This window comes from Rhinolophus sinicus, chromosome 16 (genome assembly GCF_057876585.1).
Source record: "Rhinolophus sinicus isolate RSI-liver-muscle chromosome 16, RSI-T2T, whole genome shotgun sequence".
Classification (NCBI taxonomy): domain Eukaryota; kingdom Metazoa; phylum Chordata; class Mammalia; order Chiroptera; family Rhinolophidae; genus Rhinolophus; species Rhinolophus sinicus.
The window spans coordinates 128,429,210-128,501,145 of NC_142516.1; the positions used below are offsets into that span (position 1 = coordinate 128,429,210).

The 71,936-nt window shown below is 42.9% G+C and overlaps 2 protein-coding genes across 4 annotated transcripts; both read right to left on the reverse strand.

The window, feature by feature from the left end:
* Positions 1-246: 246 nt before the first annotated feature.
* Positions 247-13,023, reverse strand: RNF122 (ring finger protein 122). Of its 2 annotated transcripts, none has more exons than XM_019743187.3 (6): positions 12,605-13,023; positions 7,818-7,974; positions 3,267-3,312; positions 2,925-2,966; positions 1,590-1,669; positions 247-1,326 (listed from the first exon to the last, which is right to left on the reverse strand). In XM_019743187.3, the coding sequence occupies exons 1-6, from the start codon at positions 12,627-12,629 to the stop codon at positions 1,212-1,214; spliced, it is 465 nt and encodes a 154-aa protein (XP_019598746.1). In that variant the 5' UTR covers positions 12,630-13,023; the 3' UTR covers positions 247-1,211. The 2 variants fall into 2 exon arrangements, with proteins under 2 accessions (XP_019598746.1, XP_019598744.1); XM_019743185.3 differs by having other exon boundaries at positions 1,590-1,672; positions 12,605-13,002.
* An 11,314-nt stretch (positions 13,024-24,337) lies between these two features.
* DUSP26 (dual specificity phosphatase 26) lies at positions 24,338-29,618 on the reverse strand. Of its 2 annotated transcripts, XM_019743183.3 has the most exons (4): positions 29,321-29,618; positions 27,091-27,386; positions 25,453-25,667; positions 24,338-24,676 (listed from the first exon to the last, which is right to left on the reverse strand). In XM_019743183.3, exons 2-4 carry the CDS (start codon positions 27,309-27,311, stop codon positions 24,477-24,479), a joined length of 636 nt encoding a protein of 211 aa, XP_019598742.1. In that variant the 5' UTR covers positions 27,312-27,386; positions 29,321-29,618; the 3' UTR covers positions 24,338-24,476. The 2 variants fall into 2 exon arrangements, with proteins under 2 accessions (XP_019598742.1, XP_019598740.2); XM_019743181.3 differs by lacking the exons at positions 27,091-27,386; positions 29,321-29,618 and having other exon boundaries at positions 25,453-26,086.
* Positions 29,619-71,936: the final 42,318 nt, after the last annotated feature.

The following is a 71,936-nucleotide window of genomic DNA, read 5'->3' on the forward strand; positions in this document are numbered from 1 at the left end:
TTGACCTTCTTTAAAAATGTTCTAGAAATCCAATTAATGAACCTGGCTCAGTCACGTAGTCAAGTACATTGACAATAGTCTTAATCTATGTGGCAGATAATAATCTAATACCAATTTTTCTTTTTAAGGAGTCTTTGTGTGTTTTTTATTTGAGTGTGGGGAAATGAAAAGAGGCAGTTAGAGAACTTTGTTCCCTTTCTTGGCAGAAAAGGGCCAACAGACACAGGCCACAACCACAGACAAAAGTTTAGAGAAACTTGTTATTAAATTTAATTTCCTTTAAATACATACCTTCTCCCACCCTCACCCATTCTGGGGAGGAACAGAAACCCCCACCCTCTCCCTCTGGGGGATTCCATGTATAAAGCCTGAGGTGGTGAGGATGAAGTATAAAAATACTATTTACACCGGGGAAGAAGGTATCTGTTGCTACCTTAACCTTCAGACACCTCCATCCCCAGGCCCCTTTTGCTCTTTTAGAAAAAGCCCCTGGGAATCCATTTGAGTGTAGAACAAGCCCTTTCTCTGGAGGGGCCCTCCAATAGGAAGCTCTGAGTTGAACTGAGGAAGAGAGTGAATGGATAGCACCTCAGACCCTAGCAGGGGGAGGGGACTGACCCTCCATTACCCTGTAGTCAGCAGGCTGGCCCGCCAGCCTGTTTCCATAGGTCCCATGTAAACATTGACTTTGCTTTCTTGTATGTCCCTGCTCTTCCTGATCTCCCACAGCGCCTCCCCGACTTCTACTGGAGGCACTTGATCTTTCATTCCTTCCTTCCTTCCCTTCTAACCTGCTTATGGAAGGAGTGGATAGGAGTGGAGGGCAGAGTCCATCTCATCCCTTTTCTGGGGCAGCTTGTCCTCCTAAGGGAACTCTGAAGGGGTATGCTCCAAGTTCTTGGCCAGACAGGGGTGGATTTTTTTTTCCCCAGAGCAGAGACAAGGCCGGTAAATAGTCCAGTACCAGGATACATTGGTCTTAATGGGTGATGCTGTCAGCACTGAGTAGCAGACAAGACTTCGGGAGGCAAGAAAGTGGGGCCAGTCTGGTCTCACCCTGATGGTGGGAGACCAGCCCTGCACTCCCTCCCTTTCAGGTAAGCATGACCATTACCACCCAACAGTCTTGTTTACTGCAGCTATGCAAAGGGACCAGGCACCCACGAGGCAAGGCAAGAGGTCTTCTCCAGGTCTTGGTGTAGGGGCAGCATTCACACCAGCTCATCCAACAGAATCCCGATGCTCTGAGTGGCCTCTGTGGGACCAGCGATGGGCTTGTTACACATAGGGCAGACACAGCGAACTTCTAGCCACTTCACCAGACACCTGTGGGCAAAAGAGACCGAGACATCCCAACCTGCTCTGGCTGGCTGTCCTTCAGAGCCCCGCTGCTTCTCAGAACAAACCGTCTCTATCCTTGCCCCAGTCTAACCCCTCCAGCCTGACTGCTATCCCGATAGGATACAGGGATAGGTGGGAGAGGGTAGAGATTGGAGGTTCTAAAAGATGCTTCTTGCTTATTTCTTTTAAAAGGCACCCCTGGACATACATCCCCAATGTGGACACACATCCCCAATGTGGACACTTACTTCCGATGAAAAGCATGCTGGCATGGGAGCACCCCTAACTCATCCTTCCCCTTGAAATCTTCCAGACAGACTGCACAGGTCTGCTGTGGAAAGAACAGGGGCAGTGTGAGAGATGGGAGAAAAACCTCACTCACTCGCCCTAAACACACATTATCTTGACCCCATTCAAAAGACTAAGATGTAGCACAGTTTCCTTATCATCCCGAGAAACTTTGATCATATTTTTAAAAAACGACACTGACAGCATGGTAGCCATTAACCACATGTAACTGTTTAAATTAAAACTAACCAAAATAAGATGAAATTAAAATTTTAGTTCTTCCGTTGCACTAGCCGCACTGTAAGTGCTCGATGGTCACAATGTAGCCAGCAGCTCCCACGTTTGACAGTGCAGATATAGAACATTTCTATAATCACAGGGGTTTCCATTAGGCAGTGCCGTTCTAGAGAAATGGCTTTTAATCCATTCCAGACTCATACATTTGACAAGGGGACACGTATCAATAACTAGAGGTAAGGATGAGAGGGTATGGTGTATGTGGTCAGTTATACGCTTTAAATCCAGCCTTACGTCCCCCTAATTCAATCTCAACTGAATTACTCTTTTAAAGGGGTGCTTAGAAAACATCTGAACTTGCTGAGATATAACGTATCAAAAATGGGACAAAATGTGGCCATTTCTAAGTAGTCTGGTATCTAAGATATCTGTGGTCCTCCCTGCTCCAGACAAGAACAAACACACTCAGGAGTGTCCATGGTTATGGAAGGAGGTCTTGGGAAATGAGCTGGGTGACCTCAAAGGCATAGCGGGAAAGGAATGGGAATGAATGGCCTCTTCCGAAAGCAGTCAGCATTGAGGGGAACCCAGGAATTGGTTTGTGTGTGGGGCGGAAGGGGAGAACCAGAGGGATGGAGACACTAGTCTGATCCACAATATGCTCGGACAGCGTGTATATAAGGGTAAAAGGACCATCTTTTCTTTAATAGAAAAACAAGGCATGGGTCTGAACATGGGGCAAGTTAGCTGCAGTCTGGCATGGAGTGGTAAGACTATCCTCCGCTTAAACATCGCACCTAGCAGGCTTCTTGAGGCCATGTGTCACCACTCATCCAAACCCTTTTGTGACCCCTTTGTTTTCTGCCAGTGCTGGTTTCAGACATAATGAAGTCTATTGATGTCGTGCTAGGATGGGTGACTTATTTGGCCCAAGGAGATATGAAGGAAGAGACTAAAAGACTAAAACGGCCCCTGAAAGTGTCCAGGCTGAAAACCAGAGAAGGTACCATTTGCTTTACCGAGTGGGGCCCTCAGACGTGCGATCCCAGTACACTCACCCCATATAACTGTAACTTCTTGGCATCACCTTTAAGTACCACCTAGAAAGAAAAGAGGCATGGTGTCAGAAGAAAGCAGCCACAGGGATCAGGTGGTATCAACCAATGGATGGAGTCCCTAGCCCTGCGTAGCACAACCTCCCTCACCCCATAAAGGGGAGGGCTCTGAGCCAACCTGCCTGGGCCAACCAGACTTGGGGACAGTGAAGACAGACCCACGGGGGGGGGGGGCGGGCCTGAGGGGAATTCCAGGCCAGGACAGCTTAGGTTTGTTCTCCTCCATCTCTGTCTTTAGCAGGACAAGTAGCAGAGGAGGAAGTCTCAGGGAAAGATGTGTTTTACCTCCTTATATCCATATCGTTCACTCTGTGCCTGGTTCCGAAGTTTGCTGGGGGAGAAAAAAGGAAGAGAAGGGGTTACTATGCCTTCACACAAACAGCCATTCCAAGTAGGAGAAGCGGGATGGCGGCTTGGCATTATTCTGGGGGCAGGGAGGGGGCTCCCCACAGGGGTGTCTCATCCTAGAGACTGTGGGATATGGTTTGGACCTATGCAGGTCCCCCAGAGTGGATTAAGGACTCAGGCTGTTACTCAGGCTCAACAGCCTCAAAATTTACTGCCAGGGCCCAGATTCCCTGGCAGAGCACCCCGAATAGTTCCTTCACTCTCCCTGCCATTTTCCAGTACATAAATTTCTACAGATTCCCAAACGATAGAGATCAACAATTGCTTATTGAATGTATACTAGAAGTTAAGATATTCTTAAAAGGGATATTTCCATTAAGCCAGGGTAGCAGGATAAATAAGTCTGTCGACCCTGGGGAATTTTCCACCCGGAGAACACAAATATTCTGAAACCAAAGCACACTCTTCCCTTCAGTGCCAGGCAAACACAGGCAGTCCCTTCTTTCTTTTCTTCTTTTTGTTTCAAGCTGGTGGCCTGTATGCAGCCTAACTCCCAATAGCCTGAACCTGGCAGGATGTCACTCATGGCAATAGGAAAATCATTATTGAGGGCTTGCTATGTATCGATTCCTGCACTAACATTCACATATGTGCCCATCGATTCCAAACAAACTTAGAGGGAGATACTTTCCTTTTTACAGATGAGAAAACAATGAAGTCCAAAGATGTTAATTAACTTGCCCAAACTTCAGAGGTAATTGGCGGCAGTGTCCGAATTTGAATCAAAGTCTGATTACAGAGCCCAAGCTCTTTAACACCTGTTAACAAGCCTACAGCTCTCAGCTTACTGTGCAAATGGCTGGGACCGTGATTATACATCACTCCATCCATTTATCGCCATTTAATTTTTCAGTCAGGGAAACCTTCCGAATTCTACAGGCAGTTCTCTGGCCTCCTACGTGTGGGTGCCATATGGAGCTTTCTCTCCCGCTGGTCATTTCTATCATCGGTCTAAGTTATTGGAAGGAAGCTTCCAAAACAAGCCAAATTAGAGTAGGTGCGGCAATCTCTGGTCTGAGGGCCAAATCCAGCTGATCATTTGTTTTATAAGGCTGATAAACATAAGAATGGTTTCTATCCTTAGATGGTTAAAAGTAGAAATCAAAAGAATGTTTCTGTTTCATTTTATGTGACAATTATATGAAACTCAAATTTTGCTGGAATGCAGCCACGCTCATAGTTTACAAATTGTCTGTGGCTGCTTCGCACAGTAGAGACCGTATGACCTTCAGCTGACCTTTTGCAGAAACAGACTGCTGACCTGAGTTAGAGGAAGAGAGAATCTCAAATCACAAGCCTCCATCAAAGGACATGAGGTAAGATGCTCCATGGGCATGGAAGAAAAGCTGAAACTGCTCCCAGGGTGGTGAGAGATACAGAAGGTGGGACACAGCCATGCCCAAAGCAGCCAGGGAGCAGGTAAGGAAGATCAGGCTGGGAGATCTCTATCGTTCTTAACAGGAAGTCAGGGGACCTAGCGAGGCCACATGTGCCAAGAGCCTCTTAGGAACTCCAGGCTGTCTAAGTGACTCCTGCCACAGGATTGAGGCCTGGGGCAGCATATCACTGCCCCCTTTCTCTTCTCTCATTGGAGGGTTTCTGGTCATTGGAGGATTGGGTTAAATGCCTAACGAGGACTCCCATTGTCCCATCCTTCACTTTGCACTTTCATATACTCGTATACACACATGCGCGCGCATCTCTGTCCCCACTTCCAAGAGAGGGCAGGAAAGGATGCATCCAAAGCTTACATGACAACTGTTACTTGACTGACACTGAGTTAAGCTGAGGAAGGCAGAAAAGTATTTAGTCAGTGTGTTCACAGCCACCTTCTGACGGAAGGTGCTGTGGCTGTTACCAGGTTGTGTACAGAGTAAATAAGGAAGTGGTAAGGAGCCTGCTTCTTAACTCAAAGAATAAGGGCATGCCACACATCCTGTGAGCTTCAACTGCAAAATGGCTATAATTATGTAGTGCGTGTGGTGCCTTTTCGCCTGCTATATCATAGCAGCGGCTCCCTCCATCCTCACCCTCGTCCCTTTTATCGGCTGACTCCTTTTAATGGTCTTATCCAGGGAAACTCCAGAAGCCTGACTCTCAGAGCCCAGGATGCTCAGAACAGTGAGGAGCTTCAGAGCTGACCCTTCACCATACATGTAGACTTATGGATCAGGTAGTTACCAATGGTGATGAAATGGGAGGTTGCAAAGGAAACAAAGCAGAAAAGGACATTGGGCCATCCCAGCAGGGGATATAGTGCCAACGACTTTGGACAGGTGGCCTTCTCAGCTGCTGGGTGAGCAAAGCTACTAAAAATATCCTGATTTCAATGACACCATTTTCTAGCCACTGCCAATGGGCTCTCCCTTTGCTTCTTTTCCCTTTTGGAACAAACAATGCAACCAAGTCCTGAAAATAATTATTCCTTTCCTGCCTATTTGTACTTCACTGGCCCCTCCATCCTGTGTAGGGCAGAGGTCAGCCCCTGGGGGGTGGGGGGAGAGACTGAGGGAGGGGAGCTGGGAGTGAAGTTGGCCTTGGCCAATGAGCTCACCAGGTCATGAGCTGGGGTCATGGGTCTATTTTGGCTGAGAAGGAAACCAAGAAGCTGGGAGAGGAAGTGGCTTCTGTGCTTGTGTGTCTTTCTATATATAGACACCCACAGGCTGCCACACACCAGTGAGCCTCTGGAACGATGAAACTGCAGGGTGAACTGGCTTTGGGCAGGCTGCAGAACAGAGGGTGGGATGGTGAAGGGACAGATTCCTGCAGTAGAGACAGGTGGTGGTGAACAGCCCCAGTGGGGAAAGCTTTTGATGTCCTGTGGTTCTGCTGTTCTGTTCTTTCAGTCCAGCCAAACATTAATCAGCCGTAACCAGCTCCCCAGCCTGTCCTGCAGGACCCCAATCTGTAGCTATAATGGGGTGGCCACGGATACCACAGCTGCCCCACTTCTCCCCATTCAAGGAATAAGAATCAGAGAAGTCAAATGTATGGAATCTGAAAAACTAGTTAATTGTCACCAACCTAGTCTGCCTTTATATATCCCCCTATACATGGCCTTGGGCAAATCCTTAACGGCCTGAGCATGACCTTCCTCATTTATAAAGTGGGCTAATACCTAAACTGGAGGGCTATTCTGAGGACTAAGTGAACTAAATATTTTATAAAATGCTAACCATGATGCCTGGAACACAGGTGGCAGTTAGTAAAGAATAGCTAAAAACCTAAGGCCATACCTATTAGTGGCAGAATTAGTAAATGAACACTGATCACCCACTTACAGGCCCAGAGTGCTTTTCTAGGTTTTCTTCACTTGACCCCCTTTTCAGCTTGGCATGTGTGAGCCTGTGTGTGTGTGTGTGTGTGTGTGTGTGTGTGTGTGTGTGTTTAGGAACCAAATAGAGTTGGTTTTACAGACTCCTCACAGCATCATACACAAATCTCTGGTATTTGGAATGTGTCCATCTTCAGTGACTGGGGAATTGCATCAATTGCTCGATATGGGCAGATGGGGGTGGTTGGTGGTCAGGAAGACAAAAAAGTTTGAGAAAGAAAACTTAGCCTTGGGGAAAGGGGAGGGAGTGGGGAGATACCAGAAATCTACTGTCACCCCACTTATTAGTTCGATGCAAATTTTAGATTCAATTGTACAAAAGGGAAAAATAAAAGTATTTTCAGAGAAGATAGTAGCTTGAGTGGAAAATTGTAGCCCTAGGGACTTTTTAAAATGAAGAACTGTTAATACCAAAAGCATCCCCTTGTCAGAAACACTACTTTAATTTCCACTCTAAATACCAGTCATGCCCCAAATTTCTGGTACAAAACAAGCACCAGTTCCCATGTCTTATCAACAGGAGAAAAAACAGTTCTTGGAGCTTGGCTAGTCCTTCCCTAGATCCCTGTGCAATACGAGTAAGTGACATTTTTACTTTTTTCACTCTCAAAAATAAGAGCTTACAAAGCAGAATAAACAAGCAGCTCTCCAGACATCAGCTTGCTAATATTAGCTAGCATCTCGGGGGTTGACAACAGGATTTCCCAGGAGGGCAGAGGTATGTGCCACTGGTGTAATTCATGCCCACATACCCCTGGCTATCCAGAGTGTGTAAGTGGGGAGTAGAGAGATAGTTCAGGGACCACCAATGATATTACTCGGTCAAAAGGCAACCTTGGAATAACTGGCCAAGAGGCGGGATGTAGCCCAACCCACGGTGACCTTATATGCTCTGGGACAACTTGCTGGATAGGCTGATAGAAATAGAAACACCAGACCTCAAGGGCCCAGGGAAGGGCAGGCTAAGCCCCGTCCCCAAAACAGGGGCCCCCGTGGGAGGCTAGTGACTACTGTGAAAGCCTCACTTGGCTCCCCCTACTCCTGGCCTCCTCCCTGACTCTCCACCCTGGGTCAGCCAGTGAGCCACCCACCTGATGAAATAGCAGCAGAAGATGAGGCTGAGCATGAAGACAAAGATGCCTGTGCCAAAGATGACCATGTAGATGTTGAGGGGAAGGTCTTGGAAACTGATGGGTGGCATTGAGCAGGACTTGTTAGTACTAACCAGTCCCAGGCCGCAGAAACACCCTGTAGAGAAAGGGGGAGGAAAAATAATATTATAGTTGGAAATTTACCACTGGGGCTGATGGTCCTCTGTCAGCAAGGATGGAGAGAGAACTGGCAAGGTCTGGGGTCCTACACCTGGTTCAGGTGCTTCCGTTTATATCCTACCTCTAACACTAGCTATGTGATCATGGGTAAATTATTTAAACAACCTATGAAATGGACTACTACACATAGCACTTAAAACAGCATCTCCATCTAGGGGATCAAGGCTTCAGGAAATGGGCAGAAAACGGTAGAGCCCATACGGTATACTAGCAAAATGAAAAAAGAACAGAAATTACTCACTCCAAAGCTAATCCAGTGTTCCAGAAAGTGGTGTGTGTGTGTGTGTGTGTGTGTGTGTAGAATTTGCAGCTTTTACTGCCACCATTCCCCTTTCTACTCAGAGCCTCCCTGTGCAGTTCCATAGTTCAATGACATTCCCTGGAGCTTGTTTGAAATGCAGAATCTTGGGCTCACCCCAGACAAAACGAATCACAATCTGCATTTTAACTGGGTCGTCAGCAGATTCCTGTACATGCAGCATGGGAAGCGCTGGCCACTAGATGCAGCCCCTTCTCACCTGACTTAGGGATAAATCCTGATTGGTCTATCAGCCTTAATAGTCACCTTCCCCTTGCCAGGGTTTGGTGTTGAGGCAGATATGAGACAGGGTTCTGGCCAAAGAAACAAACAGACTGTCTGCTGGAAAGATTTTTCTTTTTTGCTCACATCTCCTCAAAACACCTGGAATGAGGGCAGCCAAACTATAGCTGGAAAGAGAGCAATTCAGTACAAAGCTGGTGACAGAACAGGGAAAGAGGAGGAAAGATAATGTCAGCTGAGTTGCTAGATTAACCAATTCTGGAGCCAATCTCTATCTTGGGACTACTGGTTCTGACAGTTCGTAAATGTTCTGTACTATTTAACCATAAGGGGAAAAAAGATAGGACGTAAACAGTAAATTAGTTAGATGTTTATTCCTGCTTGCAGGCAAAAATACCAGTGATCCAAAAGGTAAGCATAAAATTCCTGGATTTCAGAAAGTGGGGAAAACTAGAATTTACCACCTACCGGCTGCATCCCAAGCACATTTTCATGCGACCAATTTAATCTTAAAAGACTCAATCATTAAACTGTTTATAGTCCAACAGTTAACAAGGCCTGGCTCCAAAGACCTCTGTACTCAAGCCTTCAACATAGGTTTAAGAACTTTCCTGACATCTTGGTTAGGAGCCAGAACCTGTTAATGTATTTCAGAATTCTACATTATAAGTATTAGTGCTACCACCACTCAACACAAGTCTAGCTTGAAAGACTGGAAGTCATCTTTGGCATCACATATCTCAGACCTCTTTATTCCCTAGATCAAGCTGTGACCATATAATGAGCCTTCCTACAAACCTTTCCCATTTTGCACGCAATTGTATTGCCAAGTCCATACGCCAAGCAGATTTTAGGCCCAATTCGATTCCAAGTCCTTCTTCACACCTAATTGACGTCTAGTGCCTCCTCTAATTTAGCCCACATGTCTGTCCTGTCCCTCCACTCGGTTTCTATCATGCATTTCCAAAACTCATGACTGGCTTCAAGTCCTTCTGAACACATATGCACTGGGTCCCCTCTCAAACTCTCTGCCCCCATGTCCTCCATCACCACCCCATGTGGGCCCGTCTCCTCACTATTTCTTGCCCAACCTTGTACTCACTCGCTGCCTTCATACCTTTGTTCATGCAACTTTCCCTGCCTGGAACTCCCTCTCCCTTCCCAAAGTCCGCCGAGCTTGGTCTCTGTGATATTGCAGTGATCCCTCTCTTCCCTGAATTCTAGTGCTCACAGCCCTGTCACGGGTTCTGGCTCTTGCATACTCAGTAATTGCAGTACATTATCCATTGTTCCCAGCATCAACTTAACTCAAATATGCATTAAGCATTGATTATGACAAGTACCATGACAGACACTAAAGATAAAAAAGCAAGGGAGAATTACCAGATGGTTTTACCTTCTAGGGAAGACACACACAAAGGTTTTCACCGAAATGAGGCACCTCTGCAGAGATGCTCCCATAATCCTGAAATCAGAGATGAGAGTCCTAACAAGCCTGAATGCTCCCAGGTCTGAGGACAGCTGAGGACTTTTGTATATTCTCCAGTGCCTAGCCTAGTGTTTGATAACTAGTTAACTCCCAGTTTTCTCAAAACAACCTGTCTGCTTCAAAGTAGACTGATGTTTGGGAGAACTGGCCAGAAACTGCCCTCAGCTAATGGATGACCAGTCAATCACCAAGAACATAGAAGGCCTTATTTATGCACTGACCTAGACATTGTGGGGAAACAAAAAGTTGTTCTCGTCCTGAAAGATTTTTTTGATTATGCTGAAAATAAATAACCTTTGCTATGCCCAACAGGAAGCCCTTGCTTTTTTAGGCTTCAGCAAGGGTTAGAAAGTTTTCATCACCCCTCTACCCTCCACTCAAAATTTTGCTATCTGTGGACCAAAGGAAATTTAATTTTTCATGACGACATCATGGAGGACTCATCTATTCTGGAAAAGGGTCTTAGGACTTCCCTGCCAGGAAACTGTGTCCTCATTGCCAATGAGGCCTTCCTCCCCCACCAGCAATATTTGAGGCTATAAGATGGTCTAACCCACAATCTGCCTTGGGTCTCCGTGCACTTTTTATGAGCTGTATCCTAGTATCTTTAGGGCCACAAAGAACCTCATTTGGTTTCCCATTCTGGGAATCTGCAGAGTGGTGACAGTAGCTATTGCAGAGGGTATGTGTGTGCACGCTGCAGGTGCTCTGGCCTCAGCAGTCCTCTCTCTCACCAATTTATCTCGCCCATCTCATCTGTATGAGAGAAGCTTTCCCTGGGACTCCAGGACTGAGTCAATGAGGTTAGGAGTTGATGTGATAAAGGGGTGTGGGTGAGAAGAGCTTTGTAGTCAAGAGAAGGTCCATTTGCTTGTATTACTATTTAAAAAATGGGGGGGGGGATTATATATATATACACACACAGAAGTCATTTTTCCTCTAAAATGTGTAAGGACAGAGTACCAACCCTAGGAAAGAGGGGCTCCAAGGTGAGAGGGACTCATTGGAGTCAAAGAACAGGATCTTTCAGTCACTTTAAGTGAAAAGCTAAGGCAGCAAGTCCTCTGCTGGTCTAAAAACCTCATAAGAAAGAGAGCTGCCCAGAATCAAGGCCAGTGTGACTGACAACCTCTTGGTTCTTCTCAAGTCTCTGTTCCATTGTCTCAGCCAACCTATGAATGCCTTGACATCAGAATGTTTTATCTAAGTGAGCAGGCTGGGAGCGGGAATGACGTCAGGAAAAGGGCTGGCCAGAAAGACCAGAGGATCTGGGAAATGCTTCTCCTTCCCAGCCAACGGGAATCTTTCCCAGATGCTGGGATGCACCGTCCTTCCTCACCCCCATCCTCCACCCTCTCCCCGGCAGTGCCCGCCTATCACACACAGCTTGGTTCATTTTCAGGAAATTAGATCCTACTAGCAAGAGGAAGAGGGGGATGGGGGTCCTCATACATATGCTGTCCAAACCTTGCCTTAAAACAAAAGCCTGTTGAAATAATTAATCCAAGATCTGGCAGGAGTCTGTTCTCAAGAGTGAATTTTCCCTAACTAACCTGCCTGCCATATTCAGAGATAAGGCTAGCCACACGCCAACCCCACCAACTGTTCAAGCATTAGTACAGGCGGTCAAGACCCTAAGGCAATTGGAGGGTATTAGTATCCCAGGTTTTGAAGTGACCCGCTCAGGAAGGCCCTCCTTTCAGGTAGCTGAGGAATTAGACCCAAGCCCAACCTGTTGTCACCTGAACCGCAAAAAAGCCTCAGGTGAGATAAATTTAGCATCACCCAGGCCAGGTGGGGGATGGGGGTAGTGAATCGGGTAGGAGAGGTGGTTTGGGTTTGGAGGTGCGGCTCGGGAGCTAGTACCGAAGTCGAAGTCAGGCCTTGGGGTTTGGGGCCAGAAAGCACCCAGCTCCCGCCAGACTAGCCCTGCACTCAAGGATAGCAGGGCGCCGAGATATCTGCAAGGCTTTATCAACTCAATAAAGCCACGCTTTTTAATCTGGCACTTTCCACTGGCACAAAGCCCCCTGGCAGCCAGTGCGAAGCCAACAAAGGCACAGAGGAAGCCACCCCCGGGCCGTCCCGCACTGTATACATATTTAAAATAGGCTGCAAAGTTTCAGGCCGGGAACTTGAGCTCCCTCTAGATCCTAGCCCGAGCGCGGATTTAATTCTCCTCCGACAACCACAACAAAGAACAGAGTTTGAGCGCACAAAGACAGGGGAAGCGGGGAGAAGAGCGAAGCCGCCACACAAAGGCCGCGAACCCCGCGGCTCCCACGTCGCCCGCCCCCCGCACGTTCAGAGACCCTTCTCCGTCCTCAGTTAAACCTGATTTTTTTTTTGTTTCAAATTCCGCGCTGTACAGAGCAGATTTGGGCACGAGGACGTACGATTTCATGAGAAACTTGGCTCGAGAGGGAGAACGAGCCAGTGTGATCTTACGCCTTGCTCCCGGGTCCTGGTTCTCCCGCCAGCCCAGCGCCCTTTCGCCCTCCGGCCCTCGGGACTCACCGTTACACCACTGGAATGGGTGCATCAATGAACTCGCGGCTGGCTTCCTCCGGCAAACGAACGCAGGCGGTGGGTGAGGCAGGTGGGGTGGGTGCAGCGGCTGGCGGGTCCGCAGGAGGGGCGGGGATAGCTCGTGGCAGCCGCCTTTCCCCAGGAGTCGAATTCCCTCCGGAGTGGGGGGCTTCGGCGAGGCCGGTTTTAGAGCAACAAAGAGGAAAGAGGAGAAAACAAATAGAAAGTCCTCCGGATCAAAGCACCCACCGAGGAAATGCAGGAAGAGCGCCGGAGCTGGCGTCGTGAGGCGCCACAGAACCCGGTGGGGGTACCAGCCGCGAAGGAGGGAAAGCCTTAGAGGGAGACTCGGCTCAGGTCCCACAGCACTGACACCAGGAGGTAGAGACTCCCAAACTGACACAGGCTGCACACACCCCCTCCCTTATATACCCCTGGGAAACTCCGCCTCAAGCCGGTCATCCGCCCTCCGGCCAATGAGAGCCTTCCTCCTGGCCCCGGGTATTATTCGCAGGCCCGCCCCACCATCTCAGAGGGGAGCGTCTTTGCAAGGTATGGCGCCTCCGGCTTTACCTTCACTGTCCTGGGAAAACTTGTCTAAAGAGTATCGCGCGGTGAGCGGTGAGATGGCCCAAGCTGCGGGGACCAACCTCCTGCGCCAGGGACTTGGAGGAAACTGAACAATTAGTGCCACATTTGTTTTCTGCCTCCAGAGCTGTTACTGTTTAGCATTGCTATAGCCCGTTGAGAAACCAGTTCTGAGGAGTGATTCAACTTCTGCTCGGTAGGCAAGGACTCGGTCATGAATGGGGGCTAGCACGTTCCTTTGCTTACCGCAAAAGCAGGGAACTGAAGCAAGACGGTAAAGAAGATGAATTACAAAAGTGAAAGCTGGAAATCCAAGCTTTAGTTGTCATCTCATTTTTGGCCAGCCAAGATTAGTGTTGTCCACATAAGAAATATCCAAACCTGTAGAGAATTTTTATGAGTTTATTTGAGCCCAAACTGATGACAGGTACAAGAAGCAAGATCTGAAATGCTCTGGAGAATAACAGTTTTGCAGGGTTTTTTTTTTTTTGTCTGTTTTTTTATGCATTTGAAATTAAGGAGGGGACATAAGGAAGATTACATGAAGGTGGGAGAAAACAAAGTGAGGATTAGATTACAAAATAGTTAAAATTATGTGCTCTCTTGAGGGTGGTTATGTATTAGAAGGAGGGATCTGAAAAGAGGCATTTCAAAAGTGTGTTAACCTAGACGCACAGAAACAATGGGCAGGGCTTGCTTAAGCAAAGATAAACCTTATACGAAAAAGTTATATGCCTGGGTTGTGACTACCCAGCATGACTTACTCAGTTAGGAATTTATGATTTATTACAACACCCTTTTTCATCCACAGTGTAGACTTGTCAGGGCTCCATGCTCCTGAATAACAGAATCAAATTCAGGAATCAACACTGGCAATACCTTAAGGGCAGTATCTTCAGCATCTAGCACAGTGAATGTGTTGCATGAATAGTACTTGGAAGAAAGACTGAAACTCTTAATTCCCCTGCCCAATATGGTTTCTTTTACCTGACATTGCAGTGTTCCTTTTTTTCTTTTTCTTTTTTCCTTTTTTTCTGTCTTTCATTTATTCAGAATGTACTTATCACCAGCCTACTTTGTGCCAATCATCTTTGTACCAGAGACCCATCAATGTCAGCAAGGTTTCTACTCTCCTCGGTTTCTACTCTACGGTGAGGAGACAGACAGTAAACAAACAAGCAAATGAATAAGAATGACTTAATCTAATCTTCCTACTAAACTTAATCTTTAGTTGAAGGTGATAAATACTTTCCCTATCTCTTGAGAACTTGTGACACTCAAATAAGATTTGCATATTAGTGCTTTATCATTTAAAAGCATGATGTTAAGATATCAAACGACTTGGCCAGGACAAATAGTTTAGCCCTTAATTATGCAATTGTCTTAAAATAATTGTTTTGTTTATGAGCTAGTCTGGAAGGGCATCATGTACTGATCCAACTCAGCTCACCTCCTAACTGAACAATTACAAAAGCTTTCTAACTGGCCTCTTTGCCTCTATGTCTTAGAATTTGGAGCCCACAAGAATCATTGCTGTGTTAGAGAGGTTACATATATGGGCTCCTAGGCCTGGAGCCCAGAGATTCTGATTCAGTAGTTAAAGGGTGAGCCCCAGAATTGTTCATTTAACATTCCTTGTCCCCAAAAATTCTCATGCAGTTAATGCTGAGAAGAATATGCTCTGATTTTAATCCCAAATTCATCTTCTTTGCTGACCCCAGAATTATCTTTCTAAAACATAAACCTAATCATTTATTTTTCTTGCTTAATAACTTTTGTCTTTGTCCTTTGGGTTTTTAAGATTAAGTCAAACTTTAGAATATGGCATTCAAATCGTTTCAGTCTGGCGCTTGCCTGTCTTCCTGACGCCGCATGCATTCTCCTTTCCCACACACTATGTAACATCAGCCATGAAGGTTTTGTTGTTCCTTGAACACAGTATATTCTTTCTTGACTGATTTTGCACAAGGTATGACATGTTTGGAATGCCCTTTTTCTATCTGTGCCTGGCATTTTGCAAGATTCGGCTCAAAATTCACCTCTTTGTTTGCCCACCGTTTTCCCTCTCTGCATCTCTTTCAATAATTTTCATGTACAGTGTATGTTATGGGATTATAAAGATAATTATGTGATTCCCTGAATTTGATCCCTTCATGAGCCTTCCTCAGAAGAGATTTCCTCAGAAGAGATTTTCCAAGAGCATGAACCATTTGTGTGGTGGTTCCCGTGTCTGGTTCAATAATTTTGAAATGGATGTACGTGCATGCATATATATAAATTACCATACAACTTAAACTGTGTTCTAGGTACAGTGTACAGGATTTAAAAACACGTAATTGTTACTTAAGCAATAGTTCTTCAGATCAATTGGCTCAGGGAAAAGGTGTCTATAGGTGAGCCTGACTGCATTACAGAGTTCCTTCTAGGTGCCTCTAGGGCACAACTGGGAAAGAGGGAGAGTCTTTGAAGGGAAAATTGAGAGGCAGGTAAGAATGTCTCCTCCCCACCTTAGATGAAGGAGCTGAGGTGGGAAGAGATCTTGAAAGTAGAAACAGTGGAAGTTCTCCTGGAGACCAAGCTGGTCAAGCAGGACAGTGAATATCTCAGGCGGCATCTACATGGACCATGAATACAGTCGTCAGAATGTTCTATATCAATTCATATTTTAAGTCTGATATTTTAGACATTCAGTAAGATCTTCTGAGGCATTCAAGGTCTCTAATTTGGAAAACCGGATGTATCCATCCCAATCTCCCATTCTCATCCCTCCTGGCCATTGTGGCGAAGAGGCAGTGCCGCAAATGATGGCTTAGACTGAGTGATGTAGGGTGAAGAAGGGCTTTGGTCTTGGACGTTTTTTAAAAGGTTGGTTCAGTTCCAACATTTTCCTATCAAAGACAAGTTGTTTTCTCACATCATGTCAATACAATTTAGATAACTCACCCCACCACCACCCCCAACCAGATGATGCTTCATAGGCCAACTCTGGTTAGCTTATGAGGAAGAAACGGAAACAGGAAAGAAGCTCATTGGTTATATATTCAAAGCTGCTTGAGAAATCTGAAGTAGAATTTTCTTTCTAAAGCTTCCATGGAATGAGGGAAAGGTAATACTAAGCCTCTAGGAAAACTTCTAAGTCAGGGATTCTCTTCTTTCCCACAGCCCCACCCCGGCATCCTCGTGGACCGCCCGTAAGCCTCCTCATTTTTAGGCCTTGTCAGCACTAGAGAAACACTTTGGGGAGAGACAGCTAATTCTGTGGAGGAGCATGGGACCAGAAACCATAATCAAAACATTTTACCTTTCGAAAGACACTCTCTTCCATGGCCTTCAAATCCAGCCCTATAACACAGAAGAGCTTGCTAACCATGGTCGATTTTAAAAAATGATTAATTAACTGCAAATAAACCTGTCATACTTCAAAATCAGGCAAATTGTCACAATGTTTTCCCAAACTTTTTCATTTCTTAAGAGAACAGTTTTCATGAGAGGAACACACAGTCCTTTGGAGGGGTTTAGGGTTGTTGTATATTTGAGCAAATGAGGCCTGTTACTCATTCTTAAAAGATCTGGTCTTTGTCCAGATACCCTGGAGGTCTCAGTACCAGAACGCTTTTAGGGATTGATGCAACTGTTGGCCAAAGATTCACACTCTACCCAGCAATGCCCCCTGAAGGTCTTTCCTGAAGGTCTGTGGTCCTTCAGGAAAGTGAAGCAGAGATTTTTCCGCTCCCTTCCCCAGCTCCCAATCCACATGGGAAGTTCAGTAGGAGAAAAAAGCATTGATGTGGCTGAGGAGGGCTTCCTTTCTCTCTCCAGAAGCTGAGTCAGTTCTGGCATTGATGCTGGGGTTTTCCCCAATGAGCCCCTGATGTTTTTCTTATGTACCAGAAGAGGCTGAAAGGAAACAGAAGCTGTGGGATTTGAGTTAACCTGATTTCCCAGGAATTCTACATAGACCTGCTATGTCCTTAGGTTTCTGAAATGAAACCAATACTCTAGGCCAGAGCTGACCCATCCCATGTATGAGAGTGGGGGTTCAAGAATGAAGCAGAGGGGAAACAACCACCTTTCATTGACCCTCACACTGCACTCCATGCCCTGTGCTCAGTGCTTCACGCATTTTCATTTATTCCTCACCACAACCCTCCAGATATTATTATTTTCTACTTTCCTGTAAGACGATACAGAAGCTCAAGAAGGTTAAGTCTTACTAAAAATTGCATGGTTCTTAAGTGTTGGTGACAGAATTCCAACCAAACTCGGCCTCTCTCCACAAAACATACTCTTTCCCCAACACTAACTAGGAGAGCGGTTGAGTGAAGCTTCTGGAGTCTGGCATGGTATTAATTACATTAAACCTCAGTTTCCTCACTTGGAAAATTAAGGCCAGTAGTAGATTCTACCCCAGAAGTGTCATACAAGGAACAAACTGTTTGAAAAATATTTGGCATATGCATGGCCCATAAAAAGTCCCCAGTAAATATTCGTTATTACTGTCATCCAAGTGCATCATGAAGCATCCGAGGCAGCACTGGACCAAGAACCAGTACATCCAGTGTATTAATTAAGATGCATTCTAAGCTCCCATGATGGTTTTGAAAATATGTCCACAGATTCTTTGATACTCCCTTCGAGAGATGGAGCCTTGTTCCCGTTCTCTTGAGACTGAGCTGGACTTCTGGACTCTTCTAATAAGTAGAATGAAGTGGAGGTGATAGTGCTTGACTTTGGAGACTGGGTGATAAAAATGCACTGACTTTCCTTCTTGGCCCCTCTCTGTCTCTCTCTCTAGTCACTTGCTCTGTGGAAGCCAGGAGTCAGGTCACAAAGACACTCACCTATGGAGAAGCCACCTGGAGGTCTCTGATAACAGCCATGTGAATGAGCTTGGAAGTGGACATTCCAGCTTTAAGCCTCAAATGACTGCAGGCCCCAGTTGCAACCTCATAAGAGATCCTAACACACCCACACAGTTAAGCTGCTCCTGAATTCCTGACCCACAGAAACTATGAGGCAACCAATGTTCGTTGTTTTAAGCCACTGAGCTTTTTTTTTTTTTTTTGCTATTTAGCAATAGATAAATATTACAGCTACGGTAGGAAGGAGACATAAAAGTAGAGGCTCAGACAATCTAGTTTATTTCTGTTCATGAATATTCCAAAGATGGGAGGTGGTTCTGCTTCACAAAGCCGTCAGAGACCAGGCTTCTTTTCTGCTGCTGCTTGGTTCTGCCCTAAGATGTGTCCCTTGTTCATATGGTAGAAGTTGGCTTACCAGTTACACATCTCATGTTCCAGCCCCCAAGGGAGGGTATGAAAGAGTGGGAGGACAGCATTTTCTTTGTAAGAATTCAAGCATTACTTTGTTTCCCTTCCTTTGGTGAGGGCTTCTTCACATGGTCACACCTATCTGCAAAAGAGCCTGGGGAATGGAGTCTCCAGCTGGACAGTCATGAGTCTGATTGAAACTCAGGGCAGTTCTGTGAATAACAGGAAGAAGTGGAAAGGGAATCTGGAGGATGCTGAGCAATTTCCCCACACTCACGTCCTGGTGTTGGCACCTTCTCTATGATGTCCAGTTATTCACCTCTCTGGGGCTCAATTTATGAAGTGAAGGATTGCATCTGATTTATGGTTTTCTAAACGTTTTTTGGTAGCAGAATCTTTTTTTATTAAACAATATTTAAAAACAGAAATTGGATGTGTAAAAGACATAAAAATACAGTTGCTCTATTTGAATCTTGGTGGGGTTTCTCTCCCTGTCCTTGTTCTACATTGGTGGCCTCATGGAAAGCTGTTTGCAGTACTAGAGCCCCTTGAAGCACGATCAGAAAATCACTGAATGAGAAGTCCTCTGGATTCTTTCCAGCTCTGGTATTTTGGAAGTCGTGATCATTCACCTGTGCACCCTGAGCCAGTCTATGTCACACTTTGTCTTGCTTGTCAGGTGGGAGCTTGTGGTACCTGGAATGCTCTGGCAGAGGAAAACGGAATGAGACTTTGCCCTTAGTATCCAGCCTCGCCTCACTTCCTTTCACCCCTTTGCTGATCTTGTGACAGATCTCTCCTCTCTCCTAATGTAAGCAAGGGCCCCCCATCCTTGGACTGGGGCCACGGTACCACTGTGGAGCCAGGAGAGTCCTGAGTTGCCAGTACAACTTAGCCTTGCGCTCTGACCCTCGGGTAGGGACATGGAGGTTCTTGGAGCAGACTCTCTCTTCTTCCCCAGGTTAATAGTTTTTCCACCCCCCTTGCCTTGTCGTGGCCCTCAACTGTGATTGGGAGCTCAGCCCTCTCAAGGTTATAGATGTGGATTTGCCCAGCCTTGACCCAGTTTGTGAGTGAACCCCGGGGACCAGGGGGCAGAGGCCTCCCTCCTGTGATAGTTCCCTACCCCAGTTTATCTCAGAATTCTCAAGAATACACACTGCCTCAGGGAACGTTGCCTAGGGGGGAGGGGGTTCCTTTCTTTCAGTCTGCAGACCTTCAGAAGCTGGCTCCTGTACTGATGAACATGCCCCTCCCCACTTCCTGAGGACAAGGCTGGGCCTCTTTCTACTTGCCTCCAAGTTTCCTTCCTGAGGGCCCGACTGTGCCAGCCACCTTCTCCCAGGCTGGCTCCAGATGCTGAATGGGAATTCGGCAGAGGGCTTAAGTGTCTGCCAAATCAGGGGAACAATCCCACGCCATTTTGAAGGCCAGGGACCACTGCCTACAAACAGAACATTCTAGAATGGGTGGGGGCAGGGTCGGGCTTGGGAGAAGATGAGGGGAGGTGGACTACTCTGGGCTTCTTAGGATGAGATATATCTTAAATTTCTGAGTAAGACAGTAGGACACAATGGGGAAGTGTTGATTTACCCCAGGGGTTGTAGCAAATGATCTTAAGGAGTGAAGCAGGTCCAATGTTAAGAAAATAGATAGTGATGGGTAGTGATGAACGGGAGAGCAAGGATTGCTTCATCTAAATGGGACAGCCCCTACTGAGACTAATGTGCAAATGCGGGCTCACTGTCCCTTTCAACTTTGTGAGAGTTCCTGGAAACCAGATTTTGTGTAACGTTTCCCAGTTATTGAAACATTGCACAGAAAGGGAAACACCCTGTGACTGTGAGTTTTGCTCTCCGCTCCTCTGATGTAAGTAAAGCCCTTGCGGAATGACCCTTTCTCCCTGTACGTGCGTCACCAGTTCTCAATTTTGAAAATCAGTGTAGAGGACAGTCCTAGCATTTTTAACCGGTGGCTAGATGTTCATGGGGAAAGCTCTTCATGTGATTCAAGGGGCTTGCATTTGTTTTCTATTGCTGTTATAAGAAATCACCATAAACTTCCTGGCTTAAACAATGCAAATTTATTATCTTACACTTTGGTAGATCAGAGCTCTGACGCAGGTCTCACTGGGCTAAAGTCAAGTCCTGTCAGCAGGGCTGTGCTCCTTTCTGGAGGACCTAGGGAGACTCCATTTTCTTGCCCTTTCCAGCTTCCAAAAGCAGCCCACATTCCTTAGTTCATGCCTCTTCCAGTCTTCCAAGCCAGCAACGGGGGATCCATCAAATCTCTCACCACAGTTTAAAAAGGTTCTCTGTTTTGAAGAATCCCTGTGATTGGACCCACCAGATAATTTAGTGTAATCTCCCCATCTCAAGTTTGTAGTTTAATCACATCTGCAGAATCCCTTTTGCCACATGAGGTCATGGATGTATAGGTCCCAGGGATTAGGGTATGAACAGAGCTCTTTCCTCAACTTTTGGATTTTTCCCTCCTTCTCTCATATGACACAAACCTATGATAACAAAGTTTGCTTTCCTCCTCCGTTCAGACTTCCTTTTCTTTAAAGGATCATTTCTAGGGACAGTGTGGGTGGGGTGGGGGTGGGAGCTTCTTTTGTGGGGGAGGGGCTTCGGCGCAGCCAGGCCCAGCCCTCTCGCGCCAGCATAATTCCCAGCTGCCTGTCTGGTTCCAGCTCCGTCTGCTACTTTGGACATCAGGAGAAGCAGTTTCTCTTTGCTCCCTCTCCCTGTGGAACTTCTCAGCTGGGATTCGTTATAGGGGTGAAGGACAGGGCAACCTTTCTCCCTTTCTCTCCCCAGAGGCAGCATAGGGTCCTGAGGGCCTGCCGCAAAGGTTTGAGTCACAATCACTGACTGTGATTGTGGCTGGAGGTGGCAAGGACAGCAGCAGGGCAGGATGACAGAGTGGCTTGGCTAGCAGCTCCCGAGGGGCGAGGCTCAGCCGCTGGAAGCACAGCCTGAATCTAACAAGAGCACATTTATTCCTGTTCATCTCCAAGTCCTCTGCTTAGGTTCAAAAACAAACCCCCCCCCCGCCCCCCCGCAAGAACAGGATGAGGGAGACTGGACATTTAACCTTGGTTTTGATAACTGTGACTGGTGTCACCCTCAGTCCCCTTGGACGATAGGACTGATTCTATCTGCGTGATGACCAGGCTGTGGACGCCCTTTCTCTCCCTTGAATCTTATAGGCCCAAACTATTGCAGCACGACGGTCACACACACACAGATTCTGGAGTCAAAGCACCCAGGCTTGAATCCTAGCTCTTTCACTTATTATTTGTGTGTCCTTGGGAAAGTGACTTCACCTCAATTTCCCTGTTCCTAAGCAATGACAATTATACCTGCTTCACATGGTTTTTATAAGGATTAAATGAGTTAATATCTGTAAAAACAGAAGCATGCCTGGGCATAGCTATAATTTGGCTCTGTTAAATAATAAACATATAATCTGTTCTGTGAGGATAACCTGAAAGCTTGTTCTTTCGTTGAATATATGTTAGTAGCTATGCTTTTCTACTAGATGTTAGAATTAAATTTTCAAGTTTCAGTTAAATTATCCAACTTGAAAGAAACCTAGGGGATTTAGCTGAGGCACGGTCAGACTGCACAAATACGGTTGCGACTGTAGGTTACATTAATAGTAATATACTTGCTATTAGAACAAAGGAGGTGGCAGTTCTATTGTATTCTACCCTGGTCAGATCATAGCAATAGTTGCTCTAAGCGCCTAAGTTATTTTTGGGTTCTTTTTATTTATACTTAAGTTCTCTCGCCCATGGTTTGGACAGAGAATCAATGCATTTTAATTAGAATCAACATTCTTAATGAAGACCTCACTTATCCCTTAGATAAATTTGTCCCTCAACAGTAACCAACATTTGAGGCTCCACATCTTATAGGTCTAGCCTGAAGCATTGCAACCAGTTCCGATTGCCAAAATTAGAAAGAGATGCCAAAATTGGCAAGCGGGGGAGGAAACTTGAAATATGACAAATGTAGACTCTTAGAAACAATCAGAGAGCCATTAGGTTGTAAGTGGGAGGACATAAAAGAGTCATGAGAGCTGGCTTCAAACAACAGACAGAGAGAAAGAATACTTATTAAATACTGACTGCTCAGAGCTTTGTGTCTTATGTCTAATTAAATGCCCATAGCAGGCCTGTGGAAGTAGACAAAACTACTGCATGTAACTAGATGGGGAAGAGGTAAAGTGACACACAAATGTCCTCACTGCTACATGCTACAACCAGTGACTATCCGATCTTTCCTCCTATCTCACTACCACTGTAACATGGGTTGCGTGATGCGTGTGTTTTATTAGAGCTTTCTAATATATTCAGAGTTGGTAAAATGATATGAGAATTACATAGTCGTTCCTTACCATCAAAAAGTGTTCAAACAAATGCTTGATGACTATTGTCAAAGATATTGAAAAGATGATTCATCGATATCTCGTTGGAGAGTAGAAATGGAACATATATGAAGACAACGTCCAGCTTTGAGATTCTGAGTTTTGTACTTTTGGATAGGACATATACTTTAGATACATTGTGATTGTTTTTCTCTGTATTTTTTACTTCCTCTCCCATCCCATCCCCTTCCCCCATTCAAGTAGATATTCTGTTCTGGCAATATGCCTCTTTTAAAGGAGGGATGTGGTAACTGGCAGTTTGGCACTTGGGATAACAGAAAGACCATACTATTCTCTCCGATTGTCGAGCCTAGTGTTTGATTAAGTTTACTAAGGAGATTGTGTTATAGTCCTCTGAGGCAAACCTGGAAAGATTAGAAGAGGAAGAAATTGTATTACCTCTCCTTGCCTCCCTTCCAGTTTCTTGGCAGCAGGAAAACCCAAACTCCTGAAGATAGGATAGGCCTGGGGTTGACTTAAGATAATATTCTGCTATCCCATTAGAGTGGGCACTTGATAAAGAAATCAGACTAACTTTTTGAAAATAAAGTTATATTTTTTACACATCCAAGCTTGTGAACAGAGACCTATTTTAAACTTGGGAGATGAACATTGGGCCCTCTCAGTGGCTACACTACAGTAGTTGCAAACTTGAAGTTTTTGATCCTCTGCTGCCCCAGTGTGGACATGCCTGGAAATAACAGTTCAAAATGTCGCTTGCAGTGGGAGTGTGAAATCGGACTTGGGAGAAACCTCCCCTATGAATTGGTGGTGGGGGCTTATGACCAATATGAGGGAGTCAGGAACTGCTGCTGTCCCCAGCAGGGCTGGAGTTCTCAGGGGAGAGGTGCGGAACTCATACAAGCGGTCAATGACTTCAAGAGGCTCTCTTCTTGTCCACCATCTTTATTTTTCCTCGAGACACCTGGATCCAGTAAGCGAGTGATCATCTGAGACTCCCAGTCATGCACCCCTGCAGCTTCTGGCCACGACTAACACCCACGAGCACAGTGCCAACCCTCCCACACCTCCTCTTCCTGTGCTTGGAGTAACAAGTCTGTGGGTTTCTCCCTCGGGTTTCACAGCTTTTCACACCATCTCTTCACCGTCTGTCTCTACACTACAATCTCCACACAGCTCTACATCATCACATTCATTCTTGCTGTATCCCTGACTCCCTGCACAGGCACAGGACAGAGATGACCCTTGTTTTGATAAGTGAGAGAGGGGAACACTTGGGCACAAAGAGGGGAAGGGATTCTGAATCACGAGGGGCACCCTGGCTGGAATGAAGCAGTGTCTGAATCCCAGGACTGACTTCTACCTACTGCCTAGTTTCTTCTTTCCCTGGCCAACTCCCTCCTGGGCATCCACCAAATTCCCCATCCTCATTCCCGACAAATAACAATGGTGACCTGAGACCACGCCCCAGCCCTCTCACTCTCCAACCTACAGGAGAAGATGGGTTATCTGGGCCTCCTGCTACCTGCCAACTGGGCCTCCTTTCTCCAGCTGGGAGCCAGGGACCCACATGCCTGACCCAACTGACCACCTTCTCCCTCCCCTTATGCCTCAAGGCCCTGCCGCAGCCTGCGGTCCAGGGCCAGGAGCTGCCTCAAGAAGCCCCGGTTGGGGATGATGCCTCGATGGTCCTTGACTTTCTTGATGGCCTCCACGAGGGTGAGGTGGTGGTACAGCATGAGGTAGGCCAGCACCAGGGTGGCAGACCTGCTCACTCCTACAGCACAATGCACCAGGATCTTCCCTGTGAGGACAGACACAAGAGGCGGCTGTGGGACGATTTGTGGTGGGTTGGAGGACACTAGGGAGAGGGATACTCAGACAGTGAGGAGGAAGACGCGAGAGTAGAGGTTCGTGGAGACAGGATGGGGTGCAGATGAGTGGTGGTAGAAATGCAGGCCCCTGGCAAATTCTCTAGACAGAATGAGGTGGAGAACATGCAGCTGTTCTGCATCTATAAACCCAAAGAGGGCTCAGAGGTAGAGACTCATAAGTAATGCAAAGACAAGCTTTGCACAGAGTAGGGCTTCAGTTGATGTTTGCTGAGTGCATCAGCCCAAAACACCCTGGATCTAATCTGTCCCTTCCTTAGTCTCGCCCATGTTTCCATTTTGGTGTTTCTATCAACCATTTTTTTGGGGGGGTGTTCATATATTTTTTCTTCATATATACTTTTTTCTGATCACTAAAGCAAGACATGCTCAAAGTAGAAATGATTAGAAAGTATTGGAATATATAAAGTAGCAAAACAATTTGAACTATATCACCCATAATCTCACCACCCAGGTGTAACTTGCCACTTTCTTAACATTTTGGATTATTTTCTTCTCATCTTTTTACGTCTTTTACGTATTTCATGTATTTTAAACATGGTTGAGAGAATGCTTTTCTTTCCTTAACATTATATCCTGAGCATTTGGTCATGTCATTCAAATCTCTCCCTCCCCACACCTGAACCCTGGGCTGTTCTGTAACTCAATGTCCACTGTTCCTTCCCTGCTCCTTGCTGTCCCCTCCTACCTCCCGGCTGGCTCAGGGCCCGGTGGATGAAGTCGGCAGCCGTCTGGAAGTGGATGCTCATGTCAAAGGCTGGCGAGTCGTGAGCCTCGACACCCAGGTAGCGGATGCCCAGCCCCTCATAGGACTCGGGCGTGCCTCGCCACCTGCTGTGTGAGGCATTGAGGACGTGGGTGATGCCCAGGCGCCGGAGCTCGCGGTGGTTGTTAGCTATGTCCCTGCATTGGGTAGAGGTTAGAGGGAGGATTGGGAAGCAAGGCTGTGGGGCAAGAATCCCTCGTATGTACCCTGTCCACTGCTGAGCTAATGTCATTGGTGCCAGGCCCCCACTTTGCTTACTGATGACCCAAAAGGGAGGACCCAAGATGGGCAATGACCTGGAGTCTTGTCTGGAGCAAGAGTTGAGTGTACTGGGGGGGTTTTGCCTGGAGAAGAGAAGACCAAGGGGGTGGTTGAGCCATAGTAAAGCACTGAGAGAGTGTTCTGAGTCTGGGGGCATTTACTTGATCCGAAGAAGGATTTACTGGAACTGTGCATCATGGAAGGAAGTATGTACTAACAGTGGAATTTAGCTAAGAAAAGATGGGAACACCTTGGGAGAGTGTGATTTTCCTGTCACCAGGGTATTCATTCAGAGAGGAGGTCAACATGTGGGCATGTATGCACCAGAGGGCATTTGGACCTCAAACGGAACATCAGTTTGGACCAAGTCACAGTTAACATCCCTGCAAACCTTGAGATTATATGATTCCTTGCTCCCACACCTAACTCCCCTGTTGCTTTATATTCCCTTTGATACCCAGAATCTTCTTGTGTTTTGCTAGTCATTCCATGTTCACATTTACCCTGTTTTATGATGTCACCATCAGGTGTTCATGTGGCCCATACCCCTCAGTTTAGTGGTAGACATCTTTCAGGCAACACGGTCATATCCCAGGGCAAATGCCCTGTCCAGTGCAAACTCTTCAAGTAGAGCGAGCACTGAACTTGAACCTCCAAGTCCTGGCTCTGCTACTTACGACCCGTGTGACCTTGGGCCAGTCACAACTTCTCTGAGCTTCAGTTTCCTCATCTGTAACCTGGGGATAGTGGTACCTACCTCACAAAGCTGTTGTGAAGATCAAGAGAGAAAATGCACGTGAAAAACTCCTTGTATACTACAGAACCCTTGAGAGAGAGAAGTGGGGACTACTCTTCCTCTGGTGCTCTTCTCTCCACAGCCCCATCTTGCAGAACCTTTGCATATACTGCGGCTTTGCTTGGTCAGCCCTTCACCTTACTACCCACTGTTCCTGGCTCCAATGACTGCCTTTTTTCAGAGCCATAGCACAATAGACAGAAGGTCAGATAAGTCATCTGTTATGTTGGTACATAGCATTCAATAATAAATTTTGCTAAATAAATGACATTATTACTTGACAGAGTCTTTCTGTCCAGAGTTGGGTAGATCAATAATCCTGCCCAACCCTCCCCGCAAACCCTCCAGCCTCCACTTTCTGCCCATGCACCCCCCCTCCTCCATCCTCAACCTGGTACCAACAACACAACTCAGTGCCCTCTGCCACCATTCCTTTTTTCTTCTTACACACACACACACATGCACACACACTCAGCTGTGGCCCCAGTCAGCGGGGTACATACTGGTCTCCGAGGTAGAGGCCTGGCCAGACCTCATCGGCGTGGTTACAGGCTGTCTTGCCTGTGTAGAGAAGCCTCTCCAACTCAAAGACGTTGAGGAAGGGATGTTGCACAGCTGGCATCTCCTCCAGGACCCCTCTAGTGCGAACAGGAGACCTTGAGCTACTCCGGGAAAAGCGGGCCATAAAAGTCATGGAGGCCCAGAGCCAGTTACCAGGGCACATCTTAGAGGTGGTAGGAACCGTGGCAGGCGCTGGAGAGGCTGCGGTAATGACGGGTCAGTCTCCCAGTAGCTGTTGCTGGAAGAGGAAGGGATGTGAGACACACCTGAGTGAGTCTGGAGCAGCTCCTTCCCTTCCTGCCAACTGGGCTGGGCCTTGGGGAGAAGATTCTCAAGGGAGGAAATGTAAGTCTGGCTCTGGCAGAGCCTCCAGGATTATCTTTTCCTTCAGCTGCGGCAGCTCCTTTCTCTGTGCTCTTTGGTTCTGCCACATAAGGAGGTGGGAGAGTCACATGTCCTTGTTTACGGGGAGAGGGAGCTGCCCAGCTGCTGAGTTTCTGCTCCAGCGCCCCACCCCCCACTCCCACCACACATACATAAATACACACACACACAAACATTTGGTGTTTGGGTGGCATTGCCCGCTGCTGGAGCACTTGCCAGCCTGAATATGGTTCTCATCTGCCTGGGGCAACAGCCAGAGAAGCTAGGGAGTTGGAGTGGGGGTTGGGGGGGAGGTGGCTTTCTCCATCCAGGGAGAATTAGCAGAAAGACAGTGGCAGCTGGGGCCATGACATATGCCAAGCCTGCCTTCTCAGTGCCAGAGAGATGGGCTGCTTTAACCCATTCTTGCCCTACCACTGCCTCAGAGATAAGCTTGTTATGGGAAGTGTATGTCGGGGGATGGGGTGAGTGGGGAATAGCAATAAAGAGGAAGTGTAAGTTTTTAGAAAATATTTGCTGAATGCATGAGCTACCATAAGAAGGCACAAATCTTTGTGCATAACAAGCAAGCCACCTCCCTTTAATCTATATAAAGAAAAAATTGATTAAACCTCATCTCTAATGTGAGAATTTCTGAGTTGAAGCAGGGCTGGAGTAGTGTGTGTGTGTCTGGGTGTGTGAAGCAGAGGATGGGGCACTGGAGATGGGGGAGGAAAGGGAAGGATGAGGGATCCTGCCAGGCCCGGGGACTCAGGGGCTGGAATTACCATCCGTTTTACTGTGGGAGTTAAGTGATGGTCAGCAGCGCATGGGTTCTAGCAGGTGTGCCTCGGACTCTCTGGACAGCCAGCTCTTCTGAAAGTGAGACCATGTGCTGAGCTGCTGAGCGGGGAAGGGCCAGCCTTTAAGACTTGCCCTGGGACCTTCAGGCAGAGAGAAGGCTGTGGCAAGAGCCTCCCTGCTCCTCCATTTCACACTGTGGTCCTGCATGTCTGAAAAGGCAGGAGGGCTAGTGCGAAAAATCTCTCTCCCACCCTCTTCCCTGTCTTCAGCACCAGAACCCTCAACCCAAAGTCCAGCAGTGGAAGGCCGTCTTTGTCCTGCCCACACTTTCCTGTCTTTCCCCCAGGTCAGCAGAGATCAAGCACTTACAAAGCATTGAGAAGCAGGGATATTAAGATCAGGACTAGTGGGGGGAGACTGGATTTTAAGCTGTTTAGGGTGAAATTTGTCAATGTCTCGGTCAGAAAGAGCACAGAAATACAGCCCTACAGCCATCATCATCATCATCATCATCATCATCATCATCATCTACCTCATCTCTTCAGGCCTAAAGACCCCATCACTTGATTCCAAAACAACCTTTTCTAGAAGCAGATTCTGCTGCCTGCGGGATGCCGAATGGTAAACGGAGACAGGAAGGAGACCTGGTGTTGGAAGCCCCTGGGGCGTGTGGTGGGGGGGGGGGGCGAACGACTCTGTTTCTCCTGGGGTTGGAGAAGCGCCGTTCTGTCCCGGGATACACCCCTCGGCATTCTCCCATCCCATCTGCCGACTGCCAGGGGCCCTAGTTCGCTGCCCCCCCCCCCCCCCACCTCCGTCTGCTATCACGGTTGTAACAGGTTCATGGCTGTCGCCCAGCCCTTGCCAACCCAGACAGCCTGGCGCTGAGGATGGAGGGAGGGAGCCCAGGAGGGCGCAGCTTGCTCGGCTCCCAGTCCCCCTCTCCGCCCCACCCTCCCTCACAGCCTCGGCTGGGAAGGCGACCACCCGCCGCAGCCCCTCTACCTCTCTGCACGCGGCGGGGGTCTCAGTCCCAGAGGCGGATCGCAGGCGCGGGCAGCCCCTCGGCCATGACTCCTGCTGTCGCCGCCGTGGCTGTCACTGCCAGACCGTTTGACGGATTAGCATCTATTTTTAAGCCATGACACGCACGTCGAAGCAGGTCTCATATCTGTGTGTGTTGGTGACACACAGGGGCAGTCTCACACCCAGTGGTCGGAATCAACACGCAGCGTGGGCTCGCGCTCACCCCCCTCCGGCCCGCGCGTGTTTACAGACTAGAAACCGACCACGCAGCCAGAGCAGCTCCGCCCCGCATACATGCTGCTGTGCATGTGTATTTTCGGAGCTGCGCCAATTACAAGGCATTTTGCTTAAAGATGAGATTATGCAAGTCGTCCCAGACAGTGTCTTAAATACATACGCTCCTCCCCAGACAGCATTAATTAATTACATTGACACTCATTTGTACCTTTCTCATTCTCAAGAACACCACTCATAAATAATAGTGGGTAACCCTTATTAGTATTTACTACATACCACATGTTTCATGTATCTTAACTCATTTTATACTCACCACAAGTCTATGAAGTAGGTAGTAGTATTATTGTCCCCATTTTAGGGAGGAGGCAACTGAGGCACAGAGAGGTTAAATAATTTGCCTAGGTCCCATGCTACGCATTGCCAAAGCTGAGCTTCACATCCTGGCAGTCTGGCTCCCACTTTCATGCCCTTAATGGCTTTTTAATGCTTTCTAATCCAGTTCCTCAGCACAATGGATTTCTATCACACGTCATTTCCACCATCTCAACTCACAGCTCAACTCCACTTTCCTGGGGCTTCTGAAGAAACACATGTCCATACCTCTTGACCTGGGCTGCCTTTTAGTGATGCTTACTTTTACTTGCTTTTCTACTGTAAGCACCTTGTCAGCTCCGAGACTGTAAACACTTTGAAGGTAAGGTCTGTGTTGCCTTCTTCAGTGCCTAGCTTGTGTGATGGTGAAGGCGGGGGCAATAATGAATGTTATTAGATGATGCTGTTGAGAACCAAGCAGAGTTGGAATCCAGAACTCTCTGGCTGGAGGAAGGCAGGAAGTAAAGTCAGACTGGACCTAGTTTGGATAAGAAAATGGTATCAACTGTAGCTGAAATCAGGATTAACTAAATTCCCAGTGCGGGTGGTAGATCAGGTTTTGATCTCTGGGTCAGAGAATGTACTGGGCAAAGTGATGTGCTTAGGTGAATTCCCCATGTGCACATATTAAAGTTTGATTTTTCTCCTGTTAATCTGTCTGTTAATTTGATTAATAGCCCAGCCAAAAGAATTTAGGAGGTGAAAGGAAAAGTATTATTTTTTTAAGCCCTTACAGAAGCAAACTTAATTCCTTTCCATTTTCCTTGTGCCTTCTTGGTATAGCAGTTTAAATGAAGCAATGAAATCCTGGGCTGGCCTGGTGGATCAGCTGGAGCGCTCTGCTCCTAACACCGAGGTCACTGGTTCGATTTCCACATGGGCCAGTGAGCTGTGCCCTCCACAACTAAGATTGTGAACAATGGCTCTCCCTGGAGCTGGGCTGCCATGAGCAGCCGGAGGTTGGCCTGAGCTTGCCGTGGGCTGCTGCAGCTGTAAGCAGCCAGTGGCTAGAGACCGACTGCCTCAGCCGGAGGGAGCTCAAGGCTCCTAATACCAGCATGGGCCACGGAGCTGTGTCCTACACAACTAGACTGAGAAACAACCGCTTGAACTGGAGTGGGTGGGGTGGGAGTGGGGAGGGTGGGGAGGAGGCAGAAGAAAGGGGAAAAAAATGAAATGAAATCCTCATAATTTGAAAGAATTGGGAAATTTGAAATTTTAATTTGTAGATCCAGGAAAACCCAGATAAAAAATTGTCACATATCAAATTGTGAAAAAGCACAGATCACACCTCATTTTAAGTGACAGTCTTTAGGGTTGGTTGGTTGAGAAGATACTGTGTTTCCCCCAAAATAAGACCTAGTAGAACAATCAGCTCTAATGCGTCTTTTGGAGCAAAAATTAATATAGTACAATATAAAATATAGTACTTATATAAGACCGGGTCTTATATTAATTTTTGCTCCAAAAGACGCATTAGAGCTGATTGTTCTACTAGGTCTTATTTTCAGGGAAACCAGGTATTATAGATGAATTCAATCTCAATCTTTAGCAAGACTTCTGTTTCAATCGTTCATTGCATGTTTATATATTAAAAAATAAAGCTGGGAAGATATGCTTTAAAGCAAATTATGGACAATATGGGTAGGTGTTTATGGGTAACCATAGAAATTATCCATGGATCAACATCTTCATGAGGTTCATTTCCAGGGGTCCACCTACAACTCAAGTGGCTTTAAATTATTTTATTTATAGTTTTCTTTGTAACTAGGAAGTTTATGTTCCCAAGTGACACCAAACAAAACCAAGGATGAGAGGAGAAGGGATAATGGAGGAAAGAGTTAGCAGGTAGAAGGTAATGGAGAAGGTAAGACAGGAAAGGGTAGGAAGGAAGGATAAGTGGCATGTACTGATAATTTATCTGTCCATTCATTGGGCTTTCTCATTTATCAGCTTTTTAAATCCCACACACCTTTTAGGTTTATTATCTTTGTTGAATACTTGAGACTGACACTTGGCCAGATTAGTTAACTCATCCATAGCTAACAAGTAGCACAACATGGGTGCAAACCCAGGATCATGTGATTTCAAATTTTTATATTTCAAGACCAGGCTGAAGAGTCACTTCCTCTATAAAGCCATATTGGGTCCACTCCATTTGTCCTTTTCTTCCTTTGTGCTCATAAACTTCTATCCAAGGACCTATGACCTATATTTTACCTCACTTCTATATTTAAATCTGTTCTCAATACTAGAAGTCGTGAATGGATATGTATTACACTAGGATAAAGATAACAGAGATAGCAAAATACGGCTACTGGAAGATGGGAATAGATTTCCAAATGATCTCAAAAGGACTCCTATTTCCCCCAAAAAAATTAGAGAGAGGGAGAAGTTCAGTAAGAGTGGGGAAAAAACAAACAAACAAGAAAGACCAACAAATATATGTTAAATGGTGATTCTAACTGCTACCATTTAACTATGGGCTTAGCACTTTGTTAAGTATTTCACATTGTCAACTAAAAAAAAAATCAACTGGGTGTTTTGTCACCTTAAAGGATTTATTGAGGGGGGGGGATGGGGAAGAGAAAAAGGCTGCAACCCCGTGCATGCAGACATGGTAAACTAATTGCATACTCTCTCACCTGATGCTAAGATGGAGGGGAATTTATAGAATGGCAAGGAAATAAAGGGAAGGGAAAGTGAGAACCATAGAGCTTTATTATAATCATAGAGTTCTTCCTATAGGGTTATGGAGATTATGTAGAGTGCTGGTGTGTGAGGACTTCCATAAACCATATTCCTCCCATACATCCTCCAACTGATTGTTTAAAGTTAGTTTTTGTCCACATATATTAGCTAATTTAATCCCATAAAGTAGGTATTATTAATTCCATTTTACAGTTGAGAGAACAGGTTCAGAATGGTGGTAAACCCACTCTGCAGAGGCCTAATAGCTAGTAAGTGGGACTTGAGCATGGATGTAAACCTAGAACTGTTTTAAACCAAAGCCTGTGCCTCAAACCACTGCAGTACACTTGAAGAAAAGTAATAGTAATAGTTAAAATGTATCAAGCACTATAGTGTGTCAGGCATTTAGCAGAAATTACGGGAATTTCTCACAAGAATCCTCCCTTCCCTTAGGACTCCTCTTGTGGCAGGATCTGCGAATGAGTGAGTGCTGGAGGTTGGGAGAAACGAACTTTCAGTCCCCTGAGTGTTCTCTGCTAATAATCCTTTCTCAAATGTAGAGTAATGCAGAAGAAGGGGAAACGCTTTCTTCCTAAGTACCATCACACCCATCTGTACTCTGCTGCTCTTTCACCTAAAGGTTCAAGCCGAGGACCAACAGTTGGGACTTTTTTTTTAATCGATGGGCGTGTGGTGAGGGGAAAGGGGGCAGAGAAAGACCCAATGTCCTTTGAGGTACCCCATGTTGATAGTGACTTACTTTTCTAAATCTTCATCCTCTCAGTCCTTGACCTACTTGGGCTTCCTTCTTGGCGTCTATTTACGTAGCACTTTCTCTTCCCCAAGTCCCCAGTAGTGATTGGTGTGTGTGTCCTCTCAGGTGTCAGGCAGGTGTTAATGGTGATTTCCCCTGCCTGCCGCCCCTCCCCGCCCCCCCCCCCCAATTGGGGAGGAAGGCAAATGTGTTCTTTGCTTAGAGTGAGACTTTGATTTTTGTTTCAACTCTAATACCTTCCTTCTCCACTTTTCCACCAAATGCATTCAGTAGCCTCTTCCTCCCTGATTTACCTAGGGGTGAACACATCTTACCACTGTGATTATTAATTTTCTTCTAAGAACCACATGTCAATGCAGGGAGCAGATATTCTTCCCAGGAACCTGACTTAGTAATGAAAATAAATTCTAGAGACACGAGTGCACCTATAGGGGAAACAAACCAAGATTAGTATTTACAAATAAAACAGAATACAAAGGGACTATACAGTAAATCTCAGTATTACAGACGAAAAAAGAAAAGCATGCATTTTGAAAAAAACTGAAAGGAAATATGCTAAACATTTAAAAAGGTAAACTCTAGCTGTTGTGGGATTACATATAATTTTTACATTGTGCTTTTAATTGTCTGCATTTCCCAAATTCTATACAATCAGTATGAATCAATTATCAATGTCAGTTCTCTGAAATTTGTTGTGACCTCCTTAGTGGCTTCCTTTATGGCTGATTTTAGTAAATGTCCCACACATGCTTACAGAGAATATTCTATTTCTGTTTTGGGATGCAAATTTCTATATTTCCCTTCTATGTAAGACTTTAAAATATTCTAAATTATTATTATTTTGGTCTTCTTTTACCAGCTTTTTTTTTTTTTTTTTTTTTAAATTTTATTGGGGGAAGGGGAACAGGACTTTATTGAGGAACAGTGTGTACTTCCAGGCCTTTTTTCCAAGTCAAGTCGTTGTCCTTTCAATCTTAGTTGTGGAGGGCGCAGCTCAGCTCCAGGTCCAGTTGCCGTTTCTAGTTGCCGTTTCTAGTTGCCGTTTCTAGTTGCCGTTTCTAGTTGCCGTTTCTAGTTGCCGTTTCTAGTTGCAGGGGCACAGCCCACCATCCCTTGCGGGAGTTGAACTGGCAACCTTGTGGTTGAGAGCCCACTGGTCCATGTGGGAATCGAACCGGCAGCCTTCGGAGTTAGGAGCATGGAGCTCTAACTGCCTGAGCCACCGGGCTGGCCCTTCTTTTACCAGCTTTTGAGAGAGGAATTAAAATCTCTTACATGTTCGTGGGCTTGTTGATTTCCCCTTCTAATTGTGTAAATTTTTGTTTGGGATAGTACCTGGCTATGTTATTAGTAACATTCACAGATTTCTGTTTTTTATTATTATGAACATTTATTTTATTATTATTAACATAAATAGGCAGTCTCTCTAAGACTCTTTTTAAAAAAAATCTATCTTTAGTGTATAGTGTATATATATATGTATATATGTATATATGTATACATATATATATGGCTTCTATTTTAAGTGTAACTCTTATAAACTGTTTATAGCTTATTAAAAATTTAATTTGTATGATTTAAAAAGTTAATCTGTATGTTAATGAGTGAGTCTCTTTTTATATTTATTGTAGTTACTGGTGTTTAAAAATGATTTCTGCCATTGTTACCAGAACCCCAGTGTTTTTCCTTGAGTCCACCTCTCTGGCCCAAAGAAATGCATAAGCAGGAGTTTGCAGTATAGAAAAAAATGTTTAATATTGAATTGGCCAATACGGAGACAGGAATCTAATGCTCTAAAGACCCAACTCCCTGATGGTGTGTAGGCCTAATGTTCAGCTCTGGACTCCTCTGACTTCGGGGTGAAGTCCGGTTTTAGGATTTTTTTCTGGCATAGATAATGCATTTCTGAATTACCTTTGAACGGTTTCTTTGCATATCTGGCCCAGTAATATATGTCTGCATCCATTGGAACATAGCATCCTGTCCACAATGTGCGCTCTTCATACCATGCTAAGGTCCACCTGCCTGATGCTGGAAATGTTAAGAATCAAGAGACAAGGCCGGCAGAAAGAAAAGCAGGTTTACAGAATGCCGGCATGCTGGAGGATGGTGGACTTCTGTTCAAAGGCCATCTCCCGGTTCCTGGAATGGACAGAAGGAGTTTATAGATATATAAGAAGAACAAAGGAAAGGGGGAATTGGTTAGGCAGGTCCCAGGGTTGATATCACTTCCTGGGGTCTGGTCTGGTTTTTTTTTTTAATTATTATTGGGGAATTTGGGGGAACAGTATGTTTTTCCAGGACCCATCAGTTCCAAGTCAAGTTGTTGTTTTCAATCTAGCTGTGGAGGGCTCAGCTCAGCTCCAAATCAAGTCATTGTTTTCAATCTAGTTGTGGAGGGTGCAGCTCACTGGCCCATGTGGGAATCGAACCGGCGACCTTGCTGTATGAGCACTGTGCTCTAACCAACTGAGCCAACCAGCCTCCCTTGGTCTGTTTTAAGATAATGTTATCTCTGGACTCCCGGACTCAGGACATTGCCATCGAGGCCTGGGGTTTTATGCATCACCAGTAAAAACTGCAAGGGAGTTGCAAATTGGATTCTGGGCACCTGAGGATTAAGAAATTGTTCTTTTCAGGCTAGGATTCTGTTGATTAAGTGGATTCGCAAGGAACTGTATACTTAGGAAAGGGAACAAAACAGAGTTCTTAAGTTAATCAGTGAGGGGAGAAACGAAGAAAAAACAGCTGAAATCACGGTGGATCAAATTGCAAACTAGTTAAGTTTAACCACAGTATTGATGTACCGAATTTCACCCTTACACTAAGGTAGATGGACCTGTTTCTTCCAGCAGCCGTTTTGGGATCAGGGTGACCCGCTGTTCATTGCTAATCCATCCATCTTTCTGGTGAGTAGCATAGCCTCATTCTTTTGCTCTTTCTGAGTCTTCTGAGGAATATTTAGGCGGAGCTAGCTAGCTTTTCATCAATGTCAGGAATAAGTGCTGCTACCAGGGATAGTTTGGGCTGCCAGCTTGGCAGCTTGATCTGCTTTATTATTTCCCTAGGAAATTAAGCCATTGGTCTTCTGATGACCTGGGCAGTGTCATAACTGCCTTTAGGAGGCTTAATATCTCCTGAGCATGTTTAATTTATTTTCCTCCTGATGTTAAAAGTCCCCTTTATTTCCACATAGCTCCATGGACCTGTATTACCATAAATGCATGTTTGGAATCTGTGTAGATGTTGACCCTCTTACCTTTTCCCAGGTGTAGTGTTGCCTTACAGCTGCCAAACCGTTTGTTCCCCCGCGCTCTCCCCAGGATTTCACAAGGCAGTGCCTTAGCAAACTGAGGCCCTATGGAATTATATCGGTCCCTCCCCTTCAGTGGATTTCTTGGAGATGTGCGTGTGTGAAGGCAAAGTACAAGCTGGAACACAATGGGAACTTCCGGAAAGACAGCCAGCAGGCTACTGACCCAGAGATCTTGAGATTAACAATCTTTTACCTCTTTAGACGTTTACCAATAAAAACTACATGTTGGCCCGATTCGGAGCCAGTCCTTGGGGCTGCAGCCCCTTGGTCCCGCCTGTATTATAATTTTGGCTACTGTCTTTTCTTAGCCCTGTGCCGCCCTTCTCCCTCCCCACAACCCTCGTCCTCGTGAAGGACGTGACAGTGTAGGGCTTGGGTCAGGGCCAATAATAGGGCCTTCTGGGCTGAAGTTACCTGTTCGTAGGGCCTCAGCTTCTAAAGTTTCCTGGAGAGTCACCACAGCATATCCTGCTTTCTGGTTTCCCGTATCCATGAACCTGCTTCCATCCCTGAATATCTCGGGGTCAGGATTCTGTAGCGGCAAGTCAATTAGGTTTGTGTTATAGAACAGAAAGAGTTCATTCACCTGGTGCTGGGAAACACTAAACAACAAGAATTGTAGTGGAGAAATATTGGCTATTTTATTGATGAATGGGCGTCATCCAGGAGAACGGGAAGCTAATGATCAAAAGCCCGAACTCTCTGATGGCATGTTGGTTACAGATTATATAGGGCAAAAATCACAAGACACCGTCCGTTAAGGGGTCTTCTGGGTCGTGCTGGAAGCTGATTGGTCGGCACTGAGATAAGGGTAATGAATCATTTCTTCAGGTCTTGAGGACAGTTCTGAGGTATATGCGGGAGTCCCTCAGTCTGCTCTCGTGGGAAAGTAGCCAGGGGGTCCTTCCACCTTAGGGTTCAGGAGCTGGAACCTAACTTAGGTCAAGATGTTTTCTTTAGCCTGTGAGAGGTGTGGACCCTGTGACCATTAGTCAGGTCTGGCTACTGTCCTCTGCTGCCTCGGGGGTTGCTGATTATCCGAGGTAAAGGCTAGGTCTGAGGGAGGGAGGGAGGGAGAGAGAGAGAGAGAGAAAGAGACAGAGAGAGACAGAGACAGAGAGAGGGAGAGAGAGAGAGAGAGAGGGAGAGAGAGAGAGAGAGAGAGAGAGAGAGAGAGAGAGAGAGAGAGAGAGAGAGAGAGAGAGAGAGAGAGAGAGAGACGAATATGATTTCTAGAGCTAGGATTTAAAACTAAATTTAATCAAAGTCAAGGAACCCTCAGTTTCACCATCTTATTTTGTGTTTTCTATTTGTCATGCTTTCTCTTTCTTCTTTCCCCTTTCTTTGATTGGATTTAGCTAGTGTTCTTTATTCATTGTATTGAACTCTTGTTGATTTGAAAGTTAAACAAAGTCTAAATTTAATTGGTATTTTTACACTCTCCTTGAATAAGACAAGAATTTTTATTTTAATTTCCTTCAGAAATACTTTCTCTTCCTTTTTCTTTATTATTATTATCATCCCATATTTTGAATCCAGCTTTTAAAAAAATTGTTTTAATAGTCAGCAATCACATAAACAGACATAGTTTAAAGCATCAATGCATTCTGCAAAACTTATAAAAAAAATAACAACCCTCTACCTACTGTCCTCCATGTCCCAAGCAAAATTTCAGGTATTTTAAAAATTTTATATCTCTCAATAGTGTTTATGTTGCTATTTCTTTTTTTTCAACATTTTATTGGGGAAGGGAAACAGGACTTTATTGGGGAACAGTGTGTACTTCCAGGACTTTTTTCCAAGTCAAGTTGCTGTCCTTTCTGTCTTACTTGTGGAGGGCGCAGCTCAGCTCCAGATCCAGTTGCCATTGCTAGTTGCAGGGGGCGCAGCCCACCATCCCTTGCGGGACTCGAGGAATCAAACTGGCAACCTTGTGGTTGAGAGCCCACTGGCCCCTGTGGGAATCGAACCGGCAGCCTTCGGAGTTAGGAGCATGGAGCTCTAACTGCCTGAGCCATCGGGCCGGCCCATGTTGCTATTTCTTGATTGTTCCGTTTTAGACATTATCTGTTTCTCACTATGAACATTGAGGGCTTATTTTTCTTTGATTCCATCCCAGCAAGATATATGTAAACATCCCTTTTCTGTGCATTTTTCTTATACAGCTATATTATAATTTTGTTATATAACTATTCAGTGCTTAAGATAGTACAACCATATAATTGTTATTCAGAGTTGAGCCATGTTGCTTACTATGATTACTTTTCCTTTCTTGCATGACTTTTTGCTTTCCCTTCAGTTAATAATTATTGTTTGTTTGTTTGCTTAATTTTCAATGGATGTCTCACTAATTCAACCCCACACTTTTCCCCAATTGTCTAAATCTCCTCTTGGTAAACATATCAATTATTTTCTCAGTATCATTTTTCCCCCCATAAGCCTTTCCGGGAACTTTCTGCTTTATCTCCATCTGAACTGGTAGGTTTCTACACTACTGCAGAGCTGTTACCCTGGGATCTCCTTTTCCTCTCATGCAGGAAACTCCTTTTACCTTTGGAAATCCTGTTTCCTGGGCATCCTCTGTTTTTAGTATGATGCCATCATGCTCAAATATGCTTGATATCCTCCCAATCAAGGGACCCTCTGTTTTCCTTCTTCAGAGAATAAACCTTCAGTCTTATCTTGGAGAGGGAAAAGAGTAGTTGCCTGACTGTGCAGTAATAGGAAGTCTGTGGAGTTGAAACAGACTTCCAATCAAGTCTATGTTTTCAGTCTATTTTCACACTTTCAGCGATACCTGCTGTTGCCAGTTCCCTGGCCTTTTGGGTGCTCTGTGGTATAAATCAGATTGATCATCAATATTCCTCAACTGACTTGCCTTCTGCTTGTCAGGATTCAACACTTTGTTATTGACATATTCCTGTTCTTTTCATTCTGGTGGATCTTATGTTTTTTTAAAAAATCTTTTGACTGTCCTTTTTTTGTGTTTTCAGGAAGAAGCAGAATTAAATGCTTATTTTTAATATGCTAGCTTTAACTGGAATACCAGCTGGTCTATGAAAACATACAAAAATGATTGATATTTGAATTTTTCACACTCAATATTTATTTAGACTTATCAGCATATTTTAACAATTCTTTTGTACACTCTTGATTCTTTCTCCTGTTCATTCCTTCTAGGTTCATTTTTTTTTTTTCTTATTTAGTAGTTCTTTTTGTAAGGGACTATTAATAGTAATTTCTAAGTGCTTTCATGTCTAAAAATTTGCAATTTGTCCTGACTTATAAATTATATTTTTGCCTGACTTTAGAAGTTAGGTTCCCAATTATGTTTCCTCAGCACATCAAATATATTACTTCATTGTCTCCCATCATTTATTTTTGCTGATGAGAAGTCTTTTTCAGTGTTCTTGCCATTATTTTATTGTAATCTGCCTTTTCTCTTTGTTTTCTTTAGAATTTTCTCTTTGTCCTTGTAGATTGCTGACTTCCCAAATAGTGCCCGAATAACCTATAGGTAACACAAAACTGGGTTTGTTACTTATTAGAGTAAGGGAGAATGCTAACTCGGCAGATAGCACCTAAGAGAAGAAACTGCAAGGCCTGATTTACTGAGCTTTTGAAGTCCGGTTTAAGGTGGGTCTTTCAATGCAGGGGCTTGATTGGAATTGCGTAGTTATCCTGACGTAGAGTTGAGGATATGTGGAAACAGCAAAGTGAGGATTTTGAGGTGAGGGGTTTAAAGAGTCTTAGAATATACACTGTATATATTGATGCTTTCTTCTTTTTTAAATTTGCCATTCAATATTATTTTATATTAGTTTCAGGTATACAGCATAGTAATTAAACATGTACATAAGTGTTGATGCTTTCTTGAGTTTCTGTGTCTCTTGATAAGTTCCTATGATGAGCTATAAGGTTATTTGCAACTTTTACCTTCTGGACAAGACTCTCCAGGGATAGCAAAATTATGCTAATGGAGACAATGGCATAATAAGGTTATGTTAATGCAGACAGCAAACTGTTTTCATTGTCCTCTTTTGTGGCCACTTTTTTAGCCTGGGCTGAAAACAGGCTGTTAGTATCTGGGTATGTGATTGATGTAGAACTTCACTGCTATTTGAGGTATCGTAATCATGTATCGTTTCTGGGAATGGTTGGTTCAATCCCCAAAATTTTGAGGGTGTTTGTTTTAACCTCCATAAGCATCAGATATTCCTGTTCTTTTTTTTGGATAATTATTTGTTGAATTATCCGATGAGACAGCTCTTGCTCTTTAGCATTTAGGACTCTGGAGACCACCCATCTGAACACTGCACCACAGGCAAAGATACTAAGAGAAGGACTATGTTCAGAGTTTGTAATCCACTTCTCACTGAGAACCAAGCGTGCACACATAAATCAAGACAACGGTACACATCCCTAATATGAAGATCCCCCAAATTAGATTTGGTGTTATTAACCAATGATCTAATTTTTTGGTTTCTTTGTTTACGTCTTAGATCTTTTGTAGTAACATTAAAGATTCTAGAGAGGTCTGCAGGTATGTAAGTACAACATTCTACATGAGTACCTGCTTCTCCATGAGAAACTAATATCAAATCTAAGGCAGCTCCATTCTGTCCACTTCTAGTATAATTTCATGAAACAGACACTTTTGTTTTAGTTTATCAAAGTATCATCCAGCCTTGATTAGGTCAGATGTGCTGATGTTAGGCAGAAGATAGGTATACGCTATAGGAAGGGTGGGCGATAATGTAACCAGGGCTTTGCACGGCCCAGGTCCACTCCCCAGGGACCACCGAGGTCCAACCCCCCCCCCCCCCCCAGAATTAATTTTGTGTTTGGAACATCCTGAAAAGAGGGAAGTAAAACCCGTCTAGAATTATCTGAATTTTGACGCCTGCGCAGAATGTTAAAGCTTACCCTTGGTTTAACCTTAGCCTCATTATAATATAGTTACAATAAATTAGTATTGCAGTTTTAATCACCCAGACTGTGGGTTTTTCTGTATACATTATGGGAAAGGACATGCACACACAAAAAATGCGTTATATAACCTATACATTTTAATCAAATGACCCAAGTCTGCACGTGACACGCAGGGCTGGCCCAGGGCCAACAATACAAGCTCAAGCCCCAAATCCTTTGGGGCCATTGTCTCTCTTGACTTGGCCCATCCTTCCCTTAGAACATATCCTAATAAACTTTCCTTCCTCTCTACCTTCATGTTTGCTGATCTGTAATTCTTGACTGTGTCGGCGAAAGAACCAAGCCGTTACCGCAGTAACACTTCTATATCAGAGAGTAAGAGTAGATGAAAAGAACATCCAACAGTATCATGTCAGTTACAGAATGTTCCTAGCAGTAAAGATTGGTAATGAATGAATGAATAACTACTATAGCGGCAAGTCAGGGTTAATTTCCTTCAATCTGAAATGGTTCAAGTTAACTTCTATAGTACTGTGGGTCAGTGACCTCAGTGATATCTTTAGAGCTTTTCCATACTTCTGATTTCAGATTCAAAATAGGTAACAAACATTACTTTAGCCAAATCTTAATTATTCTTGGGGGGAGGAAAGGTTAGGAGATTAAGTGTATGACAGACTACACAAAATCCATAACGACCATATTCTTAACCAGTGATCCTGAGAAATTACATCCTATAACCTCACTGGGATATTTCCAACTAGGGTTAGTGAAAGGTTGGTGAAGGGTATATGGCAGTTTCTTGTACTATTCTTGCAACTTTTCTGTAAATCTGAAATGATTTCAACATAAAAAGTTAAAGGCCCTGGTGCCTTTATTTTATGGATGAAATAGATATATTGAGTATAGTTCTATCTGGGTACCATAGGCATATTATAAATATATTTTACTTATATGCCCTTATCAAAGCATATTTACCTCTCTTAGGATATAATTCTAACATGATTAGTTTATCTTGGTAAAGCTATAGGAAATTAAAGGAAGCAAATAAAAAATCTAGAGTGGTGATATTTAGCAACTTAATAGCAATGGGAGGTTCAGGAAAAGGAAAGAAAAATCCATGAATTAAAAAATGCAGAGGCAAATAGTCTCCAAATACTTCAACAGCCCCTTGGGCATTGCTGCTTTATAGCACTGCAAAATAATAATAATAATAATAATAATAATAATAATTATTATTATTATTTTTAGATTTTATTGGGGAAGGGGAATAGGACTTTATTGGGGAACATTGTGTACTTCCAGGACTTTTTTTTACCAACTCAAGTTGTTGTCCTTTCAGTCTTAGTTTTGGAGGGCACAGCTCAGCTCCAGGTCCAGTTGCCATTGCTCATTGCAGGGGGCGCAGCCCACCATCCCTTGCAGGACTCGAGGACTTGAACTGGCAGCCTTGTGGTTGAGAGCCCACTGGCCCATATGGGAATCGAACCGGCAGCCTTCAGAGTTAGGAGCATGGAGCTCTAACCGCTTGAGCCACAGGGCTGGCCCCCGCACTGCAAAATTATTGAATAAATGAGTTAATATTGATGAAGGAATTTATATATGTAAAGCAATTAGAACAGTGTCTGGCACATGGAGAGTACTAAATAAATATTAGCTATTAGGTTTATCATGATATTTTGTATTGTCACACAAAGGGTAAATTCAGCTCTCTTGTATTTCAAGAAAGGCAAGAAACTTTGCAATATATTGTGCTGGATGAACTGTAGAAGGAGGTTAATGAAACATCAATGCTTGAGAACAGGAACCCAATCCTCCCCTTCCTCCCAATCGACTTGCTGTAACTTATGAGGTGTGTTCTGCTAGGGAATTTGGTCCAGTGGCTCCAGTAGCCATGTGGATAGAGTTGGCACTGTAGCTCACATTCAGAGAGCCATATGTAGGCTATCCAAGACAATTTAAAAGTAACTGAGGGTACACAGAGGAAGAGGGATAAAGGAAGGAGGAAGAACTGGAAATGGGTGATAGGAAAGCAAGCCCTTAGCTATCTAGAAAACTCAACTATTCACAACGAATCATTTCCTTCAAGTTCAGCTGGCATCTAGGATGTCTTCTTAACGATGGAATGAAAGGTTTTGTATCCAGAAAGGGAACTTCAGAGCACAGGAAAGCAGGAGTAAATGAAGAAATACAGTGTTTGAATATGGGCTTTAGGCCTTTTTTCACGGCCTGTGGAAATTATTGAACCTTAGTTCCAGACCTGTAGATGGAGAGAATATCTCTACCAGGACCTGTTGATGTCACAATGTAACAGGATGAAATGCTTCTCTCCCTGACTCCACCTTAATTTCAGCCTGCATTTCTGTAGATATGCTAATTGACTGGAAGTGTTTGTCTGAACTTCGGGTCTGACTGACTAGGAACACAGATTTGGAGGTTTCAGCTCTTCCATGTCCTGCCTCTTTACCACCCCAGCCCCCTTCCTCCCTACCGTTGTGATAAGAGAGGCTTGGGCTTGAACATACGCTTAAGATGGATTTGAGAAAACGAAGTCTTCCATCTTCTCGTTATGGCTCCAATTTCAATAAATAAACATTTCCTTATTCTAAACTCTGATCTATTGAATATTAAATATTTGATGCGCCAAACACGTGGGCCTCGAGACTGCAACAACAGGCCTGTTGTGAGGTGCATAAACCACATACACACTCCATAAAGCACAATGCAAATTGAAGGGGTTATTTTCAAGTGGAACGGTGGGGCTCAGGAAGCCTTTTCCCGACTCCTGGCTTTCTTCCTGAGTGCTCTGGACAAGTTACTTAAAGTCTTTCAATCTCAATTTGCTCAATATATTGTGATTTGGTTTGTGGTGTGAATTGAAAGAGATAAAGCACGCAAGTCACTTACACAGCACTGGTTCCTAGTAAGCACTCAGTAAATAGCCATTTTTACTCCAAGGTGTGCAAAGCATAGACTAACCTCGCCCCCATAAAGACTTTATTTTTTCATTCATTCCTTTGTTTTTCTTATTTATGTATATGTGTATAATGTCTTGCTCAAGTCTCTTCTCATTTAAGGTGGCGCAAAAAAAGCGAGAGCGGTATTAGGAATAATTCAAGGAAGTCATCTATGGTGACCACATTTTCTGAACCAAGAATCAGAATTCATGAAGTGACAAAAGCATGAGTTTACATAAGGGGATTATGGGACAGGATATTTGAAATTGGGTCACTTCGGAAAATCTGGGACTTGTTGTAGGGGTAAATGAGCTGCAAGGAAAAAAAACAAAAAAGAAAGGGCTTCAGGTTGGGGAAAAGAAAAAGAGACCTAGGAGGAATTCAACTCTCCAGCCACAGGAGGCTGCTCTGGTTTTTCTTATAAGTAGCTCCTTGCAGCCAATGTGCTTTACTAGCCAGGGAATCTCACACTGAACTCTGAAAAGCCAAAATATGAGGGAAATATGATCAAAGAAGGAAAACGTGAACACAGAGCTATTCATCATGCAGAGGGTATCTCCTCTGAGAACAAAAGGATGTTATTTATGAAAGTCTGGTGTGGCAGTAGGTGGGCTAAGCCACATGACATCTGAACTTTACAGAACTCAGATTTCCTCCTAATTAGAGAGCATAATGTGAACATAAATACCTCTGAGGGAGAGCTGTCAAATTCACACTGAGGTGCAAATGACTAACAGGAGGTCCTTTCCTGACCGCTAACTTTCATGAGACAGAGAAAGGAAATAAATCTATTTCCTTCTAAAAACCTGTTTCTAATTATAAACATTTCCACTATGGGGAAAAAAACGCAAAGAATCTATGAAGAAAACAGATTATTCTTATTCCCACCATCCAAAAATAACTTCTGCTGATTTGATGAATTTATTTCCAGTTTTAAGATTGGTCACTGTAGGTATAAGACAAATTTATAAGGCAAAACATTTGGAAACAATATTAATTTTTAAATTCTAGCATGTTAAATATTCATTGATTTGAATCTGGCAAATGCGTAAAGGCACAATAAAGACATAAAAAAATATTTCAAAATCCCAACACTCAGAATGATAGTTTGCTGTTTTGCTTTCCATTTTTTCCCTGTGTAAAGACACTGAACTATTTTTATGAAAATTAGAATCGTATTGTACATACTACTTTGTAACCTTCTCTTTTTCACTTAGTATTTCATGACGATTCTCCATTCATTAAATATATATTTTTTAATACAAACCATGTTAACTGGTTGCAAGTATTTCACTGTGTGAATCATGGGGTAAGAAATTAGAAAGTGACATTTAAAAAATATGCAGGAAAAGAAGTTTCCTAGTACCTCTAAGAATTTGGAAGTAACCATTTCAATCCAAACAATTATAATATTCTTATATTTTTACAAAAGGAGATTTAATAAGACAGGTCAAATAGAAAACAGTAAAAATAAAAACAAAACAAAGCAAAATTAAAAAATAAAACAATAATAAGAAAATAAAACAAAAATACAACACAATTATGACTTTTTACATAAAGGCTATAATTTAGATTTCTATTAACTCAAATTAGTCTCTGCCCAGTGAACCCAAACTAATGAGTGGTCTTCATATTACTATGTACTATTATCTATTATCTACAAGAACTCAAACCCAATGAACTCCAAACCAAATTAATTTCTTTTTTTTCCCTATTCCTGCTCTACTTCCAATCTCATTAGGGGTGCACTCCCTTTCTTCGGTTGCCTAATCCTGAAGCCGAACCTCCTCAGTCTCCCTTGGTTCCTTTCCCATCTGGACCTGATTCAATAGGTCACCAAATTGAATTCAGTCACCAACAGCCAATGATTCGATCAATCATGACTTTGTGATGAAGCCTCAACAACCCCCCCCCCCCCAAAGTTCATAGTTTGGAGTGCTTCTGGATTGGTGATCAGGTGGAGGTACAGGGAAAGTGGCACACCCAGAGGGAGCATGGAAGCTCTGCTCCCCTTCCCACATACCTCATCCTATGTATCTCTTCTTCCAGCCATTGGTTCCTATCCTTTAATATAATAAATGGGGAATGGGAACCTCTGAGTTATAGCCAGATGTCAGAAGTACCTACGACAACCTGGACTTGTGATTGGCATCTGAGGTAGAGACAGTCTTGTGGGACAGAACCCTTAACCTATGGAATCTGATGCCATCTCCAGGTAGAGAGTGTCAGAATTGAGCTGAATTGTGGGACACCCAGCTGGTGTCAGATAATTGCTTGGTGTGGAGAAGAACCCAAACATTGGAATTGGTGTCAGAATCACAGTGAAGATACTCCAGCAGCCCTATGGAAGATCTGAGGCCTTCTGCCAAAAGCCATCCAGGAGTGATTGAACCATCTAAGAAGTGGATCCTCCAGCCTCAGTCAAGCCTTTAGATGACTGCAGCCCCAGCCAACATCCTGACTGTAACATCATGAGAGACCCCAAGCCAGAGTCATCCAGCTAAGTCATTTTTGAATTTCTGACCCACAGAAATTGGAGATAATAAGTTTTTGTTTTAAGCTTTGCATTTTGGAGTAGTATGTTGCACAGCAATAGATAAACTACACAATGGGTGAAGATCACTTTGGGCTTCTTACAGTGAAGCATGGCTTCTTTCTGGCAGGCACCACTGAGAAGTCTCAAATCCTGAAAATTCTTCCAGTTCTTATGAAAATGCCTTTATTCTGAAATGTAACTGGCTTTTACAGGTTTCCCAAAGGCCCTAAATAGCTCTTAGGTGGGCAGAGTAATTAGGTGGGCAACTCAATCAGTATTGGTTTTACTGTATCAGGAAAAAGGGAAGGTTTCAGTAAAGTTCTCAGGCCTTATTATTTGACATTAGGGCCATCAAAACATATACAATTGAAAGAGAAAACAAACTGTTAGGAAAAGGAGATGCCAATATTTTCAACTTCCTTTGCACACCCACTACATAAATACAGCCCCTGTCTTTCTTTGATTTATGTTTATAAATATGAGCTGTAGGGATTTTCACTGGATGGTGAGGGAGTTCTGATGGAGCATTATCGAAAATAAAAGAACTGAGGACTCCTGGGACCTTTCGAATAGTCCTTGATTAATTCAAATTCTTATACACTTTAGTGGAGGGATTTGCTTATAGTGCGGACTTTTGACCTAGAAGAACCAAGGCTCAAACCTAGGTGTTATACCTAAAAGCTTTGTGGCTCTAGACACATTTTTAAACCTCCTTAGCTCCAGCTTCCTTATCTCTAAAATATAGGGAAAGAATACCTATCATAACCATTGAACAGAGATTTGTTGAGTGCTTATCATGTATCATGGTTACCATATACCAGATAATGAGTGAGATTCTGGGTATACAAATGGTCTCTATCTTTATGGACCTCTCAGCTTAGTGGAGAAAACAGGAAAGTTAACACCAACTTTCATTTTAAGAGTCGGATTAGTGCCACCATATAGAGATAATAATTGGGTCCTATGGGATTTAGAAGGACAGGAGTCAGACTCAGTCTTGGTGAGAGTGGAGGTGGCATGGATTGTTTTCAGGAGAGAGAGACTTCTGAGATAAGGCCTGAAAAATGAGTAGACATTTAGCTTTTTGAGGAACTGCCAACGTGTTTTCCACAGTGGCTGCACAATTTCATATTCCCAACAACAATGTACAAAAGTTCCAAATTTTCCACATCCTCACCAACATTTGTTAATTAATTAATTAATTAATTAGACATTCTAATGGGTGTCAAGTGGTAGCTCATTGTGATTTTGATTTCCATGTTGCTAATGACTAGCGATGTTGAGTACCTCAGGCCTTAAGATTTCACACACATTTTCTCAGTTGGTTTCCCACTTATCAGTAGTTTCATCATTTTGTGGATATTGAAATAGGCTCTTACACTCTTACATGTTGTGACTTGACCAAAGTTTCACAGTTTTAAGAGTTGAAGCCAGGATGGAAATTCAGGACTTCTGACTCCAATGTCCCTTCTTATTTTGCAAATTGTTGAGCACCTTACAATACAAGGCAATCTTAATGCTACTTTTACATGGCAAGGTGTAAGTCAAGGTTTTGGGCAAGCTTTTCTGTTTCAAGCATGAATATTTAAGACTCATAAGAGCAATAAAAATTTTTTTCTAAAAAGTTGACAGTAGTTTTTCCCACCCATTCTTAAGGACATGAAGAAAACAGATGACATCCTTGAAAAGCTTAACCGCCATTTATTGATCAGGAAGGATCTGGGAGAATCTCAGTGGTGATAGTTCCAGAGAGAAAATACAAGGCAGAAGTCTGGCCAAAAAAATTCTTCAGGTCCTAATCTTGGACCTGAATTTGGTTTCCTTTTTCTTGAGCTTAGCCTCACATTCCTAGAAAGCAAAGTTTCTATTTCTGCTTAGAAGGAAATACAAGCCGCTTACGCAAAATCTTTTTTGATTCCCCCCCCCCCCCCCCCCCCCGCCCCACAAAGGTTCAGCACACGCCACCTGGTGGAGAGAATCTGAAAACAGGAGACTGCATTTTTTTCTCCTTTTATCCTGACATTTGCTGGCAGTTGCTCAAAGCCCCTTGATTGCTGTGTTTCTGCATGTGAAGTACTCTTAGGTGGCAGAAGTCAGTATTTTCTTCGTGGTGACAGTTTATTTGTTTATGTTTTCAATTTTATATTCATGACATTGGATTTGGGGAAAGGAAGGAGTCATGAGTATTAGGAACTGTGATATCCCCTTGTCTTTCAAATGGAATCTTGAGGTGGGGTGATTATCCTGGATTATCTGGGTGGTCCCTAAATGCAATCACATGTATCTTCATAAGAAGGAGGCAAAGAGAGATTTGACTCAAGCAGAAGAAAATAAGGCAACATGACCATGGAGGCGGAGACTAAAGTGACATGGCTACAAATCAGGATTGCTGGGAGCTACCAGAAACTGGGAGAGGCAAGAAACACCTACCCCTTAGAGGCTCAGGAGGGAGGGCGGCAGGTGCAGACACCTTGATTCGGGCCCAATGACACTGATTTCAGACTTGTGGTCACCAGACCTGTGAGAAAATAAATACATGTTATTTTAAGCTACCAAGTTTGTGGTAACTTGTTACAGCAGCGTAGGAAAATAATACAACCCTGAAGCTATGTTTTATTAGCTTCACACCAAATCCTGCTATTTTTATGTTCTAAGCCACTGGAAAGAAGATAGGTAGAGTGAGAGATTGAAGAGGGTGGGAGAATCCATCTTCACAGAGCTATCTTGGAGCTTCCACATATCTATTAAGAAAGGCAGCCAGGTTACGACCGTGGGGACTTTCCGGGGGGCTCATTGAACCTTAGTGGTTTCCCATTGTTGGCCATTTTTATCACTGCTTTGTTTACTTTCATGCTTAGCAGGAATAGGAGAAGGGAAAGAATAGGAGAATAGGAATGCTTGTTTTGGTAGAGATTGTGAAGAAGGAGCTAGAAGAGAACAATTAATCTTTTACACAGTAAGTTGGGAGAAGTAGGGAACAGAATCCTGTGAAATAAAATAGAGCTGGCAATTTTGAAGAGGGATTGGGAAAAGAGGAAGGTGTTAAGTCCTTGGGGCTCAACACACAAAAATGGGAAATCTGAAGCCACTGCTTACTCAGACATGGGTATCGATGGCCTCTGCCTCACCACACGGCACAACCATACACGGACGTAATTCCTATTAGTGAAGAGGGAAGAGGAAAGCTATTCGCTTGTAGCAGATTGCATTATTGTTCCTGATTATTTTCTCTCTCCTTCCCCATAAGAGGAGGATACATCTCTGCCTGTTGTCATGAGATTTACCATGCTTGCCTCAGGAGGACTGTACCTCCCCACCTCACCTGTATCAGGCTTTGTCATATGATTTGGCCAATCTGATTGAAAAGGGCAGAGTACCAGTTTCCAGAAGTTTTAGGAACCATCAGAATGTTTCTCTAGATTTCCTGCTTCTCTTCTTCTGCTAAGGGATAAGTAAGACCCAGATAAGGACTGTTTTTTTGACCTAGATGCCAGGAGATGAGACGTGAAGCCATGGCTTAATAGAAAGAACAATCTCTGTGGTTCTCAGCCTTAGAGATTCTGGGGTTGGTTGTTCCCACATAGCTTCTATAACTAAGTGGAGGTGAGGGGAAGGTGAGAAAGGAGGCATCCCTCATCACATCTCAGTTTTCTTTAGTGTTAAGGTAAGAATTATAGTGCTGTTGTGAATGAAGTTTCAGAAAAAGCAGAACGCATGGGGGTAGAGGAAAGGCAGACATTTTGATCACGGAGGTTCCTGGGAAGAGTGAACTTAGAACTTTTAGAAGGATATGAAGGTGTTAGCTAAGTAGAAAAGTAGGGAAAACATCTCAGCAGAGAGTGGGGGGCACATCCAAGCAAAAATAGAGAAGTGCACAAGAGGATGGTATCTACAAAAACTTAGGTTGCATGAGGTGTTGTGAATTTCTTGCAAAGGGATTTGGGTTTCATCTCCAAATCTCTAGAGAGCTAATGAAAGGTTTTAAGCAGGAGCAACAATATCACATTTAGATTTTAGAATGGATGGAATGGGTTGCTCTCTTAGGCAACGGGATGCGTTCAAAACATTTATTGAATGGCAGAAAGGAAACAGGGAGATCTAACATTTGCTAAGTGCTCCTAGGTGCTTGGTTTGCAAAGGTGTTACATGGTGACTGTATTGCTAAAAGCAGCAGTAGTGGATTTCAATTTCCGTGAACAAATGCACATAACATTAATAGTATTTTAATATGTTTTGCTCTTTGAAAAGAACAACATGAGATCTTCTGAGTCTGTTTTAAATGAGTGATTTGTGATTCTCCCACTTGGCGGATGGGTTACCATTCAGCTGAATACCAGTAGCTAGCATGGTAATCTTTGTACACTCTTGATTTTTACTGTCCATCAATTATTGTTTAATATATTCCTATAATGTGCCATTGGTTGAAGAAAGGAAGTGTAAGACTTTTAAAGGAAGTTAAGACTTTGAAACATAACAAGTTAGGAGAAATTGAAAATATTTCTGAGGACTTCCGGAAAAATGGCGGCGTGAGGTGAGCCTCTGTAAAGCTCCCCTGGAATTTACAACGAATCGAACAACAAAAACCCCACAAAGGACTCCCTGCACAGCACACAGGCAACACGAAGAGGCCCACTACCGACTGAAATCACCTACAGGTGGGAGATTCGCGCGAGTGGAGGGAGGAGGAAACGGAGAAGTGCGCGGAGACGGAGACTCGCGGGCGGAGGACGCAGACCTAGCTCAGTGCGCCGAGCTCGCTGCTTCCCGGAACTACCGCAGCTGCGGGAGAGGGAAGAACTCGGACTGCTAGGGCTCCGCCAGGGCTCCACAGGGCTGAGGGGACAGCATATAACACGGCTGAACCCAACGCTCACGGCAGAGACCTCGGAGAAAAGACTGAGGGAAAAAGGCTGAAAACGGTGGTTTAAGCCCGCACTGCCGAGCAGAGAACGGAGCCTTAGGCACTGAGACTAGCCGCCCCCTCCCACCCCTCCCAGAGCTCGCCCCGCCCCCACCTGCCCGGTGCTAAAAGCGAAACAGTAGCAGTGTCAGATCAAAACAACAGAAAATTTGCTGTTTTGAGAACTGTGGACTGCAAACACAATTTCACAGCCCAACTAGTTCCAGCAAAGGGGAGAGAGCTGTGGAAGCAGGACGGGCTGTGGTGGTGGTTGCCGCCATTGCTCTGGGCCACCTCTCACAACTCACCCCGCCTCTGACCCCACCTATCTGGGCGGATCCCTGCAGGAGTAAACAGAACTGCTGAAACCTACGGGCTCTGAATCAGGAGCTGGAAGAGCTTTGGAACATCAAAAGCTCTCCGCATACCCACCGGGACACTGCGCCCTGTGACCTAGACGAACTATTAACAGAGGAGAAGCCCGTCTCCCAGGGAATCCCCCCATTGTGTGAGAAGTTGGAATAGTGCAGAGAAAACATAGCACTACTGTGTGGGAGAAGGAAAATAAGTTGCAGTTGGAGAAATAATAAAACATTCTACCAACAAGTACTGGCAAACAAAAGAAAGACCGCTTTCTATCAACCTGTTGCAGAAGCCACTCCTGTAGATGTCTAGGAAGAGAAATAGTAAACCAGTAATCGCCATGAATAACCAAGGCAACAAGATAACTCAGGAAGAAAGTGAAAAATCTCCAGAGAAGGCACTTAAAGATACAGAAATATGTGACTTAAATGACAGAGAATTCAAGATTGCAGTTCTGAAAAAACTCAACGAGATACAAGAAAACACAGATAGGCAGTTAAAGGAACTCAGAAACTCAATCAAAGAACAGCATGAGCATTTTACGAAAGAGATTGAAATCTTAAAAAAGAACCAAATAGAATTTCTGGAGATTAAGAACTCAATAGAAGAAATTAAGAATGAAATAACCAGCTTAGGTAGTAGAGTTGACCAGATGGAGGAAAGAGTCAGTGACATCGAAGATAGAAACCTGGAAATGACACAGAGAGAAGAAGAAAGAGACTTGAGACTTAAAAGAAATGAAAGAACTCTACAAGAACTTTCTGACTCCATCAGAAAGAGCAATATAAGAATAATGGGCATACCAGAAGGAGAAGAAAGAGAGAAGGGAACAGAGAATATATTCAAACAAATTGTCGATGAGAACTTCCCAAATTTGTGGACAGAACTGGACCCTCGAATCCAAGAAGCAAATAGAACACCTAGTTACCTCAATCCCAACAGACCTTCTCCAAGGCACATTGTATTGAAGCTGTCTAAAATCAACGACAAAGAAAGAATCCTCAAGGCAGCCAGGGAAAAGAAGACGGTGACTTACAAAGGAAAGCCCATTAGATTATCATCAGATTTTTCAGCAGAAACTCTACAAGCCAGGAGGGAGTGGAACCAAATATTCAAACTATTGAAAGAGAGAAATCATGAGCCAAGAATAATATATCCAGCAAAGATATCCTTTAGATATGAAGGAGGAATAAAGACCTTTCCAGACATACAGAAGCTGAGGGAATTTTCTAATACACGACCTGCACTACAAGAAATACTAAAGGAGGCTATTCGACCACCATCAACAGGGACAATTTGTGGCAACCAAAACTCAAAAAGGGGGAGAGTAAAGGCCTGAACCGGAATATGGGAATGGAGAGAGTAAGCGTGCTGAAGAAAATGGAATGCTCTAAATATCAAACTTTCTTTTACATAAACTTAAGGGTAACCACTCAAAAAAAATCCAGAACTGAAATATATACTGAAATAAGAGAAGAAACAGAGGGAAACATCATAGAATACCACCACACAGAAATAATAGACAACAACAAAAAGGCAAAGAAACAATGGAGACACAGCCTTACCAGAAAACTAAAGATAGAATGACAGGAAATCCTCACATATCAATAATCACCCTAAATGTAAATGGACTGAACTCACCAATAAAAAGGCACAGAGTAGCAGATTGGATCAAAAAACTAAACCCAACCATATGCTGTCTCCAAGAGACACATCTCAGCTACAAGGACAAGCACAGACTCAAAGTGAAAGGGTGGAAATTGACACTCCAAGCAAATGGTACCCAGAGAAAATCAGGTGTAGCCATAATGATATCAGATGAAACAGACTTCAAGGTGAAAAAGATAACAAGAGATAAAGATGGACATTTCATAATGGTGAAGGGGACTGTACAACAAGAAGACATAACAGTCATCAATATTTATGCCCCCAATCAGGGAGCACCGAAATACACCAAGCAACTACTAACAGAACTAAAGGGAGAAATTGACCAAAACACAATTATACTAGGGGACTTAAATACATCATTGACAGCTATGGATAGATCATCCAAACAGAAAATAAATAACGAAATAGTAGCCCTAAATGACACATTAGATGAAATGGACATAATTGACATTTATAGAGCACTTCATCCTAAAACATTAGACTATACATTCTTTTCTGGTGTACACGGAACATTCTCAAGGATAGACCATATATTGGGACATAAAATCAGTCTCAACAAATTTAAGAAGATTGAAATCATACCATGCATATTCTCTGATCACAAGGCTTTGAAATTGGATATCAACTGTAAAAAGAAAGCGGGAAAAAACACAAATACATGGAGATTAAACAACATACTTTTAAAGAAGGACTGGGTCAAAGAAGAAATTAGAGGAGAGATCAAAAGATACATAGAAACAAATGACAATGAAAATACATCCTACCAAAATTTCTGGGATGCAGCGAAAGCAGTTTTAAGAGGGAAATTTATCTCATTACAGGCCTATCTCAAGAAACAAGAAAACTCCCAAATAAATAACCTCATGTTACATCTTAAAGAACTAGAAAAAGAAGAACAAGTAAAACCCAAGGTCAGCAGAAGAAAGGAAATAATAAAAATTAAAGCAGAAATAAATGAAATAGAGAACAAAAAGACAATAGAAAAAATTAATGTGACAAAGAGCTGGTTCTTTGAAAAGATTAACAAAATTGACAAACCCTTGGCTAGACTTACTAAGATAAAAAGAGAGAAGACACTGATTAACAAAATCAGAAACGTAAAAGGGGAAGTTATCACGGACACCACAGAAATACAAAGGATCATCCAAGAATACTATGAAGGACTATATGCCACCAAATTCAACAACCTAGAAGAAATGGACAAGTTCTTAGAAACATATAGCCTTCCAAGGCTGAACCATGAAGAACTGGAAAATCTTAACAGACCGATCACCAGTAACGAAATTGAATCAGTCATCCAAAACCTTCCCAAAAGCAAAAGTCCGGGACCAGATGGCTTCACTAGTGAATTCTACCAAACCTTCAAAGAGGATCTAATACCAATTCTGCACAAACTCTTCCAAAAAATTGAAGAAGAGACAGTACTCCCTAACTCATTTTATGAGGCCAACATCACCCTGATACCAAAACCTGGTAAGGACAGCACAAAAAAAGAAAACTACAGACCAATATCTCTAATGAATACCGATGCAAAAATCCTAAATAAAATTCTAGCAAATCGAATACAACAATGCATTAAAAAGATTATTCATCACGACCAAGTGGGGTTCATCCCCGGGGCACAAGGATGGTTCAACATCCGCAAATCCATCAATGTGATACATCACATAAACAAAATAAAGGACAAAAATCATATGATTATATCAATTGATGCAGAAAAAGCATTTGACAAGATACAACATCCATTTATGATTAAAACACTTAATAAAATGGGTATAGAAGGAAAATACCTTAACATAATAAAGGCCATATATGACAAGCCCTCTGCTAATCTCATAATTAATGGAGAAAAGCTGAAGCCCTTTGCTCTACGTTCAGGAACACGACAAGGATGTCCCCTATCACCTCTGCTTTTCAACATAGTGTTGGAAGTCCTTGCCAGAGCAATCAGGCAAGAGAAAGAAATAAAAGGCATCCAAATTGGGAATGAAGAAGTTAAATTATCACTCTTTGCAGATGACATGATGCTATATATAGAAAACCCTAAAGACTCCACCAAAAAGCTACTAGAAACAATCAACGAATACAGTAAAGTTGCCGGCTACAAAATCAACGCACAAAAGTCCATTGCCTTCCTATATACTAACAATGAAATCTCAGAAAAAGAAATACAAAAAACAATTCCTTTTGCAATTGCAGCAAAAAGAATAAAATACCTAGGAATAAACTTAACCAAGGATGTGAAAGACCTATATGCTGAAAACTATAAGACATTTTTGAAAGAAATTGAAGAAGACACAAAGAAATGGAAAGACATTCCGTGCTCATGGATTGGAAGAATCAACATAGTTAAAATGGCCATATTACCCAAAGCAATATACAGATTCAATGCAATCCCCATCAAAATCCCAATGGCATATTTTAAACAAATAGAACAAAAAATCATCAGATTTGTTTGGAACCACAAAAGACCCCGAATAGCCAAAGCAATCTTAAGAAAAAAGAACTATAATGGAGGTATCACACTTCCTGACTTTGGCCTGTACTACAGGGCCACAATAATCAAAACAGCATGGTATTGGCAGAAAAACAGACACATAGACCAATGGAATAGAATTGAGAACCCAGAAATAAAACCACATAAATATGGACAGATAATTTTTGACAAAGAAGCTAAAAACATACAATGGAGCAAAGACAGCCTCTTCAATAAATGGTGCTGGGAGAATTGGATAGCCACGTGCAAAAGAATGAAACTGGACTGCTATTTGTCACCATGTACCAAAGTCAATTCAAAATGGATCAAAGACTTAAGCATAAGACCTGAAACAATAAACTGCATAGAAGAAAACATAGGTACTAAACTTATGGACCTTGGGTTCAAAGAGCATTTTATGAACTTGACTCCAAAGGCAATGGAAGTAAAAGCTAAAATAAACGAATGGGACTATATGAAACTTAAAAGCTTCTGCACAGCAAAAGAAACCATTGACAAAATAAAGAGGCCACCAACTGAATGGGAGAAGATTTTTGCTAACAGTGCCTCCGATAAGGGGCTAGTATCCAGAATATACAAGGAACTCATGCAACTCAACAACAAAAAAACAAACAACCCAATTGAAAAATGGGCAGAGGACCTGAAGAGACATTTCTCCAAAGAGGACATACAAATGGCAAATAAACATATGAAAAAATGCTCAACATCACTAATCATCAGAGAAATGCAAATCAAAACCACAATGAGATATCACCTCACCCCAGTCAGAATGGCTATCATCAACAAGACAAATAGTAACAAATGTTGGAGAGGCTGTGGAGAAAAAGGAACCCTCATACACTGTTGGTGGGAATGCAGACTGGTGCAGCCGTTATGGAAGGCAGTGTGGAGGTTCCTCAAAGAATTACGAATAGAATTGCCGTATGACCCAGCAATCCCTCTCCTGGGTATCTACCCAAAAAATCTGAAAACATTTAGAGATAAAGACACGTGTGCTCCAATGTTCATTGCAGCTTTGTTTACGGTGGCCAAGACATGGAAACAACCAAAATGTCCTTCGATAGATGAATGGATAATGAAGTTGTGGTACATATACACAATGGAATACTATTCGGCAGTGAGAAAAGATGATATAGGAACATTTGTGACAACATGGATGGATCTTGAGAGAGTAATGCTGAGCGAAACAAGTCAGACAGAAAAAGCAGAGAACCATGTGATTTCACTGATATGTGGTATATAAACCAAAAACAACAAAAGAACAAGACAAACAAATGAGAAACAGAAACTCATAGACACGGACAATAGTTTAGTGGTTGCCAGAGGGTAAGGGGGGTGGGGGGTGGTGGGGGGGGTGAGGGTAAGGGGGATCGAATATATGGTGATGGAAGAACTGACTCTGGGTGATGAACATACAATGGGATTTATAGATGATGTAATACAGAATTGTACACCTGAAATCTATGTAATTTTACTAACAATTGTCACCCCAATAAATTTAATTAAAAAAAAAAAAAAAAAAGAAAAATTAAAAAAAAAAAAAAGAAAAAGAAAATATTTCTGCAAATTCCCTTCAAGTAGATCTTTAGCATCGATTTGAGTTATCTTCTGCTGATCAAATGTTTTAGCGACACATTGAATGTCCCTGGCCTAAAATATAAGGTAAAAAGAGGAAATAGAGTGGTGGTTATATAGTAGTTTTCTCTTCATTAAATGGGAGTAAATGTGTTATTTGCAGAGAAGCATTTGTAAATATCACCTCTCATCTTATCAATTAAAAATATCAACGCCCTTCATATTTTAATGCAAAATGAATGAACTCAGGTTTGCGTAGTAAAGGTGTTTTTTTTTTTTTTTTTTTTTTTTTTTGATGGCTTAACATAGGGTTGATTTGAAAACACATTTTGGTATAAATTCTGTCTTCAGTGTGATATGATGCCTTGTTCCAAGCGACTCGGCTGGTTAGTGGAAAGATTCAGATCTGAGCTCAGTTTTCCATTCTTCAAATGCTTGCCCTACTGCCTCGTGATCCCACCTAAATGGGCGATGAGGAAGGCCTGCAAATGGTGGTGGGATGGAGAAGGGACATGGACCAAAGCATTTAGGAGGGGAGGGGTTCCATTGAGTGTGAGGTGGGAGGGGGCAGGGCAGGAGCTTGTGGCTGTGTGGGTGGAAGCTGGTGTGATGATTTTGGGGGATGGGAGTTTAGTTTTGGACACCTGCTTCTTATGATTCCGCAGCACACTGAAATGTACCGGCCCAATCATTCATGTCTGTCTGGAGCTTAGGAGTGTTGTAGGCCCCTAAGATGATTTTGAGAAAAAGGTGTGGGGGAAGAACAAAAGACAATATTAACCTCCTTCCAGATTTTGTCAGGGGATAGCACTGGAAAGGAACCTTGGTGGCCTGACTCAGGGTTTACCTGGAGGTGTATTCAGATAAGGGCCTTATGAGTGCAGATGGGCCCATTAGAATCTCACTTCCCTCTCCAGCCCCCTGTATTATAATGATATGGGTTTTAGGCCAGTTCCTCACCTCTGGGTGCAGGAGGCAGTTTCTGGCTTTGCTGTCTATACAACCCAGCATGGTTGTTGACTGAGGTTTTATTAGACGTGTTCTCTAATATTGTGCTAGGTCACGGATACCAGGGAGCATCGCTGGGCCAGGAGCTTAGCTCTGCTGAGTAGAACCTCTGATCATTCCCAAGTTAACCCCTTCTGTGCAGACCCAGCCTGAGATTCTGCCTATACCTGTGGCTGTGGCTGAGTCGTGGGGCCTTGTGATGCTGAGAAAATGTTCGACAGGAGAAGGTATCCATACTTCAGCTTGGCTTTGAGGCAGGGCTTGGAATGTTCCAATGGTGTCATTACAGTCAGTTTATATCTTTTAATGGGAACACAAAAGCTGTATGCAGCAGCGTCCTCCTCCTTTCCTGAACTGGCAAGTTGAGCCTTAATAGGTAAGAGATGTGTAACAGTGTGTGTGTGCATGTATGTGAGTGTGTAAGGGTCGGGGTAGGGTGGGCATAAGAGAAGGGCAAGAGTTTATAAAGAAAATGAAAGGAATCAGAAGGATGGAGAGAGACAGAGAAAGAGCTAGAGCAACAGTAAATCCTATCAAAGTGAACAATGATAATTTACTTTAGGAAAGGGCAGCAGGCGTCAGCTGATATCTAACATTGTCTGACTATGAAAGGAGTAACCTTTCTAGAGAGCAAGAGATTCACACAGGGAGGAGGAAGAAGAGGCATTGTTCTTTGTAGTGCCAGATAGAGTATGGCTTTTATTAAAATAAGAAAGGTCGAAGGAAGACAGGTGTTAGCAGGGGCAGAGTGCTGCTGAAATCCTCCATGGTGCTCTGAAAACCCACCCTGCTGCACCTTGAGTTGCAGCCTACTATTGACTGCTGACTCCTTCTGCAGCCACTGTAAGTGGGACTGAGCTGAACAGCCTTGTAACGGAGCTGCACTTCCCCACCCAGCCTCTTCGTGATGGATAAACAGGCTAGTACGTGATTAGTTAGAAATATGCAGCATAAATTCTGTTGGGTCTCTGTGTGAAGGCGTTTAAGGAAATTACAAGTATTCAGCTTAGACAATGAATTCAACTTGACCAAGAATCCCCATAGATATTTGTGTCTCTACAGAACTTGTCCATTTGAATAGTGCTCTGTGCACTGGTTTTATCAGTGGGCAAGCGGCGTCAGTTCCTGGTTTAGTGTGCTAAAGCGACTCAGTTCATGGCTCTCCGTTGCATGCTGCTGAAATGCATTACTTGGAGTTCCTTTCTAGACAAAAAAGTCTGTACAGTGGCATAGCAGCTCTCCAATCCCTTGTCCTTTCTTAAAAACAAGCCAGGGCTTTTAAGGTTTTATTGTTGCCTTTTATGAATTGAACTCTGTTCCCCTAAATTCATATATTGCAGTTCCAACCTCTAGTACCTCAGAATGTGACCTTGTTTGAAAATGGGGTTGTTGCAGATATAATTAGTTGAGATGCCATCATACTGGAGTAGGGTGGTCGCCTTTTATTAAGTCTTTAATAAAAAGGAAATTTGGACACAGACATGCACACAGGGAGAATGTTACGTGAAGTGGCCATCTATAAGGTAAAGAGAGAGGCCTAGAGCAGGCCTTTCCTTCAGTCTTCAGAAAACCAACCCTGCTGCACCTTGAGTTTGGACTTCTAGGCTCCAGAACTGTGAGACAGTACATTTCTGTTGTTTTAAGCCACCCAGTTTATGGGACTTTGTTACAGTAGCTCCAGCAAATCAATACACTAGCCATTGTGGGAACCAATCAGAGATAACAAACGTGGATGTTGCGAAAGTAATTAAGTGTCCAGAGCCTGGAAAAACCTTAACCGTCTCAGTGAGGGCCAGGTTGCCTTCTGAGTGTTCTCTGACATTTGCCTTCAATGAGCGCTTTATGCTGGACAGCTCAGAGTCATTGCAATAGATAATGGAACGTATTATTTGTTCAAATGACTTATTTTTTTCCTACTTTTGTTGTGTTTCCCTGAGCAGAGTTCACATGCCCACTTGACTTTGGTTTTGGCTTTATGACTTGAGTTGGCCAGTAGAGTGTGGGTAGAAGAAACACATGCCAAACAGAAACTTTAAATGCATTGCTTTAAATGTGATCACCTTCTTATACTTTGCTCTCTGCTGTGAGCATGTAGTATGTCTCAGGAGCTTCTTCATTGACTTGGGTCCTGAAATGAGAGCACCTGGAGTCGAGTGTAGCCCAGGAGAACAGAGCGAAATAATAAGATCAAGGAAAAAATGATATGGGGTTCATTTATTAATATGGCAAAATTTGACAGATAGCCAAATGAACCATAATAGCTTTCATTCACGTGTCAGAATCTGCACTGGAATTTCCATTTGCCACATTTAATATGTTGGTGGGGTCTTCACAACTCTGTTGTGTTTCTACCCCATGTAGAAGAAATGGGCCCAGAGAGATTAAGTACATTGCTTAAATTCCCATGGCTAGTAGTGGCAGAGTTCAGAAACAAATCAATCCCTAAACCTTGTTCACTGTCAGGTATGGCTCCCTCCAAGCCCTTCTTCACAGTGAGTGATCAAGGAGTGGTTTCTCAAGTGCAAATGTGACTCTGCTTCTTCCCTGATTAACACCTTCAATGATTTCCTATAACATTCAAAATAAACTCTGGAGCCCTTAGCTGTCACATAGTCCCAACCCATAATCTCTTTACAGTGCTTATTAATAGCTGATGCCTAAACTATACTGAATGCTAACTTTTCAGGCGTGCAATATACTCGTACTCTCCCTGAGCTTGAGCACTCCCTGTTCCCTCTGCCCAGAACACTTTCCCCATTCCCTGCTTTCACCTCCACTTCATCTGGACTCAGTTCATATGTCACCTCTTCCAAGAAATACTTCCTGACATTCTGCTTCATCCAGTTTATGCTCATTTCCCTGCCTCGGAGATCCCTAGGCAGCCTGTATGGACTTCTAAACTAAGGGGCAGTAAGCACACTATTTTGTAATTGTCTATTTCTCTACTTTTTCCAGTATTCTCCAAGCTTCCTGAGGGAATGGGTTCTTGGTACCATCACAGGAAAGAATTCAAGGATGCATCAAGTAAGTCAAGTAAGTGTGGATTTATTAAAAGAAAAGAGGATAATATACTCCCCAAATGGTGGGAGCAACCATGCCAAAGAGGGGTGGTATGGGGACAGAGTCCCAGAGAGCAGTTTCTAGGCTCTCGGCCTCATATGGAAAGGTGCTGGCTCCATTATTAGATAGCCATCAGCTGTAATCAGATGGCCATCCACTGAGGCTGGGTGGCCATCAGCTGTTACCGGTTAGCCATTAGCCACTAATACAACTGCAGTGGCTACGCTCGGGGGTTGGTTGGTTGGCAGAGAAGCTGACGACGGATTGTGGCAGCTAGTGCGGTTAGCAAGCAGATTGTGGATTGTGTTGATCCTACTTCCTGTGTCTCGCCCGGCAGCGAGCAAGACTGGCGTGCAGGAAGACACCTCATTGGGATACTGGCAGATGTCTGCTTTTGTGTCTCAACCAGCTGCCAGCGAGAATATAGTGGTATGACTCCCCTAACTATGGCTCCGTTGGTGTTCCTTTTTGGCCTCACTGTGTCCTGCGTTCTTGTGTGGGGAGTCGGAGCTGAGACCCTGCATGACAAGTGGGGATTGGGAATTTATTTCACTAAAAATGAAGGCATGAAAGAGTCAGGACTTCGGGGTGGCATTATAAGCGGTCCTATGTGGGTCCTCACTGACCTCTCCTTCCCATTGGGAGGTGAGATTCTCTTGTCCTTATTTGGCTCTTGTCAGAACTGTTATGGTGGCACAGGAGGTGGAGATTTTCCCTAATTACAATGGTATTGATATTAGAATCCATTATAATTAGCTAAAGTTCACCTTCAGGGGCAAGGTAGTGTCCTAGATCTGTTCTCAGCCACTGAGATCTAGTTCTGGCCGTTCTCAGTAGCTGCACTTTTTCTTAAGGATGATCTCATCTCCTCCCTCCTTTGTCTCCTCTTGCTTCCTCCTTCCCTTTTCTCCTCCCTCTCCCCACAGACCTATTATTTCTGTCTACGGTAATATTAATTGTCTTTCCATCTTTAGGACTTAACAGAGTGACTGGCTCTTAGTAAATGTTTGTTGAATTACTGAATGCCTGTCCAGAATAAAGTAGATACTAAAGAAATATCTTAAAAAAAAAAAATCTATTTCTCAATGATTAAATCACATTTACATCAACATTTCTAAAATTTAAAAAGTTGTAGTAGAGAATGGGCACAATGTCAGGCCTTTATCATATAACAAATTTAACACCTAAGTCTCTGGTGCATTAGAGTAGGAAGAGAGATAGTCTTACCCAGCATTGATTGTCATAAGGAGTAAGATACAATGTAACACGAGAGGTCTGGTGTAATGCTTGCCACATGGAAGAAAAACCAACACATTATCCTATGCTTAAGTCTTTCTTCCCATCCTGTCTTTCTGTCTCTTTGCTTGATTCCTCTTTTCTTGTCCCTTTTCCATCTCAGACAGACATCATGTTAATGGAATAAAGAATTTTGGATATAGAGATGGGAGTTTGAATTTCAGTCCTGCTACTTAGTTTTTTTCAATTGTGTAAGCTATTTTCATTTTATTCCTTGAGTTACATTTCTTTGTTCCACTCCCAGCTCCTGCCTTTGTGCTATGCACAGAGTTTATTCAGTAACTTTTATTTATTCAAGAAATATCAATCGGGCCCCTTTAGTTTCTAGTTAAAGAGCTGCTGCTGGAAGGAGTTTTATGATGGGGAGGGAAGATGAGCTCCGGGTGAGGCTGCAGCTGTTGACCTGGCCGCTGATGACCAGCTTGGAGCCATCTGCATGGCCAGCACTTGATTGGTTGGACATAGAAAGGAATGAAAACCAATCAAGAAAGATGACCTTTAGTGGAATTAAGCAATTTGCAAGCAGCTGCAGAGATCCTGAGACCCTCCCTCCCCCCTCCCAGTTAGAGGGAGCAGATTTGCCTGGCTATTATGTTGGACTGACATCAAATCAGTAAGAAAGAAATTGAGCTTGTTTTTGTTGTGAGCTTAATGAAGCCATTGCTGGTTGCACTAAATTTCTCCCTTTGATTTCCCTCTCTTTGCCTTTTTCTGTTTCCTTTTATTTAATATCTTTCTTGGCAGTGGTTCTTTCACTCTTTATTTTCAGACAAGGGAGGAGAGATAGACAACAGGAAGAAAAGTTTAAAAACTAAGAAAAACTTTGAAATGAATGTTTAGCTTTTCTTCAAGATGATGTGCTCAGATCCTCCCAAATCCAAGTCTGGGAAAACTCTGCCCTAGAGTGATGGCTGGTGAGGTAAAGGTGGGTACAGTTATATCATTGCTTAGGGGACAGAGCTCAGTTTCTCCTTTGCTGCTGAATCACTTCTCAATATGGGATATCACATTTGGAAAGATTGGTAAATCAGGCCTCTAACTTGCTTCTAAGTGGTAAGTTAGGTTGTAGATAACACAAAACCCATCTCAAACTGACTTAAGCAAAAGGGAACCTTATTAGCTCATCTGGCTGAAAAATCCCACTGTAAAGCTGACGCTAGGTAATGTCATCAGCAGTTAGTTCCTCTCTGTCTCTTAGCTTGTAGTCACTCCATCAGCAGGCTTCATGTGGGAGTTTGTATCCACGTTCACAGTGATACTCAGATTCCCTTCAACTACTGATCTGTGTCTGTTATCAATTTATTACCTACTCTGAAAGAATGAACATGGGCCCTTTTAATAGTTTTCTTTTGTCAGCTGACACAATGTTAAGTTTTGTCAGTAGAGGAAGATGGAGAAACGTTTGAGGGAGAGGGGATGGGGTTTCTTTTCCTGGCTCTGATGTGACCTTTCGTCAGGCTTTTGAGCACAGGCAGCTTCTCAGGTGCCAGGCTCCTGCAGTGCATGGCAGGCAGTCAGCACCCAGGGGCCAGCAGCTTTCCCCAGAACTGCTGCTCCTGCTACAACCAGGTAGTTTTGCAGCAGCATGCCTCCTGTTCGTACTGTGCACAGCAGCACTCACTGACACCCTCGTTCATGCAATTTTATCGTGAAATGTTTCTAGTGAGACACCTCCCATAAACAGCTTTCCCTAGCACCATAGAGGGTGGATTTCTGGCAAACTTTAGAGGATGCATTTGCAGCAAGTTACACAGGCATGGGACCGCAGTGATTTCCCTGTCATACAATGAGGCACCACTGCGACCTCTCCAACAAGGTCTGGATGCTAACACTGGAGGACAAGACTGTGCCTTGGGCACTCTATCTCAGTGCTAAGGGAATGGCCACTCTTTATATGTTATTCCTATATGGTTTAGAGTTCAGATTACTTCTCACTAACCAATACCACATTCCTGCAATATCCTGTCATAACCAATCATTCTTTATATTCCATTCTCTTACTCAAATTATTGTGTGGTTTCCCTATCCTGATTGGACCCCAATTGATATGCCACTTCCCCAAACACCAGTGCAAAAAAGTCCTCATACATGTCCCTTTATGGACTTGAAATTTTATTGGGGCATATATTCCCAAAAAGAGACTTACTAGATCATAGGATAAATATTTCACTTAACTAAAGACCTCCTGACTACTCTTTTTAGAGAATAGCTACACCTGTTTATACTTCCACTAGCAGGGCATATACTGGTACTTGTAGCCCACATGACCACCCATATGTGACATCCCAGCTTTCAGGTTTTTGTTTGTCTAATGATGGCAAAATGGTACATTACTTTTCTATAATGATGGCAAAATGGTACATTACTTTTCTAAATTGCATGTCTCTGGTTATTGTCTCTTCATACGCTTGTTGGCCTTCCAGAATTTCCTCTTTTGTGAACTGCCTTTTCATATTTGCCCATTTATTTTATCAGTGTTTATGGTGTTTTCTTGTTGAACAGTAGTTCTTTGTATATTCTGGAAATTATTCTCTTGTCAGTTTTAGACATTGTAAATACCTTCTCCCAATCTTTTCTCTATCTACAAACTTTGCCCATGATGTACTTTATTGAAAATGAATCCTCTTTTTGGTGTAATAAATATCCAAAATACACTTTTGATTATGGTGATTCAGATTTTTTTCTTCTAATTTTGAGCCAAAAATTAGTATTTTAAAGGAAAGAAGACTATGATTGTCAGCTTTTGTGAGGGACTAAAAAGTAGTGTATGATGAAGTTTAAAGCAAAAATGAATCATCAAGACTAATACAGTATACATAAAATGAGACAATGCAGTGCAAAATAATCTAACCTATATTATTATGGTAATTACTGAAATGCTGATTATGGTAGTTATTGGAATATTAGAATAAAACATTAATCTCAGGGACTTCATGGTGATTGTCTGTCTAACTGTGGCTTTGAATGGCATTATTCTACTTAAATTTCACCTTTCTACCCACTACCCAGTTTTTACGTATAATTGTTTGGTTTGGGTGCCCTAAATTCATGCCTGCCCCCCTTTTAAATGGCAACAATATCTTAAATTTCCTTTCCTATTCTCAGAAATACAAACCTTCTCTATTCTCAGGCCACATATGTTGGGTGGGTGGGATCCACCGCAGATTAAGAACAGACTATGGAACCAAGGCTTGACAATCATGGCCGTAACATTCCCTAGTCCAGTGATTGGTCAGTGAGAACACGTGGTTTGGCCAATGGGCAGACTTCATTCCCTTTCCACAGTGATTGGTTCAGTAATCTCAAATTGGTCAAATCACAGTTAATCCCAAGATTTATGCAAGAACTATCGAAAAGAAATACCCTGGGATTTTTTAGCTGGATGAGCAGAAGCTTCAACACACACTTTAAAGTTTTCCTTGGTTTTTAAATTACATATATGTATATGTATATGTATAGGTATACACACACACACACACACACACAGCTATATACACATATATGCATATGTATATATACTTATATATGGTGCCCAAAAAATGTATACACATTTTAAGAAAGGACAATTATTAAAATTGTAATAATATACACTGATAACAAAAGAGGAATGCAAGTCATGTTTGACTTCTGCAATTACAAGATGTGCTCCAAGTGGTTACCATCAGTGTCCAGACACTTCTGATTATAGCAAACTACTGCTTGAGCAATGTTGGCCAAGGTTTCCACTTGTGTACATTTTTTGGCACTACCAGTGTGTGTGTATGTGTGTGTTTGTGTGTGTGTGTGTGTGTGTGTAAAGGATATGTATGTAAAGCAACATGGATTGAATTTAAAGCTAGGTGCTGAGTGAAGAAAAGGAAGAAGTACATTGAGCCTTAGTACACAATGCTATGTCTGTGTTATAAATACACATACATAACAACAACATATTCTTTACTAGATTGCATTCAGACAGAAGGCCATATATCAAGTACTTTAGAATGTTTTCCATGTGGGGGATAGAAATAAAAGTAAATATAAACTAAAAATTGGGATGTTTTATAGATAATTACAGTGTGCTATGAACTGACAAGTATGATTAAATTAACTCTTGATACGTGGAGTCTGAAATTTAAAAAAATATTAATTTTTATCATTACAGATGTTCAGGCAGTATATTCTCAGTGCTCAACAAGTACTTCTTGATTTACCTGACCTTTTAGGATGAGTGATATCTTTTCACTAGCTTGAGGACTAACGGTAATATTACCAGAGAATATAGGCCATGATGAAAAAAACTAATAATTAAAATTAAAAAATAGACATAATTAAAATTCCATTTTAGAGATAAAACTTTTAGAATACAAAAGATTCGCTCAGAAAAGACTTCAGGGGAAAAAGCCTGAAAAAATAAAAAGACGATGTTTTTTGAGTAACAAGGCACACCACGTCACTTATATATTAAGTAACCAAACAGATCATATGAATAGAAATTGAGTAAATTGCACAAGGTACGTGGTTAAAATAAGCCTTCTGTGAAAGAATAGTTTACATCATTAGTGATCTAACAATTTACTACAGCAAACATTTTAACAAATGCAAACCTTCATCATATCTGAATTGGAAGTCAGCAATCCTTGGGACTATTATTAAAACAAATCTTTCAATATTACAGCAAAGTTCTTTGCCATTCTTTAAGTAAACATTCTTAGACAGAAACTCAACTTTAAGCTGACAAGATACAGACTAAATTTACATTAAAGTTAAATTTTATGATATGTTGTACATGAATGTTCACTAAGCTTTTCCTCAAATCTAACAAGATGGAATATGTAGTTGAATACTCTGTCTTCTCAAAGCTCCCATTTAACAGTCTTCCAATTCTTTTCAAGGGTTCTCATTACACTGCTAATTAGGTTTTGTAGCCTTTGGCTTCACTTAAATTTTGTAGTCAAGGCTGGATTTAAAAATATGGAGCACCTCTGAAGGAGAACTGTTATCAGTGAGCTGTTATTCCTCTGGTGGGAGCTATGAGTCAACCATTTACCATGACTGTGAGGTATGATTCTGGAATTTTACTTTTCAGCCTGATGGGTAATGGCAAAAGAGATTACCGCACCAAGTCTAAGTGTTTTGAAGTCAAGGATTCCATTCCTTTTTCTTTGTGTTTCCCACATGAAATGCAGATGGATAATAAATGCCACATACGTATTAGCATAGATTCTCCTGCTCTCATTGAACTCAGTGGCAAAACCAAAGAGCATGTGAATAGCAAGTAAATAATGCTAACAGGCTATTGCCCAGATCCACATGGATTTTACATTTTTCTTGTTCATGCTGTTGTTGTCTGTTGTATTCCTGTCTGCAGGGGGGTGTTTTCTTCTGCAGTACTAGAGGCTCCATAGTTAAAGCTCAGAGCACCAGATTTTATTTTAACTGCATAACCAACCCTATAGGAATCCTATCCAAGTTGTTGAGCAAATGGTTGCTTACCAGGGGAAAATATTAAGCACCAACTTGCCAATAATATCCATCTCTGAATATAGGAAAGCAAATTCTGAAATCGCATGCTATAGTATAATTTTGATAAGAGATACCATTTAATTGACTTCTGCCATAACTATAAGGAAAAATCATCTGGAAATAGGTACTTTTACATAGTTTTCATATTAACGTTTGGATTTCTTTCTTTTAGGGGTTGCTTCCTCTGGATGGGATGTCTTTTTTTTTTTTTTAAGTTTGTTTTTCCAGGACTCATCAGCTCCAAGTCAAGTAGTTGATTCAATCTAGTTGTGGAGGGCACAGCTCACAGTGGCCCATGTGGGGATCGAACCAGCAACCTTGTTGTAAGAACACCGCGCTCTCACTAACTGAGCTAACCGGCTGCTTGGATAAGTCTTTTTTAAAAAGGGTCTCTTAATATATTGGAACGACCTCCTGCTTTCAGCATGGACACTCAGAGAAAAAATATGGAACATTAACCCAAAATGATGAAGGCACTCACCTGATGTTTCCTGCCAAGAATAATTTATTTTTTCCCTGAAGTCTGCTCACTTCACTAACTGGGTGTTAGGTGGCTATGGTGTCATGGCAGAGCACGTGAACAGCTTCTCTTTTCTTGGATGAATGATGTCTACAGACATTTAGGATGTTTGTGTTTACAGGCAAATGGCATTTCCTCTCCTTGTAGGGGGTAGTCTTTGCATGGGTAGAGGTGTAGGTGTGTATCTATATATGGGTATCGGCAGAGACGCATGTGTATGCTTAGGAACCCCTAGATGAGAGTAGAACAGTGGCTGTTATCTATTTAAAGGCTACCACAGAAAGTTTTTCCTCATCTGACCCATCTAAATATTCCCCCTACTGGCCCTGTCAGTATACACAGTGCCTAAAATCCTGCTCATTCTTTATGATTTTAATTAAGTTATGGGTTGATGGAAGCCTTTGTCAACATGCAAACATTTGAGGGGAGTTCTTATATTAAATAATAAGCCACAATAACTTGGCTGTCTATTTATGTGATTTGCCAGAAAGAATTAACCATATCATTCATGAGGAGAAAACTAGAATAGTAAGTTTTGATGCAGTGGTGGTGGGTAGTGGTTGAGGAGGAATCAGGAAAGCTCTTGAATTTGGGAGGTCCCAGGTTTTGCAATATGCTTCCTTGAGTGTCTCAAAAGGATGACTTGGACATCTAAGGCTCATCAAAAGGTTGAGGGCATGGAAAGCAAGAGAAAAGGGAAAATACATCTCTAAAAGGTGAACAGAATGCTAATGATTAACTTTGCTTATGTCATACATTTTCTGAAATCTGGCTTCATCTCTCTTTTGCTTAATTGCACTTAGGCCATTGTGTATACCTTTTGGGTGCACAGAGTGTCTGGACATGTTTATATTTAACTAAATATTTTTTGTGTCTACATTAAAAAAATAGTCTCCTAGTCAGTATGCCTGAGTGTGTAGATACATAAAACTTGAAAGGAGATATGTGGTGTATACATATTTATGTTCCTAGTAGAAAGAAGATTTGCTGCACACTTATCATCGTGCTCCCTTATACACTGACTATCTTGAGACAGGAGGCCATGGGGCTCCTCATTATAAATTCTGACATTGCAAACAGTATTTTAACATTAAGTAATTCATCTTGAGTAAATGAAATGAAAGAAATCAGAAAGCCAAGTTGTTGTAAGTGGGGCAAGTTAGTAAAACAATGTAAGGAAAGGGGTAATTTAGCCAACAGCCAGGTGAGTTTAGATAATGGGCTGAGCCACTGACATAATAGAACTGTTTACCTAAACCCAGCAGCACCAATTTGTTATACCACCGATTTTTCATACTTTCCCTCCGAGAAAAGCGATTTCACTTCCATACAGCAGGTGGCAGCCTTGCTGGCCACAAGCCCTGCTCAGTTATGGTTGGCTGAGTTTGTGTGATGAATCTGCCCAGGCAGAAATGCTTGTTTGCATTACAGGAGACTGTAGCTCTTTAGAATTTCATTAAGAAGAGAAAGACCACTCTTATTGCTATTATCATTTAAAATTTTCATTATGTCTCTACAGCAGTCATACACGATAGCAGTGTTGTAAGTTCCCAAGTGGCTATGTCAAAACCAGAGGTAAGGATTTGTTAAATTCTTACCCACAATGAAAATAGATCTACTGCTTTTAACCATATTTATAAAAGAATATTAGTGTCTACATATTGGTGAGATTACAATCTGGAAATATTCATTGTGTTAGGCTATAGCCATTCACTTAGTTTTCAGCTGTAGAAATTGTTCTTTTATGTATTTTAATTTCTTGATTCTGTTTATCTGTTGAATAATGCTTTATTAAACAATAATAATTGGCAAGTTTCTACCATGTTCTGAGTTTTGTGCAGAACTCCTTGAGAGTGGCCATTGTTTCTTAATTATTGTGGATTCCCAATACAGATAGAATACATGTAAATCTTAGTCATTAGACCATCAGGGAGCCACACGAGTATATGTAAAAATAATATTTAATACTTATTGAGTGCTTACTATGTGCCAGTCGCTTTTCCAAATGCTTTACATGTATTAATCCATGTAATTCTCATCACAATGCTCTGAGGAATGTATTATTATTATCCTCATTTTATAAATGAGGAAATTAAGGCACAGAGAGATTAACCTCTAGAAAATTTTTCAGAATATGATAGGCTTGGTTACTTATTGGTCTCTGAATGTTTTTTATTGGTTTGGTATGCCTTAGAATGCTAAATATATGAACTCCTTAAAAGTTGATGTAGGGGCGGCCGGTTAGCTCATTTGGTTAGAGCGCAGTGCTCTTAACAAGATTGGCGGTTCGATCCCCACATGGGCCACTGTGAGCTGTGCCCTCCACAACTCGATTGAAACAACTACTTGACTTGGAGCTGATGGGTACTGGACAAACACACTTAAAATAAACA

Bases quoted from the DNA above. Each gene is read 5' to 3' on its own strand.
- RNF122 (XM_019743185.3), bottom strand. From the start codon at position 12,629: ATGCACCCATTCCAGTGGTGTAACG. The intron at 1,673-2,924 runs GTGAGTGTACTG...TTCTTTCCACAG, and splicing joins AGAAGTTACAGTTATATGGG to CAGACCTGTGCAGTCTGTCT. The intron at 1,327-1,589 runs GTAAGTGTCCAC...TTTTGCCCACAG, and splicing joins CAGCATGCTTTTCATCGGAA to GTGTCTGGTGAAGTGGCTAG.
- DUSP26 (XM_019743181.3), bottom strand. From the start codon at position 25,948: ATGCCCCCAGACTCAGAACACTCTCTCAGTGCTTTACTATGGCTCAAC. The intron at 24,677-25,452 runs GTAGGAGGGGAC...CTGTCCTCACAG, and splicing joins GGCCCTGAGCCAGCCGGGAG to GGAAGATCCTGGTGCATTGT.